This window comes from Rhamphochromis sp. 'chilingali' (genome assembly GCF_963969265.1).
Source record: "Rhamphochromis sp. 'chilingali' genome assembly, chromosome: 2".
NCBI classification, from domain to species: Eukaryota; Metazoa; Chordata; class Actinopteri; order Cichliformes; family Cichlidae; genus Rhamphochromis; species Rhamphochromis sp. 'chilingali'.
In genome coordinates, this window is record NC_137930.1 from 26,093,421 (window position 1) to 26,165,509 (window position 72,089).

Consider the following 72,089-nt stretch of genomic DNA (forward strand, 5'->3'; position numbering starts at 1 on the left):
CCGTCCATTCTATCTCCCTTGGGAATTTTCTGCCGTTTACATCTGCGCTGTTTACATTCCACCAGATGCTAATGCTAAGCTAGCGTTAGCACAATTGAGCAGCAGCATCAATAACAGCCTGGTAGCACACCCGGACAGTGTCTTTATTGCGGCTGGGGATTTTAACCACGCGGACCTGAAATCTGTACTTCACAATTTCCACCGTAATGTGAAGTGTGCTACCAGAGGAGATAGAACGTTGGACCAGGTGTACACCAACATGGCGAATGCGTACAGAGCCCAGGCTTATCCCCACCTGGGTCTGTCAGACCATCTCTCCCTTCTGCTACACCCAATATACACACAAAAGATCAAGAGCACTGGGATTACAACCAAAACCGTGAGAACATGGCCGCAGGATGCTATTCCGATGCTTCAGGACTGTTTCCACTGCACAGACTGGGATGTATTCAAGGTGCAGGACACTGACAATCGTGTCGCATTGGACAGTTACACCTCCACTGTCTTGGACTACATCTGTTTCTGTGTGGACAATGTAACAACTTGGAAACGATTCCGTGTGTTCCCTAATAATCCACCCTGGATGACACACGGAGTTCAACAACTTATTCGAACAAGGAACAACTCTTTCAAATCCGGGGACCAGGAGGCATACAGTGCTGCCAGGGCCAACCTGAGAAGAGGCATCAAGACTGCCAAGCAGCAGCACAGGAGGCGTATCGAGGCCAGGTTTGAGAACAACACAAACCCAAGGCAGGTCTGGGAGGGCATCAGGGCTATCACGGACTACAAAAGAAGAACACCATCACCCTCAGCCGACAGTTCTACTCTGGCTGAGGATCTAAATCTCTTTTATGCCCGTTTTGACAGGGAGAACACCGACCCTGTCCTGTCCCCTCTCCCCTCAACCGACCCTGCTCCGGTCCTGAGCACTCATGAGCTGAGGCGTGTGTTCCGGAGCATTAACACCAGGAAGGCGGCCGGGCCGGATGGAGTGCTGGGCCGGGTGCTAAAAGACTGTGCTGCGGACCTGGCGGACGTCTTCACCTCTATATATAACACCTCGTTGTCCTGTTCACTGGTACCATCCTGTTTCAAAGCAGCAACCATCGTTCCCATCCCAAAACAGTCAAATGTCACATGTCTGAACGATTTCAGACCTGTGGCACTCACCCCCATTCCCGCCAAATGCCAAGAGACTGGTCATTAAACACATCAGAGCTGCTTTTCCACCATCCCTGGACTCGCACCAGTTTGCATACAGGGAGAACCGGTCAACCGAGGATGCGATCGCCACAGTGCTGCACACATTACTGAAGCACTTGGAACACAGGAACACCTATGCACGGCTCCTCTTTGTAGACTACAGCTCGGCTTTTAATACCATCCGGCCATACAAACTACGTCCCAAACTCCACCAACTGGGACTTAACTCCTCTCTGTGCAACTGGATTGTGGACTTCCTCACTAACCGTAGACAGAGTGTCAGAGTGGGTAAGAACACCTCTTCCACCCTTGTGGTCAACACCGGTGCCCCTCAGGGGTGTGTTCTGAGCCCTCTGCTATACACTCTCTTCACCCATGACTGTATTTCCTCCTGCGCGTCCAATCTCATTGTTAAGTTTGCAGATGACACTACAGTGCTCGGACTTATATCCAACAATGATGAGACAAACTATAGGACAGAGGTGCAACAACTAGAGTCATGGTGCCACGACAATAACTTGGTCTTAAACACCAAAAAGACCAAGGAGATCATTGTAGATTTCCGGAAGAGGGGTCATAACAACCATCTGCCTCTCTTCATTGGCAGTGAGGCGGTGGAGAGGGTGAGCAGTTTTAAATTCTTGGGGGTAACTGTGACCGAGGACCTGTCCTGGGGCAACCATATCACCTCAGTTGTACGGAAGGCCCAACAGCGCCTCTACTACCTGAGGAGACTGCGGAGCGCACACATTCCCAGATCTCTGATGTTGAACTTCTACAACTGTGCCATCAGCAGCGTTCTGACGTATGGATTTCTAGTGTGGTTCCCCAGCTGCACCAAGGCCGATCAGCAAGCACTCCAGCGGGTGGTGAAGGAAGCTGGCAGAATTATTGGAACAAGTCTGCCAGAGATCAGTAATATCTTCCCCACTCGCTGTCTGAGGAGGGTGCACAGTATCCTGCGGGACCAACATCACCCTGCGCGCCACCTTTTCCATCTGCTGCCCTCAGGGAGAAGGTACAGGTCTATACAGGCCAGAACATCCAGACTGGCCAACAGCCTGTATCCACAGGCTGTGAGGCTCCTGAACTCTCTGCCCCCCTCTCACGGACAATAACCATATCCAACTTCTTAATAGCAATGAACTGGTCTGCATTGGTGCATCATATCTTTATTCTCTTCCCCCTCCTGCCCCCCCCCCCCCCTCTTTCTTAAATAGATAACTATCATATCTGATATCATATCTCACAGTACAATAATATTGAATGGGTTGCATTGTTGTATTTTGTCATGTTTCTCAGGTCTTTGTCTGAATTTCTACGAACATTATTGCTAAGGATTGTCTTATTGCATTGGAGTCACACTGGGTTAAATATGTACACTTGGGTTTTAAGGGGTATTTATTTATTATTTTCTTCTTTTTTTTGGGTTGTATGGAAGCCCCAAACGCAATTTCATTGTTCTTGACAATGACAATAAATAAATAAATACTAAATACTAAATATAAGATATACCTCTAAATTTCTGTCTGTGTACTGCAGATGGAGGTCTGCAGCATACAAGTGGTCATGCCCGAACCAGCAGGCATTTCCTACCTGTGGGACAGACTGGGTTAGGAGCAACTAATCCTAGCCAACCATCTATGGATTGCAAAGCATATGTTGTGTTCTGTGACTGATGAGTTTCCTTATTTTTCTTTTTCAGCACACAGACGGAAATTGAAGTGCAATTACATTGCTATGACGAGTGGGGCACTGATGTAATCCACTCTGGCAAACAACGCAGTAACATTCCACTTTCTACTTAGTAAAACATCTCTTTGGATGTTGAAATCAAGTCAAATGCTTAGTCCTGTGATTTCCAAACTCCACTTTTTCCTGCCCACTCCAATCAACATAGAGTAGCTCTGGGAGATGAACTCTATCATCATCAATACAAGGCAGCACTGACGTTGTTTTATCTATCTGTCTGTATAGACTGCCTGCCTATCCTTGATGGTTTACATAACATGTTTCTTCTGTTTTGCAAACTTAATTTATTATTTTCCTCTTTGCAGTGGTCCACTGAGGACTAAAGCATCTACATATGTGGATTCACCTGCAACCAGGATACGTGAGGAGCAACAGTGGAGGGAATCCATGACTCAAGTTAGCAGAGGAGGGGAAGCCCAGCCTCACTGTGTTCATTACACGCAACAGACCACTGTGATGATGAAGCGTGATGACTCCTTTTATGTGAGACCAAGTCTCATGTCTAATGGCCCTATCATTACTGAGTGTAAACAGGAGAAAACACTGCATACAGACATGGGATTAGTTCTGGAGCAAGTGTTTGTTGTGGTTTTGAAAGCCGCAGGTTCCCGTGCGTCTGGAAGTGTGTGCTATCTCTGGTAGCAGCGCTTCTTCTGATGCTGCAGATGCATTTGTTGTTGTGAGGCCCAGCATGGAATCAAAGTGGCTCACAGAACATGATCAAAGGTGCTCGTGTTAGCCTTGTAAAAGCTCGCAAGTCTGTTATTATTGTAAAGTGACAACTTACATCATCAATCAACCGTCACAAACAAATTAGGACTAGAAGGAGAATGCCGCATGATGTGTGCATATAAATGTCAAAACATCATTTCTCGACAAAAGAGAGAAAAGTGTAGAGCTTGTTGTAGACATTTTGCACACTGCCACAAGCGCAACAGCAGTTCGGTAACTAGTGTTACAAACTTCTGTAAGTTTATAACATGCTGTAAAACTTCAAAATGTGAGAACATAATACTGGAATTAATACACTCCTGCGAATCTTCAGTATCCACCACTCAACGTATGAAGCCCTGAATCGAGTTTCTCTACCTTTTGAAGCATGTTGAGCTTTTTCAGTCTGTATTTGATAGTGACAGTATAGAACATTCAGGAAAGCAGCAAAAAAAAAAAAGAAAAAAAAAGGGGGAGGCACTATCCAAATCCACAGGATTACTAGGACACCCTAATCTCTGTATTTTCACTTTGTGATTTGATTCATGGTATGGAAAGAAATGGCTCTGCAACTTCACTGTACAATGTGTGTTTATTAGATCAACTTCCTATTAGTAGCAGCTGTGGCTATTGGCAGTGCTTCAATTATAGCTACAATTACACTGTTCAATTGATTTCTGAACAGTGTAAATGGTGATATCTTTATGATTAAAAAAGCATTTAGTTTGCAGTAAGCACAAAGAAAGGGATAAAATATTAAAGACTCCTTGGAATCATTAAAATTGTTAATTTAGTAGTTCTGTGATGGTTATTTTAGTTATTTTTGTTTATATGTTGTTGTGATCTGGTTTCCAGTGGTTGCATGTGTGAGTACTATGTTAACAATTACCTATTAGATCAACAACGGACTGCTGTCATATTCATCTAAGCCCTAGTTGCCTTGGGGTAGCAGTGCTAGTGTTTTAGGGTGTTGTCTGGTCTTAACTGCTTATTTTCTGCACCTGATGAAGTGTGGATAAAAGCATACCAGAGGTTTGCGTGCAAGGGACACTCCTTTTGTTAGTCTTGGTTTTTTGGTGTTTTTCTTTTTTTAAAATTAAAACTTGTGTCCAAAAACTCTCGAGTGAGTCGTTGTTCAAACTTACAAGCCGGGTTGTAACACAAAGGCAGCTTTAAAGGCTAAACTTGTGAGCAGGCAGCAGTCCAGAAATGTAGTACATTGCCAAACTTTGAAACATACAGAATAACAATGAAACACCATAAACTAAAAAAACAAAGACAAATAACAAACAAACAAGATTAAAGGGAATTGGATTGGATCCAGAATAGCATTCTGGCATCTTTATTTAATGAGAATTAAATTTGATTGGCAGGTTAATGCATATTACTGCTGAATGAGTTAAATTTTTGTGCTCTATTGCCTGGTGTTGGAAGCAACACCAGGCAATAGTGTTGCCTGGTGTTGAAGATTAGTTTTCAGTGATAAGAAAATAATTACACTCCGCAGACTTGTTTGCGCCCTCTAAACATCTGCTATTTCTTCTCATCTCTGTAAAGTGTTCATGTTGCGATGTAAATAAAGTAATAAAGTAAATAAAGAAGGGTTAATATCAATGGAATAACACGTTTTAAAGTGGTAGGTAATTTCAAATACAACTTTTCAAACAGTGCAACAAACAAAAACTCTTTCATCTTCATCCTATAGTTTGTATCAGTGTGTCTAGTTAGCTAAACATACAGTCACCGATTTCAGAGAGATGAGGAAAAAAATTAATGTGCAACATAGTGATGGAGAACAATTAAACAAAGACAAGACAAGAGAGGAAGATAAACTTTTCATTAGGTGACATTTAATATACTTGAAAATGAAAGCTTATATGTAATAAATTCATTTAAGTTTTAATCAGACAGACTATTGGATCTTTGATTTCTGAAGTCGTGCTTTTTATGTAATTTCTTTAAGTAACTTTAAGTATTTTATCATTTAAATTATTGCATGAAAAAACTTGGAAGGATAAATTTGTTAGCATTATGTTGGTGCAAAGCAGACTGTGGTGTTCATTGACAATGTCAAGTTATATCAAGAATAGAAGACATGAATTTAAATTCAGTGCAGTGATGCTAATTAGATTATGTTTTAAACTAGACTTATAGTGTCTAGGGTTGGAAATCAGCCCTGTGAAACATCTGCCTATATTCAGCAGAAATTTGCTGGGAAAATTTGCAGAAAATAGTGAGTATCAGAGAAGCACGGGCCAGGTGATCACTTCTAAGTAAATGCTAAGAGTGTTTTCTCAATAATAGCGAACATCTTAGGTTAACTATCGTTTACCCTATCAAAAACAGTCCAGAGAGTCCAAAAGATCCCGGATAACCCCCCATTTATGTTATGCCAAGACTTCAGGCTTTTTAAAAAATTACTGAGCAATTTTAGTTACATAGACCTAGACATTACTTGACAACCCCTTGTCAACCTCTGATCACTAGTGAAAAATGTGTATTTTCCAATTTTTCTTAGTTTGCATCACATGTTTCATAATTTTACTATAGCTCAGTGAGTAGTTGGTGAGTGTCTGCAGACAAGGTGGCATCTTCTATGCAAAATACAGACGATGATGGCCATCTGCTAGTAGCCAAAGCAAGGGTTTTTTTGCTGCAACGTCCTCTTTATGACCGATTAACAAATGCCCACAAACTCCAACAACCACTTGCAAACTGGCTGGGAAATGTGACTGTTGGTTGCCAGGGGGTTGCTGATTGGACTCTGGACTTTTTCACTCGACCCTAAGCTAAAACAACAGCAAGGGGAGCGTAATGAGGTCAAGCAAGTAGTAGTTCTCATTAAAGGCAAACCTCAGGCTTGCTTAAATGCAAACCTTTTCAGGTTCAGTCAATCAGAAACTGAGCCCAGACAACACCCCAAAACTCTTGCACTGCTGTGATAAGATATGTTGGGGTTACAAAAGGGTGTGACAAATCAAGGCGCAGGTTAGCACTGTTGCCGCACAGCAAAAAAAAGTTCAATTCAACCATCAGGCCGGGGTCTTTCTGTGTGGAGTTTGCATATTCTCCCCATGTTTGCGTGGGTTCCCTCTGGGTACTCTGGCTTCCTCCCACTGTCCAAAGACATGCAGTTTGTGGGGATAGGTTAATTGATTATTCTAAATTGCCCATAGGTGTGAATGCGGAAGTGAGTGTGAGTACGAATGATTGTATGTCTCTGTGTGTTAGCCTGACTGGTGACCTGTCCAGGGTGTACCCCGCCTCTCGCCCTATGACAACTGGGATAGGCTCCAGCACCCCCCGTGACCCTGAAAAGGATAAGCAGAAGCGAATGGATGGATGGATGTTAGAAAAAAATGCTTACAGTAGCAACACTAACATAACAAAAAGGCAAGAAAATGGCTATATTATACTTGAAAACATATTCTAGAGAGCAGTTCATGATTTACTTGTAAATCTAGCTAACAATATGTGACTGTAATTTGACAGATGGCAATCACTATCTCTGGCACAAACAATTATAAATTAGACCTTAATATATTCTCAGGACCTATGAAAGAACTTTTAAGACCTACACATATGCAATATCTTAGCCGAATTAAGTGAAAAGAAAAAAACCCTTAAGATGTCTTAGAAAAACAGGAGCTATACTTTTAAATACCTCAAATCATAGAAAAAACTGTAAAACAATCCCACATGTTTGATCTTTAAAGTGCCCACTATAGAGACAAATACTTAACAGGTTAATTCAAGTGCTCAAAGTGCTTTTAAAACATTTTGAGCTTTATAGTTTTTTGTTCTCGTCTTACCTACAGAGGAATGTCCTCTGCTCTGTATGGACTTTTTTCTTTTTTGCTTTGGTTTTTCGCATGTCTAGACAGAATACAGTTTGCAGGGCTTTGAATTGACTCTCTTTTGTCTACCTGTGTACCCGGGGATGGCTGGATGGCTTCACCACATCACAGCGCTTTGTCTGCCTCAGTTTGTTCTCTCATCTGAGACCAGACATAATTTCATCCTTTCAACTGGTGTCACCCTCTTTCTCCCCTCACTAGCATGTTTTGTGGGGGAGGTGGGATGTCTCCACCTGCCATACGTTCATATATGTAGAAGATAAAGATAAAGTTGTATGCTAGTCGTGTGCTGACTGAGTGTGTGCAGGTGGGTGGAGGTGCTGATGGCTCACTTGAAACCGACACCTGAAACCCTACCTTAGTACATGGAACAAGACAGGTGTCCTCTTCCAAATGAACAACGTAATGGGCAAGTGTGTTGGTGTGTGTTTGTTACTGTGTGGTTGGAGGTTACAAAAATCCAGTGTAACATTAGGAAAGAGATGATGAACTTTTTCCCTTGATGACTCACCCTCATCTGACCTTTATACAAAAGTTTGTGTATATAATACCGTTTCCGTGTGTGTGTTTATGTGTCAGTAAGTGTGCAAGCTTGTAGGTGGGTGCATTTGCGGAAGCAACAAGGTCAAGAGAACACAGAGGGTGTTCCTTAAAATGAAGAAAAGGTGTTGTGCTGTTCTGTCAAAAGCAGGAGTGTTCATGTTTGAAAGGTCTGGGAGCATTTTAGCCAAATAAACCCTGAGTGCTTGCTCATACACACACACACACACACACACACACACACACACACACACACACACACACACACACACACACACACACACACACACACACACACACACACACACACCTGGCCTCCATTTTACCTCCTGCCTGATACAGTCCTGCATGTCATGGGAGTTACTCAGATGTCCCCTACAGAGGATTTCTCGTGTGAACTTTGGTGGTGGCCAAGAAGGAAAAAAGCTTGTGGAACTGGATGTGTTTGACTGTGTGTTTTAGTGGCAGACATTTTGAGTAAACATATTACTCAATATTCACTTGGAACTATTTGATCATCAGAAAGAAAGAAAAGGAAGAAAAAGTTACATAACGTATGTCTGATGCATGCTCAATCATCCAGATACGGAAATCCCAAAAAGTTGATTCTGTTCATCTGGATGGTTCGTCACTCATACATGTGACTTCTTCAGTCTCAGTTGATGCAGGTTTTCCCAACCTTATAAACAGTACCTTTGCACAATGAATGAAACTAGCACCACAGACGAACAATGGGCTGTGAGGTCAGTAGACCATCGATCAATGGTAAATGGCCTGTATTTGTATAACGCTTTACTTAGTCCATATGGACCCCAAAGCGCTTTACACTACATTCAGTCATCCACCCATTCACACACTGGTGATGGTAAGCTACATTGTAGCCACAGCCACCCTGGGGCGCGCTGACAGAGGCGAGGCTGCCGGACACTGGCGCCACCTGGCCCTCTGACCACCACCAGTAGGCAACGGGTGAAGTGTCTTGCCCAAGGACACACTCTGCACTTGAGAGATAGTCTTTTCCTTTTTACGTTAATATTTCTACCTTAAAATCGCCTTGGTGATCACTGTGAAGTCTCTTTGAGCTGGTTTTTATCTTTGCTTTGTTTTGCTACATAAATACTAGAAGAAATCCTGTATATGTGTCCTCATTACGATTCAGATTCGTGTTGATGTGTGGGACTGTAGCCTAAGGTTTGTCTAGGCAAACAGTGCCCAGGACCACGTTAGCATCCATTATTCTTAAATGGAACCACCAGAATCCTCCCTATAGACGGTTGCCCTTCCAAAACGTTTAAGTGGTAACCAAGGACCTTTCAACTGCTGCTGCTTAGAAATTGTTTCTAGGTGGAAACCTACATTCCACCTGTCACAATAATTGCCCTAATGTAGTGTAGTGTAATTTTCATGACTGTCGTGTCCATATGTGAACAGTATCAGTACTGTCATTTGTGGTCTGCAGGGACATGATGAATAAGCTTAAAAAATAAAATAATTATTCTAAGGAAAAATAATTGTCTTAAACCTTACAAATGTCTCGGTTTTACTTTCCTTTGCAGTACAAAAAAAATGTTTCCTTGGAAAGAATGACATTTTTTAAGGAGCCCAAGCTTTTAAGCAGTAATGAATAATGATACACTGGATTTTATCTTGTACTTGTTTCTCCTTCATCCGGCATTTGATTGGTTCTGGCACTCATCACGCCTTTTAATGATAACCACTGATTGGCCACAGGGCTCCTCTGTTTTGAACTTCCTGGCTGGTGAAATAAACAAAAAGCCATGAGAATCATCAGTCATCAAAGACAATTACCTCCCTCTCCCCCCCCACTACACGTTCCACTTCCCAGTGTCCCTAAACCTTCTCTCCATCTCACTCTTGTAAGCCTCTTTCCTGTCGTTTCTCTTTAACTACATACGTGTCTGGACTGTGACAGATGTGCTAGTTTATGCTAAATGTCAAACTTCATTACAGTTACATAAAAAGTGCTCTGTTAACTTGTTTCAAATAAACAACGTATCCCTAAAGTTTAAAAGGAATAGCTTACATTGAGGAACAGGATAACAACAACAAAACCAGTTACTTTCCTCAAAGTTACAACTAAAATGCTTAAAGGGGTGAGTAAAAAACCTTTTTTACCATCATAATTGAATTGAATTGAATTGAATTCATTTAATTTTAAAAACCTTGATGGAAGCATCTATAATTATTAATTTATCCCCCCACTCGCTTTCTCTGAAACCAGAACTAATCCACCTGTTGCATTATTCACCCAGAACCAACATTTCCTGTCCCCGCATTAATATTTTAGTGAAGACCCATCACCCGCCACTGGACTTAGCTCAAACATCATAACAGGAGAGATGAAGTTAAACGATGCATGTTTGACAAATCTTGCCAAAATGACCAAAAGAGAGGCAGGTAGATTTGTTTTAATCAGATCAGAGGCACTGCTTGAAAATCCTCTACCACAAAAAACCCAAATTGACTTGCTAAAGTTCAAACTGTGCATCATCAGAGTGGGGAAGAAAAGGGACTGAAGTAACTTTGAATGTGGCAGGGTTGTGGTAGACAGGTAGGTTTGAGGGTTGACAGGTTAATATCTCTAGGGTTTACAGAGAATGGTCTAAAATGTTGTATTGTATTTTGTAGATGCCAGTGGTCAGCAGTAAACAACCAGACTGCATTGAGTAGTAGTAACTCAGCAACTCTTTACAACCAAGGTATGCAGAAGAGCATCTCTGGATGCATTACACGTTGGACTTTGGAGCAGATGGTCTACAGCTGCAGACCTGTATTGCATGCCAGTCATGTCAGCTAAAAACAGAAAAAAGAGGCTAAAATTCACATGGGCTCACCAAAATCAGACAACAGAAAATTTTAAAAAGACCAGTTCTTGCCTTGTGTGATGAGTCTCAGTTTCTGCTGTGACATTCAGATGGTTGGGATGGAATTTGGCATGAACACCAAGAAAGTTTGGATCCACCCTGCATGTTGTGGGGTAATGTAATGGTGTGGGGATATATTCTTGGCATACTTTAAGCCTCTTAGTTCAACTGAGCATTGTTTAAATGCCACAGCTATGTCCGTCCTATTATAACCCCAGTGTACCCATCTTCTGATGGCTGCTTCCAACAGGGTAATGTTTGAACTTGACAATGAGTTCACTGTACTCAAATGACCCCGAGAGTCAAGAGATTTGAATCCAATAGAGCACATTTGGTTGTGGTGGAACAGCAGATTCAGATCATGGATGTGCAACTGAAAAATCTGCAGCAACTTTGAATGTGTTGCCATGTCACTATGGACCAAGACCAACTAACTAGTGAGGACTTTTAGTTTAAATCCCCTGCAGGCTGATTATCTTTGCATTTTCTCCCATATTACTTCTGTATTTACATTTCTACCAGCTGATTGATTGGGTTTCAAAAAGATTATTGTTGCATTAAAATACTGCGTTATAAAGCTCAGTGTTCTTGGTTACCTGTAAAATGAATCACGGTCTCTATGAGGCACCTAGAAAAGTTCTCTTCTATAAACTATTGAATTCATTTTCCAGGATTTCCAGGATTAGACGATGTGCCAACATCTGGTGCTCTATGGAGCCAGAACAGTGCCATAGGATGCTTTCAAAAACAAAAAAACAAAACAAAAATGGGATTGAAAGACAAAAACTTAAGTGTAAAAGGCAGGATGCAAATTATATGAAAATGGCATACAAGACGTACAACACTCTGCTCCTCTCACACATGCTAAAAGAGTGCCACAGAATTGAAACTGAATAGCAAAAATGTAAAAAGAAACTTTGAGTGTAAAAATCAAACAGACAAACCTGTAAATGTAAAAGAACAGTTCGTTTTAATTGCTTTTTAACAAAAATCAGCATTTTTTTTGAATGCCGATGTTTTCTTTGTCAGTTTTTATCTTTCAGTGCCATTCTTTAAAATATTTAAATTAAGCTCCCCTGTTCCAGCTTCACGGATTCTCCCTTGGAAATGAAATGAAATTAAAAAAAGGAAAATATCAGCCTCGCGTTCACTGCCTCAGCATCTGTGTTGTCTGTATACATCGATCAAAGTTTCCACAAAGGTGGGCATATGGCCCCATCAAGTATGTTTTTACAATTCTTCTCTTTTCCATCGGAAATGGCACACACTTCTTTCAAGCTGTGTTTTCGTGCGTGTGCAACAATTATAAATGAGGCGTCATATCACAAAATGCATTTCATCGACTGAGTTGGCTGCCAGTAAGTGAACAGCCGGTCAAGCCATGGAAATGAGCATCGCTACCAAAGCAAATGCATCATGAGATTTACAATTCCAGTGGCAGTTGTGTTTAACATTCCTGCTTTCAGACTGCTTTCAGTCTCCTGCGTGGGCCACACAATAATTACTTCCATGTAGGTAACATTATTAAAATATGGAAGCCATCCCACAAGACGAAGAAGCTGTCAGCAGTGCTTTGGGCAGCATTTCAAACTTTGGGTTTACATTTCAAAATGTAAACTTAATCCCAGACCCGGCACCAGCTGATATACAGAATAACAGTTTATAATTTAACCAATACGTGATAAATTAAGTGTGAAACTGGCTGCAGACGTATCTGATGAGATTTTGTGACGTCACATTCAAAACCTGAAAGTGCTCCAAAGCGGAGTCCGCTTTTTCCTAAACTGTTAATGCTTCTTCACTCGTAGAGGTTGTATCATAACAAACCAGGACCAGTTTCATCTGTCTAAAGTTCGACTGACTCATTTCCACTGACAGCAATTCTTCATGCTCATTAAACATTAACCTCATTAAACATTAATGACAATGCTAAATAATGAAGTTTATACTGACATTAGCGAGCCAGCACACAAATGAAGCAACAGATACTTCCGATTGAGGAGGAACACCCAACACCTGCTGCGCACACTTGCTCCGTGCTCTGTGAAGTTAATATTTGTCAGTGCTCTTCTTTTGACTGTGGGGCTCATTATGGCATCAGTGCTGCTGGTGTATGGATATTATCTGTAAGGCAGATGTCAGAGGGCTATGTCTGTTTCACAGATGGGATGTTTGGTGTCTGAAAACTAAAATATGGCATCACTTTCCTTCAAATATATAATTAGCTGACTTCATATTGAGTCATACTTTTCTGCCCCTAAGAAATCAAATATCACCTTTTTACTATTAGTGGACAGTTGTGGACGAAGAACAGAAGTCCTGTGTCAGATCACTTCTCAGTTGTTTATACGAATCATAAGTCTGCCACCTGAAGACGTTGTCACTTTTATAATGTGGGTGTTTTATGTCCACACCTGCATGGGTATTTTGCAAAACAGGGATTTTCCACTTTCTGTCCACATGGAAATGCTGAAAATTAGGTCAAGTGATGTGAAAACAGTTGCTGAGCCAGACAGAAATGTTAGCCAGTTGGAAGCCTAAAAACAAAAGTAAATGGTAAAATTGAATAGGTGGTTACAAAAACAATTTCTTTTGTCAAAAAAGGCGATAAAGGCTCTCATTTCAGATTAGTTTTTTAGAAGGAAAATACTGAGTAGTTGCCACACAATTTGACTGAAATGCTAACAAAATATCTAAGCTGGCTGAAAACATTTGTATATGTATGAAATGTTTTTGAGTTGTGTGTATATTTATATGTATTTTTATTTTTTAAAGCCAATAATAGCTGTTTTTACTGCATATTTTAATGACACCTAGCTCGCACAGGTATTTTTTGTGGCATGTATTTATTTCATTACATATTTTGGAACCATATTTATTAATGTCACTTTGAAAAAAATGTCATTCTGTAGTTTTAAGGATGCAGGGAATACCCGCTGTTTAAACATCAACATAAGCCTAAGCCACCTTTCAAAATTACACCACTAAAGACCTTCCCTGTCCCTGACCTTCGCTCTCCTCGCCTTCAGTTTGCCTCATCATAATCTCATCATCAAATTCCGTGTTATGATTTACTTTTGTTTGTGTTTGACGAGGTTTGTGGTTTTGACACGTGTCACAAACCGCATCTTGGCTCCGTTTGTGATCAGCCATTATTGTAAACTGTGTGACCGAGAACACGTGAGCCATGACGCATTTTTAAAGCCATATTTGGCATGTGGCTTTGACAGGCGGACGAAGAAGTAGTTCCTACCACCATTTAGACGACCCCAATATGAATGTTACTGTCCACCGTGTTACTGTTAGACAACCTACAAATTTACCACAATTTACTAAAATATTGATATTTTAATATGAGAATCGATTGCAGAATATAACTATCTGGTATTGGAAGAATCGATTTTTCAGTATTAGTATCGACCTGCACGCCACTAATTCTGATGCTCAGTTTGTATTTCAGCATGTCCTTTTCTACCACCTGTACATGCCTAAATGTACTGAGCTGCTGCCATGTGATTGGAGCAGGTGTCAGGGTCCCACCATTCGCTCTGCTGTTAGAGCCTCACAGCTTAGTGTTGTTACCCTTTTTGTCTGATCAGTGTCAGTTTTTTCAAAAATTCTTAACCCTCATGGTAGTGCATCCCTCCACCACGAGGTTTCTGGGGTATGTTTTCTCCTTTCTGTCTTTTTTATGACATTTTTGGCTGAAATCACAGAGTCGCTGAAGTTACCAGTAGAGGTGACAGCATCATCATATGTTTCTATTTTTGCAAGATAATAAATACTGCAAAGCCATTTGACCTGATTGTTAACTGCAAATTGTTCTCGTTCATAAAGAAGACAAAAGCCAGATGTTAATGGGTGTTCGAAAGCTTTTCAGTCCAGTGTGAAATAGGCTGTAGAATCTCTTTCAAGAATCCTTTAGAGAATCCAATAGTGTTATGCAATAGTGAGCTGAATCAGGCCTCCAAGGCAAAGGTTCTCCCTTCACAAGAAAATCCTCATGTGTGGCTCATATGATGTTGTATGTTTTAATTTCTAAACAATAAAACATTCCAGTCAATGACAGAAACCAGATCATCAGAACTTTAAAGTGTGTCGTTATCTGAAGGGAATTATTACTTGAAGACAGTGTTGTCTGTATGTGCTTTTTTTTGTTTTTTATTTTAGCTTTTTTAGTATCAAGAGACCATCGGAAATACTGTGGTGTGTGAACCATAAATCACCCTTATTGTTCCAGGTCACCGTCTCAGAACTTCTTTGTTTATGCGATCTGAACATCGTGTGTCTTTGCTCAAGAGTCTAGCATACCTTCTCAAACTGACTGACAAATAAGTGTTTACTCATGTTTTTCTCGTTGCTGCAGTTAACCTGCTGATCCATGTTTGTTTGCATTTCATTGCAACTAAATGGCAAAAATAATTCGCTCAGTGGGAGGGGCAGTAAAACTACCTTTAAAGTGGACTCCGATTTGCTTAAACCATTCAAACCATTGCTTGAAACAGATTGTAATCAAAGTGCTTGGGATTATTAAAGTTGTCACTGATGGTTTGCATTCGCTGAGAATTATCTGTTCCGCAGCTTGGTCGCAACCATAGTTTATCTGTAAGTTAGCTTATCGCAGGAGCTCCTTTTATCTGTAACAGCTTTAATGTTCTTGTAATTAAAGTTAAATGCCAGGGTCATTTCTGCAGAGTTAGTTTGAAGACCATAATGAGTTCAAAGACACCAGCTCAACCGCAATGAAACAATTAGAATCAGCGCGCCAAACTTCTGGTCCGTAATGGCTTTCTCCTCCTAGGCATGAGCAATCAGGACTTATCCAAGGCATGACCAACGGAGCCGGAGGGGACCAGCGTCAGCTCATGTGGGTGAGAGTCTGCAAAGCCATTCAAATTAGCTGTTCTAAAATCCACACAGCTCTTTGGGAATAAATACGATTACAGCCATTAGCTTTGGGTGCTGATCCCAGATCTGCTCTTCAGCTCTCTGGGACTTTGAAGCTTGGCCTCAGATTGCAACGCAAATTTTAGCCAAAACCACGAGACAATGAAACTAATTCCTTTCCTACAAGAGAAGAAAAAGATTTTTGAGAAACGTGGCCACATCTAAAACACTTCATCATTAGCACAGCACTGCTTTTACAACATGACTAAAATATACAAGACTTACTGCAACTGTGGTGACGACAGATAGTTATTTTTTCAGCGGGATCCTGCTATGTATTGCGCAGTATTTGGAAATATATATTTGCCGTTACTATAAAATTCATTGCGCTGAATGAAAACAATCTTGGGATCACATGTCGCTTGAAGTAGAGTAAACAACATTTGAATGACAGCAGCTCCAGAGAGGGAAACCCCTGCAGCTTTCCTAAATAGTTTAGAAAAAAAAATCCAATATGTGGTGCTTCACTCAATCCAGAAAATTGTTTTCTGGTGTGATGAAGCTTTTTTTTTTCCCCTCACGGACAACTGACTTCCAACATCTGAGTCTTGTTAGGACGGTTACACAAAACAACGAGACTGCAGGGCAATGCAATGAAGAGATCAGTCGGAAACTGATCGGTAACTCATTATTAGTTCATTAGTGCAATGTGCATACCGTTACCACAGACCAATGATTATACAGCTTAAAAAACATCAGTGCAGTGACAGAGGGTTCAGAAACATACTCTGTGTGTGTGTGTGTGTGTGTGTGTGTGTGTGTGTGTGTGTGTGTGTGTGTGTGTGTGTGTGTGTGGAATGTGCGCATTGTGTGTTGTCAATCTAGACCCCAACATCAAACCACAGAGCCACTGACCAGATGTTTTCTGTCCTTTTCTCCCTCTCTTGCTCTATCTCTTGGCATCTTTCTCTCTTTTCCCTCATTATTTTCCCTCAGAGTTTTCCCACACTTGCTGCAGAAGTCCAAATTAATTCATTTTTGCAGTAGTTTGGCTCACATCAAGCATGCTTAGCTTACAGTAAGGTCTTCTGCGTTCATAGCTGCACCTAAAGCCAATTACAAGTGCACAGTATCTTTACAAAAGGCATCCAGGTAAAAAGATTATTACTGACATAAAATACTTTAATGGTGTTGTTTTTACAACTAGATAAAAGTAGAGTTGTATTACTGATTTAACAGGATTCAGTTACACTTAATTACTTTGCTATTTTCGTGCAGTTAAGCATTATTAGTGCAAGTTACATTTTTTTTTAAATATGTGTTGTTTATAACTTATAACTGTATCACCATTAGAGACTTATAGACCCTAAATGAAAGAACAAGTTATATAACTTGGCACGCTACGTCACATCAACTAAGACCATATTTCTGGGACTCTTCCGCTTTCTCCATCAGCGGGATATCTTTTTGTTCTCCATCTTCCTAAGAGAGTCACCTCAATCTCTACTGAACAGAATAAAACGTTAAACGGAGGCAAGAACTGTTGTGATTTCAAAGGTGACATGCTTCAATTAAAGCATTAACATATTGGAATAGCACACTGTCAAGTGCTGTCCGCGGTGCTGAACGATGCCAACAGCATACATGTGGAAAAAGTCCAAGTAAGGAGTTTAACAGTTGGTTGATTTTGTTATTTTAGATAGAACTGACCCTGGAGGGTCCCTCGTAAGCCTCAGTCACACAGGCCTAGAGACCAGTTGATGACCATCTGACAACTAGTTGCAAGAGAATGATGTGTACTAGGGCTGCAGCTATTGATTACTTTGTATTCAGTCAGGGGGTCAGCGGGTAGTCTGCTAGGTTTTCAACCATGAGGGCATGTAATGCTTCTTACTGCACATTTCACCCAACCAGCATCTTCAGCAAAGTATGTCCAGACAGACGACCAACTGTGAACAATACCCCAATTTGATTTTCAGAATCAGAATACTTTATTAGTCCCTAAGGAAATTTCCCAACATTGTCTGGAGTTCACATGCAGCTGCACTGAGCTTCAAAACAATTAGTAACGTTTTTTGCCATTTAATATATGAAATCATTTATTAATTTGAGAAAACAATTAGCCCGCGAACTCATGGATTAAAATAATTAGTTGCGCTCTTACTTTGTAAAGTCCATAAAAGAAAAAAGTAGAAACAACATCGGCACGTGCAGGATTTTTTCTGTTGCCTATCACTTAAGAATACACACTAAACTTATGCAGTGATTGATCGTCATTTCATCATGACATTCTGCACAGTGGTTGGCCTTCATCAAATCAATCTTCACCATCTGTGAAGTCGGGACCTCAGCGGGAAAGACAAGGCTGTAAAGCTGACATGAACGACAGATTGCTGGCAGCGCCCAACATCTGTCCATTCTCAGCTGGAGTTACCACCGCAGAGGGAAACACTGGCTGACTGAAAGTGTACAGGTTGTCTTTACACGGTTATTTCTGTGCAACTGATCCATCCCCAAATGGAATTGTTTAAAAGTCAAATATGTCTGCAGCATACCATTGACAGGCGTGAGCTGTTACAGCAATAATACTAGATAAACTAAGAAGAAGAGAAGAAGAGGAGGAGATATGGTTGTTGTCTGACAATGTGAATAGGAAATTAAACAGTGCTGAAGCCAGACAGCAGACCTAGATTCTTGAAAGGTGAAATGCAGCAACACACGTCAGGTACAGCGATTACCCAAACACAGAGAGGTGTTCAGAAGGTTCAGGGGCTTAAGTGACTGAGGCTGAGAAATTGCTAAATGCTAGTCAAAACAGCTGAGGAACGATGACTCATTTCATAACTATTTTTTGCATTTTTAAATCAGAAAGAGAAAGTCTGTGACACTGTCAGGAAATCACGTGTCATAGAGGGAGGAGAGTTTTTAAGTGCCAGTAAAGAAGATGCAATAAGGGAAAATTAGCTGTTTATCACAAGTTTTTCAGCCGATTTAAAAGAAGACACGGATGTCATTATTTGGCTTCAAGTCAGTCAGAAATACATCAATGAATTGTTAAACAGATTTGACGGCTCTTTTCAGGCAAACCTGGAGTGAAGTTTGGCCAGCGTTTAGTATTTCAGACGGTTTGGTAAATTAAAAAAAAGTGCCTCTAATCAAGAGGAAAGTAAGATCAGAAAGATGGATGACACTCCCAAAAACCTGGGAGAGGGAGAGATGAACGGCTCTCTTTCCTTCTTTCTGACCTGCTCCGCTCAGCTAGTGGTCTGGGAAGGGGAGGAGAAAGAGAAATGGGGGAGAGGGAGGGAAGGCGAAAACAGGGTGGAACAGAACACCCCACCCCCTGCTCCCCTCTCCCGCACAAACACATAAATGCACACAGCCCTTCAAAGCCGAGTGGTTTTAATAGACGTCCAATTACACTAAGAGATGACATCTGGGGAACTACAGCAGATAAATAAGGTGAAAGAAAAGACAAGATTCAGTCACCTCAGACAAACTCCAAATAACCAGCGAACCACTGATAGACAGATAGGAGAGAGAGGGAGAGGCAACGGAAAGAGGGAGGGGGCCAAAGGAGAGGGAGCCACACACGGGAGGAAAGAAGAGAGGCAACGCACCGCTCCAGCATTCAGACTCTGAGAGGCAAGGACAGAGGACAGACAGGGAGCTCAGCCCACTGACAGACGCACTACAAGAGAGGGGAGAAAGACGAGAGCTCGCGGGGGTCAGATACACACTCAAGTAACTTCAAACCAGCTCAGACAAAACAAGAGAAACAAAGAAAGAAAAGAAGAAAGTCTGGATTCTGTGACGCCTTCTTTTTTTCCTTTTTTTGGTGGCCTGGACACTTCATAAGAAACAGCATTTTTATTTTATTTTTTTCTTGCTTGTTTTATTTATTTATTTTATTATTATTTTTTTTTTACTAAGCACTTTGCCATCTTTTTTTCCTAACCTGCTTCTCCTCCAACCAGGACTGAGGGGGGATAAATCGTCTGGGACGCGTGTGTTCGTGTGTGTGTTTGTGTGAATGAACTGATGATGTGTGTTTTTGTCTTTGGATGTGAACTTTAAAATGGGATTTTGAGTGATTTTGAGAAACCAGGAGCAGAGAGTGGCAGTGTCAGGAGGAGAGGTAGGAGGAGGAGGCGAGAGGTCCCCAAGGAGCGCGCCTAGTAGTTCTCATTGTGAGGTGATCTGAGTTATGGTTGTTGACGCATTCCTGTGACGATTGTGAGGAATAAACAGCACCGGGGGACTACAGCGGCGTCAGCCACAGCGCTGCGGGCTTCACCATTACCCCCCGCTACATCAACGTTTATATTCCTGATCAACCTACATCTGCCACAGCAAGTCGCACCATCTTCATCCCAGCTGTTCTACAGGTTTTAACACCTACAGTCCCAGTGAGGCTGGGGTTTCCCAAACAGAGGAGGTTTAGTTGGGGGGAGTTTCTCCCACTCTCATTCCCTTTCCCTGCACCAGCTCAGCATGCCCCAGCCCCTGAGCACATCCACAGCTCTCCCAGCTCCACTACCATGTGTAGATGGACAGTGACACAAGGTGCACCGGCCGCCTGGTTCTCCTCCTGCCCCTGCCGTAGACCTCCTTCACACCTCTCCCTCACCTTGCTGCTCTTGCTTCTCCTGCTCGGACCGTCCTCATCCTCCCCGCTGTCCGCTTCGTCCGAACACGGCCGCAATGCACCAGCAGGGACTTCTCCTCACTTCCTCATCTCATACCCACCACCCTCCTCATCACCCACACCGCTTCACGCATCCTCTGCAAGGTTGCCAAGGGCGACCAATGTGTCATCGTCGTCTGCGACGGTCGTTGGCCGGCACGTGCGAAGCAGCTACAAGCATCTACAAGGGGACGTGCGCTGGCGGAAACTGTTCTCCTCCCAGAAATTCTACCTTCGCATTGGCGAGGAGGGAAAGGTTAACGGCACCGGAAACAAGGACGATCCATACAGTAAGTCATCTGCCTTTAATGTGTCAGCTGATCCTTTCTGGTGCAAACAGCTTTTAACCACACACACAGCAGTTTATGAAAGTCAGAAATCAATTTCATATTCAAGATCCTGATATGAGATCTTTCTTTTTAGACTTTTTAAAGAGAGCCAAACGCAACCTTAGTATCTGTCAGTGGCACAACTGTGGCAAATGCAGCACTGCTTGTCCTCCACTTCATCTCACATGTTTATCTGTGGCCACTGATGTTTCCTTGTTTCCGTTCTGTGAGCACCCATGCACTTCCAGACAGGTAGCTGGGCAATAGAACAAGTAACAGAGCTGTGTGCCTGCAGCCTTTTCACCATGTGCAGAGGCAGGCATATTGCCTGACTACAAAGAGTTTGGGAAAGAAAAGCATGACAGTAGAAGAGCAGGAGAGAAGAAGAAAAAAAAAAGTAAACCAGGCAGATAAAAAAAGAGCGATGATCCACTGGAACCAATTAGAAATTGCCCAGAGAAAGTTCTTCCTGTTTGAGGAAATATCTAAAACACAGCTATTACCAAACCCCAGGGGAGAATGACAAGTACTCTTATTCCTTGCTGCTATTGTGCTCTTGCTATAATAGTGTTGGGCATATGCTAACTATGAGGTTGTACTGACTCAGATATAAAGTAATAACCAAACGCTTCCTGCTCCCCCTTTTTTTGTTTTCCTGGTTGTGCATTTTGCGGGCAGGGAAATATGATTTTAACCTTTATTTATCCTGAGAAGGGTCACTGAGCACACATGCTTATTTGTCAGCATCACTCAGCCTCACATTCACACAGTTTCTCTTTCACACTCACAGTTCCTCTGCTGCTGGGAACTCAGAAACTCCGCCAGTATATTAAAAGCACCTTAAGTTTCTGAAGGAAAATAGTACAAATGCAAGGATGAGTTCAAAATCCACAGTTACAGCAGGAAAAAAACCCTGCCCCCCAGATCTGTACTGCAGCAAATCTAAATAGTTTTAACGACTTGCAAGGCTCATCATAATCAGTTATGACTGATTCAGAACAGAAAATCAGCTGTTATCATTTTGTAGTGTGCGGCTTTATCTTCTAGTTGAACACATCTGGAAGTTCTCCAAGTCTGCCACAGTCTTTTGGCCTGTGAGCAGCACAGAATAACTGCATGGCCTAAGGACATACTGACAGTAGTTGTTGAGTGAGAACAGAACATTGCTCCCACATTTACCTGCCCACAGTCTGCCTGCCAGTTCACTGAATTAGATGGGTGATGTCCAAAACTCAAGCTAATATCTTTATTATTAGAAAACAGGCGTTCGCTGCATTACTGAATAGTTTTCTTCTAAATGTATGATGTCAAGTGTCTGTGTACTTGTTCTAAACTGGTCTTTATCACTCGCACACCTTCATACACATGTCATAGGGTTGCATGCATCTGTACTCGACGCTCTGGTGCTGTACAAGGCTCGCCTGCTGAGTACATGTGCACACACACACAGATGCAGACACACGCTTGAGCACAGAGAGGCCAGTCTTGCACATGGCCTCCATATGGCAAAGCCCACTTTTATTAGGGCCAGTGTGAATATGTGTGCGTGTGTGTGCCACTCAGACACCAAGGCTCTGCCAGACATGGCTGAAGGAATTTCAATTAGCGTCTCTTCCTCCCTCCCCTCGCCTGCAGTCCTCTTTGACACACACACACACACACACACACACACACACACACACACACACACACACACACACACACACACACACACACACATGTACACACTTTTTTTTAACTCACATGCACAGAAAGAGCTCAGCCATTAGGCTGCAACGTGTCACTAACTATAATGGCATCAGGTCATGGCATTAGAGGCACAATCCATCAATTTCAGCAGCTCTTGCCACTTGATTGTTTTAGGAAATAGGTAAGAACCTTCCAGGGAGAAAAGCGAATCTTAATATGGGAACTCGGTCGTGAAGGCTAAACCTTTCAGGCCATATTTTGTCTTGGCGGCATATTTAGAAAAAGCATTTCATCAATCTGTATCCACCTGATGGTAAGTGCAGATGTTCGACATGCTTCAGACTGAAAGTTTGGTGATTAAATAATGCGTGTGTCTGCCCAGCATCAAACTATACTCCACGTCCAGGTGCTTGTGCTCATATAGCATGACTGCGTACAGGCTCGCGAGCAGAGCAGCGTTTATGCTTATGCTAACACTCCCACTTACTGACATTTTTTATGCACTCTGAAATAAGCAAAGAACAAATTGTACCCTTCAAACTAAACCAAACAGAATATATTTCAATTCCGTTCCCCTAATGGTGATCATGGATGTGGTTTTTCACATACTAGACAGCGTATGACTGGTCCTACTCAAAACTGCTCTGGTGTGTTTGTGCACAAGTTTTGAACACACTTTTTGTTTATTTTTATACCTCAGATTATAACATTGCTCATTTACACTGGTATACTTTTGAAGCTAAACACAGACTTTTAGACAGATTACTTCTCTGATGCTGGTTTCTGGCTATTAGAAACATATGGCCTATGTGAAATAATGTCGCAAACTTTCTCTATATGCAGCATCTTATATAATACAACTGCACAGAAACAGTGCACTCAAGTTTCTCCAGAGTGTAAACTCAGGTGTGGAACTACCCGATGCGACAGTTCTTCAGGAAAGCATTAGATTGAAAAACTACCGCGGAGGTTAATTGCAGTGGTTATCGTAGTCTAATCGTCTGCTAATGTTCAGGAAGTCAGATTGCAAATGAGTGTCATTAGACAGTGTCAGAGGTGACGGAGAAGTTTTAGCTGCTGGTCCCGGGTCGCTGCTCTCCTCCGCAGCGGAACCTTTCTAATGATCTTGTCAGAGCCGAGGCCGGCACATCACTCAGGCTTTAGCGAATCGTGCGTTCTGATGTGTTTTGTTCTAAACGCCCATCTATCCATCTCACCTCATAAGGCCTTTTGAAATGAGAGGTTCTGGTCTCAGTTTGGAAATCTTTTGGGGCTGCCATGTGATTAGCATCCATCCTCACACTGACTGTAAGAAACAAGACTGTCCTTGTTTCCTTCCCTCCATTTTGTCCACAGACTGTCACATCTTGTTTACAAACAAACGAATAACACAGTGTAATAAATGGACGTGCGCTTGCAGTTGGACTGCAGACTTGCGCTTGTGAGTAGCTCAGTTACTACTAAACGGTGCCAAGGTGACAGCAGTTGGAGGTTTGATTCTCATTGTAAAAGCTGCCACACACACACTTCAAACATTTATCATGCATTAATCACTGAGCTGTCATGGGAGAATCAAGCAAACCACAATTTTAGACTCTTAATTCTCTGGACATCATTCTGATTTAGACCAGGATTTCCCTGTCCTGGATAATTACACGGGTCTGCCCCCTCTTGTTTGACCTCTACCTATTGACCTGAGTCAGGAAGCACTGCTAATGGAAAGGTCAGCACTACAAGTATTGTATCACTTTTGGTTGTACTCTGCAAATGCCAGATTTTTTGCAACTCAAAGAGCCAAATTTTATATTAACAAGTCTGCAAGAGACAGAATTGTATTTGGAATGATGCATTTGTATCCAAATATTATTTTTGTGTATGTTGTGGAGTCGGTGCCAAAGCTAAAATCTTCTTTCAGCCAAAATAACTTTGTTTAGCCGTTGGGATCCAGAGTCCTCTTCAACTTTTAGAATTATTTTAGGGCAATTTTAAGAAGAAATTACAGGAAAATGTTAAAATATATTTTACTACACTTTAGCAAAACTAGACTATTGAAACTCCATCAAAGCGCTGTAGGCTGCACTGTGTATTGTAAAGGAAAAAAAAATGCAATTAGAAATGCAACATTGCAGATTGTTGCTGTGGAATAAATGTGCACATATTTAAAACCACATGCACTTCTTCATCTCCGTACTTTGCATCCATAAAGCTTGAATGACTCAGCAAGGTGAGAGCCAAAAACAAAAGTAACAAGTCCTGACATCAGTCCCCGTCTTCTGCTCTTCTACTTTTGGTCGCCTCTATGTTGCTGCCTTCGATGGGATGCTCGATGAGCGTATTTAGGGTTCTCATGGGAAAAGGTAACAGTGTGGCCCATAAAAGAGAGTTATGAGGAGGTACTGGAAGTACCAGAGGTTAGTGTCAGCATTGGTTTTCATTTAAAGTTACTCTGCACGGACTCTTCTCCCTAGCGGCTGTAAATAAAACGGGCACGCAAACATCACTGAAGGAGCTCGTTCAGGAAAAACTAAACGGGTGCTCTTAAGAGCCAACATCAACAATTACATTCGGCTGTACTCTGAAAACATACAATAAACACACCTTCCTCTTTCTGACCTTTAATTCAGCTACAACTTTCATGTTGTTTACATGCAGGATGCCATTAAGGGTGCCCCTGATTGGCTATACACAAAAATAATGGAAAAACCATTCGTGGTAATCAGTGAAATTAGTTAGAGTCTTCCTGTGGGTGTGTAACTGCGATAAATTATTTTGGTTTCATACTGCACATCTTCCCTGTGATGTTGTTGCAGCGGGAGTCTGGATCAAATCATGTCACTTTTGAATTATGACTCATTTTACTCTAATCTGCGGAGCAAGCGAGGCCATAAAATAAACGTTTTGGGATCTCTTACAAGGGCGAGACATTTCCAAGGCCCCCTGATAATCTTCATTAAGCATATCCTTACTACCATTCATACTCTCAGATGCAATTAGAGCTGTTTGTATTCTAAAACCTTTCACCTTAAAGGCTTCAGACCTGTTTCATAGTAACTGAAAGAAGTATTTCAATCTGCGCGCTCAGTGCTTGCTTTGCGGCCTGGCATCATGTGCCAGCACCTGGAGACACATGACGCATTTTGGTTCTCTGTTGCTGTCATCAAAAAAATCAAGCTGAATGTAACCATCTGCATATTTTATCAATTTAGCTCATTTAGCCTTTTATCGTCACTTGATGATGGAAACTCGCTCTAATACTTCTTTAAGCTTGCCAGCTAGCTCGCTAATAATCCAAGCCACACCACAGCAACAGCAAAGGGTTCCTTTCAGAGCAGTTTTATGTGACACAGTCATATCAGAGTTTGTGTTTGCTCAGAGACAATGTGGGTAACAGTGATGTCTTTAATAGGATACATGTCCCAAATCAGCACATTTTTTATAGCTTATAGTAAAATATTTAGACTCCTTGGTGCAGAATACGCCCCCCGCCCCGGGAGCTCCAGGTCCCTCTTTTGAGACCCACTGATTTAGAGAATTTAGAGAATTTAAAACCTCTTAAAATTTAAGAGTTGAATGTTTGAGTCTTTCGTGCAAACTCTTCAGGGGTCTCTCATACACAGGGATAAGCCTACAAGTGTCCTTTAACGCATTCACTGATGTTTGGATGCCTCAGGAATAGAAACGCATGCATACTGACAGTAACACCTCCACTTTTATTATAATTTTCTCGTTAAGATGGCCCTTTTACTTCAGTGCTGTCTTTGTTTAACTTTTTTTTTTTTTTCTTTGCAAAAAGTCGCTGAGGACAATGACAGGATCTGTCTTCCATCACTATTTACACACTTCCTGTCATCACCACTTGATATCTTCCCATAAATTTGCTCCCCTGTCGATTAATGTGTCAGCTACAACAAGATGGAAGAGCCAGATTTCCGAAGGCAGACTGAGGCAGTCCCGCCACAAACCCAGTTGGGCACCACCTTAAACAAAAGTCTTTCAGCAACAAATTATGTTTTTGTAAGATCTTCCGCTCCTTTGGAGCACTCCAGCTCAGTGAAGAGAGGGCCAAACATCGAGAGTCCATTACTATCCGCAAAACCTTTTTCATTGTGTATATTTTGTGAACGATTGCTGAAGAATACTCTGACATATACTTGAGACTGGGAGAGAGAAAAGCAGGAGGAGATTCTCTGATAACCTTTCATACTTCTGTACTTCTATAAAAAGCTTCGGGGTGAATTTTTTATTTTCATGCATTTGACAAAAGGTTTACAAAAACGCTGAACTAATGATAGTCTGCGATGCAGGCGGACTTATTTAATGATTAGGTAGAAGTTTTGGAAGTATCCATGGGTCATTAAGTTTTACCAGCATGCAGAGTTTCATATTATTAACATGGAAGAACTGACAGCATCTGAGAAGTCATCTCAGTGATGCTGTAGCAGCAAACAGTTTATTGTTGTTTAAATAACAAATCACAACAATGGAAAAGTTGCTAATGCCATTTATGGAGAAAAGTAAGAGCAACAAACTCATGCTGAGAGCTTAACATCATAAAATTGTACAAATGCCCAAAAACTGCAGGAAAATTATTATTTCTTTTTATAAGATAACCCAGAATCAATTCAGTCACAAACAGTCATATTAGTAAAAACAGTGGTTGGAGACCGTGGCATGAACACAATTATTCGGGGTCTTCAAAGCACCTTTGGAACATAAGTCCATCTGAATCAGCCTGCCATCAGTTTGCAATTATATCAATTAAGTCAAGTTGACAATTCTACTATGCCATGTGTGGTACTGTTGAACTGTTATGAAATCAAAATCAAAAATTGCTGCCAATCTGTTACTGTTTGTTTCCAATCTGCTGTCGTCTCCATACACAGAAATTCAGATTAACTTCTTTCATTCAGAGTCCAGTTAGAACCTCATGTATCTGAAACATAAATTCTGAAATCCCGCCACAAATAGTGACGTATGCAGTTGCTGCAGGACAAGGATTTAACTGTAAAATGACACAGGTGCTCAGCAATCTTGTATTTATATAGGAATATAACCAGAATACAACCAGATGCCAACCAGTTGACTCGAGTCCCCTCCTGCACAAAGACACGTAACAGAGGAGTTGTGTTCATTGTTGCAGAATGACGCAAACTTGGCAATTACTTGCAACCCTGCCAGTCTTTGCAATCACTCTGAGTTGGATCGCCACTGTTTAGACAGAGGTTGCTTCCTATCAGGAAACCAATGCAATCGCCTTGCAAATGAAAATGATTACAGCAACAAACTGGAATTGGTGACTGAATGAAAACAAATTCAGTGGAATCACAAGACAATTAAATTTTTCAAAGCTTTAAGGAGCTTATTGTCCTATTTTGTATGATTGAGCCATTACATGCGACCTCTTGTAGCAGAACAGAGGTAAAACTGTTAGACATGTGAGTCATCAATTGACAAAAAAAAAATGAGTTAATTAGTGCCAGGTTTTGGGTTAGATGAGGATTTGGGGCTTTTGTTTGTCATGCAGTATCTCCTTGAACATCATCGGGTTTTAGATTTGAAGATGTGAAGCAAATTTTGTTTCCTTTCCTCTGAAAACTTCTTTGAGAAACTGTAAAATGCCACAACTGCCTTATAGTGTATTTTTTACAAGACTCTTTCTACCTGCAGCGCTGCTGTAAAATGTCCAGATGAAGCCGAATGCACAAAGTGTCATTTTGGTGCCTGTGAACAGGCTGAATTCATGGCCAGTAAAGCAGTGGGAGATGGAGAATAGCATCTGTGACAGATAACATCCAGGGCTGCTGCCATATAGACACCACGTGCTTTAGGAGAAGCCCCCAACCAAACACACATGCACGCACACCTCACCCCTAACCCTGCTGCACACACACTGCATAAAATTGAGCCTCTTAATGGAGTCATCAAAGGTAGTGCTGTGAGTTGAGACCAGAGAGGCATCTGGACAGTCTGGCTGTTTGAACTGAGCCGTCAGGAATGCCGGCTCATTACTCTGTGTGTGTTAAGTGTGTGCGTGTTGAATGCGTACAAAATTAATACATGTGCAAACAAACACAACACAGAGCAAAGCAGAGAGAGGATGTGACAAGCTGAATGATATTGTGGGTAATACTTGTGGTGTAATATAAGAAGATCTCTAAAAGCTAAGAGTCCCTCAGCAACAACTCTAGCCACAACAGTTGGGCAACACCGCACTGACAGCTGAACTGTAAATGAAAAATGTGTGAAATGCAGACGACCATCACAGCACTCTGCCTGAAAACACGACTCCTGCTGTGTCAGGCTTGTGAATGGTTTTTGACAGAAGCTGGCAGCACGCGCGCTCTATCATGTTACAAAGTAAACCACGTTTAAGGAATCACAATTTCTCAGGTGTTTCTCCACTCAATCAAATCCCGGTTAACACCACTGCAAATTCCTCCTGGCTGCTCTTAAGCGTGAGTGATTGCAAGTGATTGCAAATTTCATGTTATCTCTCACCTAGACTGTTGGCTTTCTAATTTTTTTTCTCCCACGCGATCACCCCAAGGCCAATGACATCAGATGAAGGTTTAACAGCGTGCAGTTTTGCTCATTTCTGTATTTTGATGTGAGTGCATCAGTCAGGAAAGGACATAAAACCATTGCCCGGGCAAGAGTAAGCTGATATGGTGAGTGCGGGCTAAAAAGAAAATGAAATGAACTGAGAAAAAACACATTAAATGTAATTCACAAAGGCCAAACACAATTTATTTAATATGATTTTTACACAGCAAATCAAATATGTGCAGAACACAATATGAAAAGAAATCAATTTACAAAAAAAACTTGTATTTGTAGAAAAATTCTGGCCATATTGGAAATCAGAAACAGCCCTCTGTTCCCTTTTTCATGTAATCCATCAGCTAGGCGTGCTTTGATGTGGCCACTTAGCACAAGAAGATACTGCTGTCAGCCACATCAGTCTAAACAAATACCTCAGTGCTCCCCAAAATACACAGCATGCAGCAGTTTCTGTTCAAGCCCAACATCTCCACAAGCTCTCACCAAGCAATCTGCACAACCGAGAGATGTTTGTTCTCTTTTGGACTTCATAAAGAAACGGAAATAGTCCGCTCAAACTCCGAGAAATAAATAACGCTAACAAAATTGTTTAATCCTGATAAAACTGTGGCCTCAAAGGCCGAGACAAATTAAAAAGACATTTTCTCTATTTATGTGACCAGATAGAGCAATTCGTATCTGATTTGGTGGTCCATTTCCCCCCTTGTTGAATTCTTCTATTCCTTTGCATGTGTTCCCACTGGATTTTCTTTGCTTTGGAGTCTTTGGTGGTTGCCTGGATATAAACTCTCATGTCACTGTGAATATGAAATGTCGTCAGTCACTATGCTGCTTGTTTCAAAGAGAAAAATGATCTTACTGTTTAGACCTCAACGCATGAAAGGTTCCTATTAAAAATTTTTTAAGAGAAATACATAATAGGGTCCTTTTTGTCTTCATGAGAATTTTGTTTCTTGGATGTCACATTTATCTCAAAAAGGGTGAGAGAAATCAGTCACTGCTGAAATAAAAATAGTGAAGTCAGAGGTTCATAGCAGAGCACTGGACGCAGAATAAAAGAACAAAAACCGTTTTCACTCTGCTCGCGGAGTGGAGTTCACGACACAAACTGCTCCGCAAGTGATGATATTTCACAACGAGGAGCAAGACCTCTCCGAGCTGTAGACACGCAGTAGACCCGCTCACAGCTGGTCACCGTGTCGAGGTCACAATGTGAACAACTGCAGTATAATCTTCAAAAAGCCCCTGGATAAACAGTGGAAACATTTTCACAACCTCCTCTAACCTTTGGGATCAGCTGGAGTCTAACTGACCACGTTTCCAGAAAGGGGCCTAACAGGGGTCGGTGTGAGGTCTGCGAATGTGCGCGCTCCTGTGTGAGAGTGTGTCTTTTTAATATTTGTGTGACTGTGCTGATTTGCATGAGCTAGAATGATCATAGAAGAGTGTACATCCCAGGCTGATGCTTAATCTTTACATTAGAGTACATTTATTTTCACATCTGTTGAACAAATTACAATGAAATTTGTAGCAGTCCTGGTGGTTCCTGCATAATTAACACACATGACTATGATATAATTCAGTACAATTATAAAATAAAACAGCTGAGTTTTATTGCACTTGGTTACACTGCTCACTGGAATGTTGACTTTGTAATGCAAGAGTGAGTCCTGTTGTGCTGCTTAGTCAGTAAGTAAGTATTAACATATAAGTACTAAGTATTTAGCAGAGTTCAGGTTTCATAGGTCTCTCTGCAAAGAAGTTGTTTTTAAATTGGTTGATTTCAAAAGTATTTTGCCTTAAAAAGTAAACACCGTCATACATCCAGTGACTTTATCCTGTGACGTCAGTACGTTATTACAGTTTTCGCTTAACTGGCAAACAGACAAGCTCGGTGTGACTGCTGACCTGTATGTGAAATAATGCAAAAGCTAAATTAAGCTTTGAATTAATTCTTTGCTCGTTCCTGTTCTAATTATGTCATAGCACCTTTATCATCAGTCGGTTGGTGGCTGATTTATAGCCGGTCCACTAGGGTTTTTCTTTTGCTTTGTAAATCCGGTTGAAATTGGTGCCAAATTTAAATAGAAATCTGGTTGAGAAATTCTCTTGCCTGTAAGTCAGAGAGACTGCGTAGATCATTGTAACAACAAGTATAACAATCGATTACACCAAAAATCTCAATCAGTTACGATCCAAACCGCTACTATGAATAGCAATCATTAAGTCTTAAAATGCACGAAACCTGCTCTCGTGAGCTCAGATTTGGCTTTAAAAAAAATAAAAATCTGATAATTAAATATCGTTAAGGTCATTATGGAGTCGTTAATGAACAGTTTCTTCCTTGTTAGACGGCTGGGCTGTGTTTATTTGAACTTCCAGCTCTGTCAGTTACAGCTTGACAAGCAGAGACCATTTTGGCTCGCTCTTATGAAAGTTGAAATGTTGCCCTGTTACACACACGTGTTTGCCTTTGGTAGTTCTTTAAATAATGTTGATAGCAGCAAATGACCATGCCTTTTAAATTAAGTAAACTTTGTGCTTTTTTTCCCTTCTTTTTTTGCTTTCAGTGCCAGATCATAAAACTCCCCCTTTGCACTTAAAACATAATTCATAAAGATGTTGGGCTGAAATCCAAGGGACACAGGGAGGGAAACAGCAGAGAGGGGGGGAAAAGCAGAAAAAATAAAAATTACACATTAACAAGACACCAAAAAAGACAAGGTGTTGAGTGAGAGAGTAAAATAATAAAATGCAGCTTTAAGGGCAGCAGGTTAACGTTAGCCTGACACAAGCTCAGGTCCTGTTTTTCTCCATCTCCCTGCATTACTGCCAACTGTTGTTGCTGCAATTTAAGCCTTTTGTTGCAGCCAGGCTTTTTCACTCACAGGCAGGCGGGCTGCTTCTGGTAACTGGTGCAGGGGCCATAAAAGAGCCCTGTGCTTTTGGTTTAGACAAACCACATCAAATGGAAGGAGGAAGGTTTGAACAGGTGGACCAGCCTGTAGCGCAGCACAGACAGATTCCTTTTTTTTTAATGGATCACAGCTCAGAAATGTCAGCTGGAACATTTTGAACCTGATAGATCAGCGCTGTGTTGCAGCACATGCCTGTGTGAGTAATGGACTTCACACAGCAAGCCTGCATGACGCACCGTGGAGCTGCGAAACTCTTCTCAAAGTTCTTGAAATCGACCACATGAGGGATAAATGCATCAGCCACAACATTTAACACGAGGCCACAAGTCATTAAAAAAATCACAAACATTCTCCAAATCCTTGTCCAGTGACAACAAAGACAAACTAGGCGACGCAGCGTAGTCAGTGAAAGACATATTCTTTATATAGATTTTGTATCATTCTGAGCTGGAGGCTCACATATCCCCTTAATCTCCTCAGGCCTGACCTTCATAAAACTCAAAAGCCTGCAGGAAGTTGCAAATCTCCGTCTGAGTACAAGAGAAGAGGGTTAAGGGCAGTGAAGGGTCGTCTGGTAAAAAGGCAGCTACTGTTCGAGGCAGTTGAAATACACTGAATATTTTTTAAGTGTCTCACAACCAGATTTTGGGGACACGTGAAAATTTGCATTTAAATTTTTTGTTCATTTACCACTAAAGATCAGGTGAATATCCAAGTCTCTTTTCTGTCTAAAGCATTCCTGCAACCAGCCTCCACTTCCTACTACCCCCCTCAGCTAATCACCTCATCTCCTGATTACTTTATGGCCCGCTGTAACTGGCTTTAGGATGAGAGAAGGAAGGGCTGGTAACCACAGCTTAAATCAGTAATTGGTTCAGGCTTGAAAACTGATACAAACGCGTTGACCTCTTGCCAGTCTGGCAGGCAGAAAGCCTTGCTCCGTCCAGCCTGCCTGTGCTCCTCTGGTCAGAAAAACAAACATAGAGCGCAGAAATGTTTTTTCCTGGCTAACACCTTGGTCCCAGAGCATACAGCCCACAAGCTAACCAGGGGTAAGAGGCCGGGCTGACTGTCACACAGTGAAGGAAAAAGAAAGGGAGGGGGACAAGACTGGGGTTCACTTGTGGGAAAATATGAAATAAAAAAAAACAGTGCAGGAGACCCTGAAATTAACAAAAATATAGATATGTTATAGCAGCATTAAGAGGCGTGCAGATAAAAATGCATCTCCCCACACTTTAAAGTGATAGTAATCGTGTCAAACACCTATTTTTCTGCTTTTTGATGCAGTCTCTCCATTACAACATTAACACTTGCATGAAGAGTGACGGGAAACTTTGAGCTATATTCCAAAGTAATTACTTTATCATTAAAGTCATTTAAGTTGTCAGACATACATATGCATGTAAATGTAACGTAATGAAAAACTTTTACTTTTAGAGACAGACAGAATAAAAAGTAAATAAATCATCAAAGGAAACTGGAACCTGTTCAGGGTCCTGTTCCAGACTATAAATAGAAAAATATGTGGTTGTAAGAATGTAACTCTATCTGAGTAAATGACCCACACAAAAGTTGACTCCCTATTTGTCTCCCTGTCCCTGCTCCACCAGGTGTTTTGGAGATCAAATCAGTGGATGTGGGTGTGGTGGCCATCAAGGGCCTCAAAAGTAACCACTACCTGGCAATCAAGAAGAATGGCGTTCTGTATGGAGCGGTAAGTTTTAACGCTGTTTAACTCTCTGACTTGTCATTTTTATTTAATATGCATTATTCTCTAAGTCTAAGAGGATAGCTTTATTCTCAGTCCAAAAACATCCCTATTTATCTTATACTAGGCCTTGGTGATTGATTGTTCCTAACAAACAGAGGGTTTAAACAGCAGGTGGGTGGAGATGGGTGAGAAGACCCTTTTAATATACCCTCTGAAACTGAGTATTGTACAAAGAGTCCTATGCAGCTCTGTAGTCCAGTGGGTGCCTCTCTTTTCAGAGAAGCTCCGCATTCTTCTTTGAATAATGAAGCTAATATCTTGGTTTGGATTAAATTCTTAACCACAGTTTCTCAAGAACTCAATCACTTTAACCTATTTAAGCTTGAGAGCTTAAATAATAAACTTGTTGAACAGATTACTTGCACAAACATCAAATTTATTAATTGAAATTTTTGGTCACCCTTAGTCTATGACAGAAAATAAGGTCCACTTTAAGAGATTTGCAGCTTGTTAGTTCAAAATCTTCTCCACTCTTTGCAAACGCACTTCTGCACTTTTGCGATTGCTAAATTTGACTGATGATGATAGTGAAAAAAAAATTGGTAAAAGGACGTTTTCCCTCTAAAGTGGTGGTTCTGTGGCTTTGAAGTTTCTTGAATTCTTTATAAAACAATGGACAAGGCTGTACGACTCACTGTTCCAGAAATAGGAACCACAGTTACTCTCCTCTGCCTACCTCTCCTCTCCACTCCATTCAGAAACAGGAAACACAATCCTTCAGTTTCTCTGTTCTGCTTCAGTCTCTCTGGGTAGAGCAGCCCTCGTTTTATCTGTCCTCTCTCACTCACCCTTCTTTCCTTCATTCGATTCTGCCTCCCCCACCCCCCTCTTTTCCCTACTTTGAAAGACCTGATTTTCAGCATGTCTCTGAGGAGCCACACAACAGATGAAATGACACACGGTAGAAAAGACAGAAAATAAAAAGAGGCATTTTGTTGCATGGCCTCCAACTGAATTCCCATGACGTCTTCTCCACAGCACAACACAAGCCCTAGTAGCGGAGCGGCGAAGGGCCGGCATTCGATTACACTTGATGGTTTTACACAGTGACTTCTTTATCTGGTGCTAATCAATTGAATTCATTGTTTCATTGTATTGGCAGATTAAAGCACATAGGTGACACCGCAGGTTATGATCACCTTTAACTTTTACTACTTTTACGTTCATTTCTGTACTTACTATAACGATTCTTTTGCCTATTAACACCATTATTTTGAGACTCAATCGATCCTTAACTATAGCTGCTACTTGCCTAACTCTAACCTTAGCCTTTGAACATGTCTTCATCTTAAAGCTTACCGATTTACTACTTACGTTTTTTAACCATTTGACCATGAACAGGCTTATATTCCTACATCATGCACTCACGCGATATTTAATTGTACCTTGTACCAGCGTAATTTCAAAAGCTGCATAGCGTTCGTAAAATATTTTCATTTTGCTCTGGGAACACTCAGCTTTACTTCTGGAACCAATTTGAACAGCTGTGGTGGAGAGAGAGAGAGCGCGTGAAGGAGAGATATTGGCTATTAGAGTGTGTTTGTGTGTGTGTGTGTAGCAAGTACATTTTTGCTTGCGAATATCAATTGCATCCATTTAACTGGCTGTTTAAGTGCTGTTAGCTTTAAGCACAAGGGCAGCTTCCAGTAAACTGACAAATGCAGCTCTCTCAGATCATTTTCTCTTCATTTACCAGTGGGTGGCCATTGCGGTAATGTAAGCCACAAACTTTGTGTCACAATGCTCTTTGCTCGGCACTAAGCCCGAGCCATCGAGAAGTCACAATAACTTCTCTGCCCTCATCCCACCACCACACAGCCATCCAAACTACTGACACACAAACAACACTGACAACTATTCAAGTTTTACGTCTGACTTTTTAAAATTACGCTGGGGATTGTTCTTAAGCAATGGCTGACCATTTGTTATTGGATGTTGTCACAAGAACTATCTCCAGGTAACAAAAAAACAGTTACTATTTTTGAGTAAAAACTAACCATGACTGAGAGCTTACACATGTGGTACAGTGGGAAGTTTCAAGTCACTGGCTACCTGCTAGAGGTGGTTTTCATCAATGGAGAAAATCTTAAAAAGGCAACCTGTACTAATTTACTTTAAATATAAATTATTATCTTTTTCTTCAGCTCTTTTAAACTCTTTGCTTCTCCTCCACAGAGAGAGTACGGCCCAGACTGCCGTCTAATTGAACGCATCGAGGAAAACAAGTATAACACCTACGCTTCAGCTCAGTGGCTCAACAAGGACAAGCGCATGTTTGTTGCACTGAACCCCAAGGGAAAGCCAATGAAAGGAAGGAAGACACGAAGGAAAAACCCAGCCACTCACTTCCTGCCTATTTTGTCAGAACAGCGATGACTGGACAAATCAGCAAAGGGAGAGCTCTGCAGATTAAAGGCTATTGGACGTTTTTTGGAGTTGAAGTGATGGCTTCATTGGACAGATTCAAGTCTGAACAGTATGATGCACTGAGGAGGAAAAGAAAGGAAACAAACAGACATTTTATCACAGTTGGATAAAGACATTTCTATTTTTAAAGAAAGAAATAAGATATATCGCTATACAATGTACATATTATTTTCTGTTTTAAGTTATAAAGTACACTGGCACGGTAAAATTATGAAAAGAAATGACTTCTGTGCCAAAATGTGAAACGGTAACTCACATTTTTAGATTTGTGTACGTGTGAAGTCAGTGACTGGGGAAGAAATGGCAAAAGAGAAAACATGGAGGAAAACAGGGGAAGGCCGAGGAAGTATTAGCAGAAAGCTGACTGATAGAAGAAGAAGAAAAGATGAGATGGGTGGAGGAAAATGAAAAAAGGTTGTGTTGTGTTTAGTCAAGTACCAACACAGCAGCAAGTCTAAAACTATCATGTTTCTTCTTTGAATTTATTTATTTTGTGTAATATTTAACAAAAAAACCTACAAAAATACAAAAAAGAAAGTCTTTTTTTTTTTTTTACCATGTATGCTTCTCTTTGAATACTATACATTTAAACCTGAATAAATACAAAGAATATATTTGTCTTTAACCTGTCTGACTGACTTTGGTTATTTTTATTTTCAGCGTGTGATTATTGTTTGTTCTTTTCAAAATACACAACAAAACATAAAAATAAATGCAAACGTAAAGGATATGATTGAATTTTGACTGATGCAGCCCATTGCTGTAACATATATATTAGCTCATTATTACTAACCATGAAAGCTACAATATCATTTGGTCTGTTCATGTTGTTAGCAAGCCTATATAATTAATCACTTTGAGTGTTTAAGTTTAAGTGGCACTGTTTGAATAGTAAATAATACGTTTTTAGGTCTGCAAAGCTCAGGTTCAGCTCTAATATAACACAATAAATAACACATAAATGTCTTTAGTTGGATTTTTGCCAGGCAACATGACGGAGTCATAAATCATAATCAAGTTTTGTTTCTATAAATTGTTATTGCTGTAAAAACACATGGTACAATGCTTTTATAAGATATTCTAGGCACATAAACATTACAATTAGGTCATTTTAGTGAGTTAATAAGTGGCTGATAGGCAACAGGATGACGTCACAATACAGTTTGTGATACAGATAAGAACGTAAAATTGAAGTTGTGGGAATATAAATTCAATTGTATAGTTATCAAAATGATACAATGTTCTAGGTGTATAAAGGGTACAAGTAGGTGATTTTAGCCCATTGGTGGGAGGTTTCTTAGACATGATAATGGCTGATACAATTAAGACACTTCTGGGGCCTAATATGTTTTCTGAACCCATGATTGTGTTTGCAGACAGAGACTTTTATGTACTTTTGCAAGACTGAAACAAATTTTATAGATGAAAGTCAGTGAGTTCAAATAAATTATGCATTTTATAAACCAGTGCACGCCCATGCTAGAGTATTATTTGGCCTGCCCATGCTATTGGATAACTGATATACTTCATAACACTGAGAAAATTCCAAAAACTAGATTGGGTAGCTGTTGTTTGCATATTTCTATACAGCAAAATCAAATTACTTCTATATATAATTAAGGGATTATTAAACCATTCACTGTCCACTCTCATTAATAAAAAATAATTGGTATGCTTGATATTGTTCTATTAATTTTATACCCATATAACACAAGAAGATGTAATAACTTTTTAATTATATTATGTTTCCATACGTGCCTTATGGGCTACCTGCATATTTTAAAAACATGTACCTAAAAAAATGTTTATATAATGATATGCTAGGGAAAAAGGGTGATTTTGTAGGCTGAATTAATTAACTACAAATCCCACTTTCATTTCCACAGCTATTTATCAGACAGTAAGCTTCTCATATACTAGCTACTATATAATTGGATTTTAATCAGTCAGTCACATGGTGGTGTCATATCACAGATATCTTAATATTCAACAGTTTTTATATAAATTAGATATTATTGTGTAATTTAAATAGATGCTATAATGTTTTCTGAGGTGCATAAATCCTAAAATCTTGGGATTTTCAGCTGTTGCAAGGTGATTACCAGGCAACATAATGGCTTTCAGGTGTTCAGTACCTACGTTATTTTGCGAAAGTCTTTATTCACACATGTGAACATTGCATCATTTCAACTATTCTTTCCAATCAACGTTCTCACTCCCAAAGCGTAACATTTTACGCTAGGCGACAAATCGTCAACATATTACGTTTTCGGCTACCCACCACGTTCCTAAATGACGACCTCGGAAAAAAGAGGAAATATGAGAACCGTCTGGACTGAATCTACACATGTTCGCTCTTTTTCTTCAAATTGCTTAGAAACACGCTATTTAACATCATTATAGTCCTGGTTAAGATCAGGAATAAGGTTAGGTTTAGGGCTGGAATACAGGGCTGGAATGTCTATTACCGCAGGAGCGTCATTGCACTGGATTCCAGCCATAACCCGCCGCGTACCATAAGAACGCCGAAGGTCTCCTTTCGCGTTCCTCAGGAACGCCGCGGGACGTGACAAAACGTCGACATGTTACGCCTCGGGAGTGAGAACGGGCTGTTCCAAAAGGTTCAGGAGTGCATTTATGGGATCTTTTGATTCTTCCAAAAGCTATTTTGGACGAGAACGCCTGGCTCGTAGTCTCTGCTCTAATTCATCCCAAAGTAGTTCTATCAGGTTGAGCTCAGGACTCTGTGCAGGCCAGTCAAGTCCTTCCACACCAAACTTGCCCATGCATGTTTTTATGTCCAAAATATCTTGATATGTAAAAGCATTAAGAATTCATTTTACTGGATCTAAGGAGGCGAGTCCAACTCCTGAAAACCAACCCCCCACCATAATCCCCCCTCCACCAAACTTGACACTTGGCACAATGCAGTCAGACAAGTACTGTTTTGCTGGCAATGGCCAAACGCAGACTCCTCCATCAGATTGCCTGACAGAGAAAAGTGATTTGTCACACCAGAGAACACATCTCCACCACGCTAGACTCCAGTGGAGGTGTGCTTTACACCACTACATCCAATGCTTTCCATTACGATTAGTGATGTTAGGCTTGGATGCAGCACCTCTGCCATGATAACCCATTCCATGAAGCTCTCTATGCACTGTTCTTAAGATAATCTGAAGGCCACATGAAGTTTGGAGGTCTTTAGAGATTGACTCTGCAGAAATGTGTGACCTCTGCATGCTATGTGCTGACCCTGCTTTGTGACTGAGTTGCTGTTGTTCCCAACTGCTTACTCTTTGTTATAACACCACTTACAGTTGACTGTGGAATATTTAGTAGTGAGGAAACTTTATGACAGGACTTGTTGCACAGGTGTCACACTGGAATTCACCGAGCTCCTTAGAGCGGCCCAGTCTTTCACAAATGTCTGTAGAAGCAGTCAGCATGCCCAGGTGCTTTATTTTATACACCTGTTCTGTGGAAGTGATTGGTACACCTGAATTCAATCATTTGGATGGGTGATTGAGTACTTTTGGCAATAAAGTGTTTATGCCAGGGTTGGTTTCTGAGCTTCCTGTGTGAGTGTAGGAGGAGTTTCTGGGCAGAGAGTTTTGGTGTATCATAGTAAGATAAACATGGTGCTCTGTGGACTTTACATGGCTGGAGCTTTCAGTGATTAAACAGTTTGATGTCGAAAGCTTCACAGCTGACGAATCCATCATGAGATGCTTTTTGAAGTCAATATTTCAGAGATCAAGAAGCGCAGCATTTCATGACTAAGTGAGACAATACTTGACTGGAGTCTGCCAAAATAATGAGGGTTTGTAACAAACAAGAGTAAGCCACTGGAGGGCTTTTAAATCCAAGGCGTGAATCGGGAATCTGTAAGAGATTAGGATTTTGAAGTGAAGCCCAGGAGACAACCTGCCTGATTGGCTCAGGGGTTTTCGTTTCTCGCTGCAAAATCTTCTGCCTTACAAGTTCATATGGCAAACATGGCTTCCTGGAGGATAAACACTGTCTTTTATGTAATAACAACAAAGACAAAACAGGCTTTAGAAATGGACGACACACTTGGGCGGCTGAGCAGGGGCGTGTGTGTGCATCAGTGTGGTCTAGCAGCTGGGAAAAGCCTCCTCTTGACCTTACGTGTCTGAAACCTGTTACTGTATCCCTCGAGACAGAAAGACACATGTAGCGGGGCATATGGTATAACGTAAATATCACTCCATTGTTTATCACCTGATTCTAATTAACTATGATCTCATGTTTTCTTTATTCTTCTTTTGCTTTCCCTCACTTTTTCTTTAACTTGTTCTCTCGTGTTGTTGCTGTCTGGGTCCTGCGATTTTCCCTCAAATTCATCTTTTTATTTTTTGGAAAGTTTTTTAAACGTAAGTCATGCCTCGGTAAGGCTGAGGTGCAGGATCAAACATAGAACAAACACACACACATGCACACATGCAGTCTCCTTGTCCCCGGGCCTGCAGCAGTTCTAATTTGTACATTGCATCCATCACTTTCAGCCCTCTGCCATCTGTTTTTGTGTGTGTGTGTAAGTTAATTTGTGAGTATGAAGGAATCCACCGGAGTCCGTCCATCCCACTGTGTTTATCACTAAAAAGGTCCCCGATCCTCTTATTGTGCTCAGGAATCCCTCGCCGTCTCACACTCATGTCAAAAAATGAGTAAGTATGATACATCAGTGGGAGATTCAGATTTCCTTTCATCCTCCCAGGGCATCTAGTCTTTTGTTTATATGATTACTTGGGTGTTCTCTAAACGACATATCAAGTACAATTACTTTGAAATGTGTTCAAGACACCGATACCCCTCCTCTTTTCCCCCTTTCGCCCTCCCTCATAAAGTTCAAGGGCTGGCATTCCCAGGCCAAGATGTCTTTATTATTTGGTGGGACAGCTTCAGAGATGTAAAACATCTCATTTAAGTCCATATTTGAACAAGGAAACCTGGACTGGAACTTGGATATCTGACACAAATTTGTACACTTCTTCATTCAGAGAACCTGGAATCGAGTCCGCATATATAACATGCGTAGACCTCTTGGAAGAGAGCTTGATGTATTTTTATTGCAACTCTAACATGACTTAATGCGCTCTTGCCTTTGCCCGTAATGCATAACGAGGCTAGACTTTAAAAGCGAGGCATTTATTCAAGACAGATGTTTCACACTGATTATAAACCTCAGTGATATCTCAGTTACTGTGTTCAGCGGCACCAAGCCACGTATCGTTTCTCCTATTTCTGCAGTGCGCCTGACATGTTTCTAAAAGCTGTTTGCAGTGTCATTTTTTCAGTGTTGTACTTGGGTATGTTTGGTTAGAGCTTGGTTTGTTGAGGCATGTGGCGAGGCTCAGTATGCGGTTTCTGTTTTGACTACATCGGGATCTATCGGACCTGTGTCGAACCTCAAATGAAACGTACACCATCGGCTTCACACGTTCACAGCTCCTCTGTTTGCTCAGAGAGTCTTGTGGCTGTGCTACCTGACCGCAGCAGCAGCTGTGAATATTTTACATCCTGGTGAGACCGAGAGAGAAAGAGGGAGGAAGAGAGGGGTTGCAAGCTCGGAATCGGAGAAAGACGTGGGTTTGGAGCAGAGGTGAATAACTGAAAGAACCTCAGTCCTGGGGGCATTTACAGCAGCCCAGTTGTGGGGAGGAGGGGAGATGTTTGCTGAGAGGGCAGCAGTTTGAACGGGATGCCAAAGGGTGAGAGGAGAGGGGGTGAGTGGGTGAGAGGAAGGAGCTGCAAGAAAATTTGGAACTGTAGGGCAGTAGTGGGGGGTGACTTGAAGGGGTATTTGCAGGCACGAAGAGGACCAAGAGGGGGGCAAAGGGGCAATCATTGGAAGCAGTCCAAGGGAGTTCCTAGAACCCAGAAGATAAACCAGTCATTCTCCACCTCTTATGTTCAGCTCGTTTGACTTTATTTCTTTCTTTCGACCTTTGAGTCCTCTGAAGCTCAGCTACTCAGTCCTTAGCATCCAGGCTGATTCAAAGCAATATTTTGCAAATTAATTAATTAAATTACTCGTAAATGTGTGAAATGGATGACTTATTGTGTAATTACAAAAAACAATCAAAACCAAAACACTACAGACTGCGTAGCCTCTTTTTAATTCGACTGAGAATTTACCCAGCATTAAAGTCTCACTCGCACCAATACAGTTTGAGACAAACAGTTATTCAAGAGAAAAGAAACTGAGAAACGTAGTGTAAACGGTGCACCAGCTGCTTGGCAGCAAATAGCAGACACTGTTTTGTGCTACAGTCACCCTTGGGAAAACAGCAGTTGGAGACCATGACATGACCAAAATTATTACAGTTGTGTGCAGTAAACTTGGGTTGACTCTGAAATGGGGGCCAGGTCTGCGACCACTTGCAGTCTTCGAAACAACTTTGGTGCATGAAGATGATAATAGGAGGGAGTCAGAGCTCCAGCCTGCTTCTGCGATAATCCTTTGGCTTTGGTCTACATGCTTTAGCTTTTTACTGTCACAGCAGCCATTTCTCTGTTTTAGAGACTTTGAGAGAGCTTTCCATGCCTTCATTTCATCTCACCTCGACTACTGTAATAGTCTTTACTCTGGTAGTACTCTGTCATCAGTTAGCCATCTACAGTTGGTCCAAAATGCTGCAGCACGGTTACTAATTGGCACACACAAGCGAGACCACATATCCCCATTACTGGCATCATTACATTGGCTGCCAGTTAGTTTTAGAATTAATTTTAAGATTTTATTATTTGTTTTTAAGGCATTGCATGGGTTAGCACCCTCATACCTTTCTGATCTTTTAAATTGGTACACTCCTGCAAGATCACTGAGGTCTGCGGATCAGTGGCTCCTGCCTGTCCCGAGGTCCAGATTAAAGCACAGAGGAGATCGGGCCTTTGCTGTTACTGCTCCTAAACTGTGGAACAAACTGCCCCTTCACATCAGGACCTCCCCAACATTGGACACTTTTAAAAACCCATCTTTATTCCTTGGCTTTTAATCAGAATGAGTTTGTATTACTTTTATTTATCTTATTTCTTACTCAAATCTTCGAATTTTATGATTCTTTTTGTTAACTCTTATCATGTCTCCCTATGTTTTTATTTCTTGTAATTATCTTAATTGTACAGCACCTTGGTCATTGGTTGTTGTTTTAAATGACTGTTTGACTTTGACAGCAGCGTCACAAACAACCGGTTTATGGTCTCTTGTGTTTGCTGTGGTGTAATTTCATCATATTTGTAAATCTGATTCATCTGCATCATCACATCATTCATTTACCCCTGTTTTGCTTCTTCACACCAGCTCACAGGTTCAGAGGTGACCTGTACCTGGATCGCAGCCTCTGCTCCAGCGTCTTAACATCTCCAGAGGGCTTCAAGTTTCCTGCAACAGGTGGCTCAAACATTTGCCTTGGCCTGCACTGAGGTGAGGCCTCTGTATATCAAATCGGAAAGCGTGAGGAGAGGCAGACGAAGGGAAAGACAGACATTTAAAAAACAAAATTAAAAAATAAACCTAAAGCCTGTCGGCAGAAGCAAGAAACATTTAGGAAAAATCATCTTAACACAAGAGTCCTAATATGTGAGTCACGCGAAGCAGAGTGCGTTTCATCTTAATGCATTTGCTACACGAAGATAAAATCATGTATTTTGTATTAATAGTCAAGTCTTTGATAAACCAATGAAACATTTTCCAGAGCTAGAGCCAGAACAGGCCCCTAATTATTCTCCTGTCCTCTTCTTTCATCCTCTAGATCAGTCTCACTTAATCCATTTTATTTCTGCTTTCTCTGCTCTGCTTTACCTCTCCTCCCTTTTCCTCACCTTCCCTCCCCCATCCCCTGCTCTCCAGAGGAATATGCCTGCAGCCAAATGAAAATATATTTGTTGTTTTTGTTGGCCTTGTCTCCTCAAACTCCACTGGCGCGATTCAGCCTGAGACCCAGGGTCGCTGGAAGCGGCTATGACAGCAGAAAGGCTCTATTAGTCCTTGATCACTGGCTGCTTGACAGCCGAGTCAACATGCAGGGCATTAGGCCCCAACATGGGATCAAATAAAGACTAATTTATTGGTTGGTTGTATATGGTAAAACCACATTAACCATTGCCTTTGCTGGCTTTGATTTTTGATATTTTAATATGTTGAAATTATTAAGTGACACGATTAAATGAAAAAGGGGTGAAATTACAAATATAGATTTTAGTTTTGTGCCTTTTTATTACTGCTCTTCAGAGAAAGCAGTGAAAGAACTCATCGACCTATTAGGGAACTCTTACACGACACCTGAAACATAAGTGTTTTATGTGAATATCATATTGGTTTCATTTAAAAGCAACAATACTGCCAAACTTTTTTTCCCTACTCCGAAGCATTTGCTAATTTAAAAAGGATTTAGTTGAATGTCATGTTTAGATTGCAGGGAAAAGATTGCGGTACATAGAATCTGAAGCTGTTATGATAGAGAATGCTTTTAACATCTGCTATCGATTCAAGTGGACTCACATGTAGAAAAGTGTCATCAAAAGGATTAAAATCACAATATCACTCTCACTTTGTTTTTTAACCACACAGATCTCCAAAGTAGAGTTCGAACAGAGACGTTTGTATTTGGCTGATGTATTTAATCCATTCTGACACCACAATACCAGACACTCACAAAGAGATAATGGCAAACATATACAAGGTCACTGTATTTGTAACGCTGTCTCTGTTCCTCATCATGTACTACATGAATCAAGGACCACAGTATTAAACATAATACTGGCCAGTAATTCGTTGGACAAAGACAACATTTTTGTAGTTTTGCCTCTGTGCACCACTACAATGGATTTTAAAATCAGACAATCAAGATGTGCGTGAAATGAATATTTCTTGGAGGCTCCTGAACATTTTCAAATGTTCAAAAGTAAGTAAACATAATTGTTTTTTTTATACTTGGATGAAAATCCTTTGCAGTGACTGATATGCCTGAACTCTAGTAAACATGGACATCACCAGATGTTTCCTTATTTCAGATGCTGTACCAGGCCTTTGTTGAGCCCACTTGTCTTCATTTTTGTATTTTTTTAAAAGAACATATGCTCTATTTAGTTGAGACAGGTGACTGACTTGATCATTGAAGACATTTCTTTGCCTTGAGAAAGTCTTGCGATGCTCTTGCAGTATGCTTTATCCATTTTCACAACGAAGCACTGTCTGATCAGTTTCGCAGCATTTGATTGTATCTGAGCAGAGAGTACGGCCCTGAACACTTCACAGTTCATCCTGCTACTTCTATCAGCTGTGACATCATCAATAGACACTAGGGACCTGATTCCACTGGCAGGTAATGCTGTAGCCAGAGGTGTGGACTCGAGTCACATGACTTGGACTCGAGTCAGACTCGAGTCATTAATTTTATGACTTTAGACTTGACTTGAAAAAATGTTCTCAGACTTGTGACTTGACTTGGACTTTTACACCAATGACTTGGGACTTGAATTGGACTTGAACCGGTTTACTTGAAAAGACTTGATATTTTACCCCAAATATAAAATTTAACATGCATATTATATAGAGATTGAAAATGTGACGTCATTCACGGGTAGAACCGCAAAGGATTCTGGGAACTCGTGGCAAGCGGTACTAGCGCACGCAGGCTTTCAATTGAAATCAGTCACACAGCGATAAAAAGAAACACAAAAATGTCAAGAAGCTGTTGTATTATTAACTGCAATAGCCGGTCACATGACAGCCACGGGAAGCCGACGGGTAAAGAGATCGGTTGTTATCGGATTACCTCGTTGAAGAGAAATTGTTCGAGCCATGTTTCCGAAGTAACAAAGAGGCGACTGGATTGCAGCCATTCAAAGACCAATTATAACGTCCCAGAACACTCCAGCTCACAGGTTAGTCTGCTCCAAGCATTTACACAAAGGTCAGTCTGCTGTTGTAGTTAATACGTCATTTTCTTAACATAATTGGTGATATAGGTTACAAGCAAGTCTGGCGCTGAACAGAAATTGTCGCGCTATGCTCCTTTATTTATTGTGCATAAATAGTGAATTGTCCTGACACAATATTGCGTTTCGCTTCTGTTATTATGGTACATTGACAAAAACATATACTTTTATTCACAGGGTAAAACAGTTGTTTTGTATCACTAATTGTCCAGTACGATTACAGCATACAATATTATTGTCACTGCTACATTTCTGTAATGCTACCAGAAATTATTTCCACTGCTAATTAATTACCATTGAGCTCAAAGGTCCTAATAATAAACGGTTAACGAATGTGTATTCATGACGACGATTTGTGAGACTGGTAAACTTATGATACGTACGATGGTCTTTCGTTCTACACGGTGCATTTCAAGGTCCTGCACCCATCCGTCGGTAAACTGTACCTGGGCTTGTTGCAGTGACCTGAAGTTACTAAACTTCATGAGTGTATGCACTCACTCCAAGAACCGTATGATTATAAATATGCATATAAATATGCTACGATGAGATAGCTGACTTCATCTAACTAGCAAATGTTTTCCAGGCTACGTTGGTGATGCAGTTTTTTTTTTAAATTATATTTTAAAAAAATATATCATTTATTTATGTATGATATTTTTGTCATGCGATTTTAAAGCCGGTCCTACAAGCGCATCCAAGAATAACATGCAGCTTATCTCAGAACTGTCGGTGAAAATTATTCTTGGAGCTAGGTTTAATTGAGCTGCATTTTAAAGAGGTGCAATTTCACAATTTGTGTATATTTTCTAAGTTCACTATTTTGTCATGTGTTGAGAAAAACACAGATTTAAAAATTACATGGTCTAATATTTACATTTAGCATATAACTGCAACATGCTTTTTTCGTTGTTTTTTTTTAAAGACTCGAAAGGACTTGAAATTCAAAATTTCAGACTTGTGACTTTACTTGGACTTTTACACCAGTGACTTGAGACTCGACTCTGACTTGCCTGACATTACTTGAGACTTGACTTGAGACTTGAGGATAAAGACTTGAGACTTACTTGAGACTTGCAAAACAATGACTTGGTCCCACCTCTGGCTGTAGCATCACCTGTCACCATGGTTGATAGATGATATAGTGCTGCTGAGTTCGCCAGAGCAGTCAGTCTTTTGAAGAATGTAGCAGATTACAATAAAGTTTTCACCCAAAGACGGCCTCCCTCACTTGCGCTGATGTCTCGTTGGGCCTTTTACTTAAAATCACATTGAAAGGCAAATTCTGATATTTTGTTTACTACATTTGTCATTAAATAACAACTAAACAGATCTCACTTGGTAATGAAACTGATTGTCATTTAAGTGAACAAATAATTTTACACTAAGTCCACCATAACCCTAACCCTAACCTCTTCCATTTTGCCATTATATGTTTTAATATAACATAAAGCCCCCAGTTGTAAACAATGACTGTAGAAAACAAATGCACTAATCAGACTAATCAAAAGAGAAGGAGAAATTAAGGCTATCCCATTTCTGAGGTCTGGCATTTCCAGGTATTACAGGTATTTAACCACAACCTTGTTGAAAAAAATCACCATATGTAAAATGATCACTCAGAAATAGCCAGAAGCGACAGCACGTCTCTTACGTCTACCCACCACAACATGCACCACTCTTAGAGCGCGCTTTCACTTGCAGAACAGAAGAGAGGGACAGACATGCATGTAGCAAAAACAGAAAGCTGGCACAGGACGGTGAAATGAGCAAAGACCTACTGTAAAATGCAAAAAGGTCCATCAGTTAGTTTCCATAAATCTATTTCTTTTAATCTGAATAATTTGAACTTGTACAATACTCCAATATTTCCAACATTATTTTGTACTTTGATGGACTATAAATATACCTGGGGCATTTTTTTTCTTTTCCCATGTGAGTTTAAGATTTCTCTGTTCAATATCTACCCTTTACTCAGCATCCTGAGCAAATACTTCTGTCTTAATGTTATTGGTTTTCCTCCATTGGCCACAAACATCACTAGTCAAAAAGCTTGAATTGTGAATATAAGGTCACCTAATGGCACCTGTGTAATATAATCCCACAATATATATTATTCCTCACAAACTGTGCTAAAATGACATCATGTACTTGAAAATCTCTGTGACTGTGAAAGTGGGAGTTAAGTGCTTTCTTTTTTTAGTTTGTTCTCAATTACTCCCCCCTTAGCTAAGCTCACTTTGGCTGTTGCTACAATTGAGCTCATTCTTGGAGGCTCCTGAACTATTTCACGGCACACAAGCCAAGAAAATCAACACATTTGGGGAAAAAAAAAAACGAGATAGTCCGGTACACTCTTGAAACTTGTCATGCGTGATAATTTATACATATTGTTAGGTCCAAGTGTCCCCTTGAACCAGGATGAAGTTTGATAGTTTGCCTCAGTTGGATTTAGAGTGAGAATAAAAGTAGTTTGATGTGACAGTGTTGGATGCTTTATTAGTAAGAACTGTTAATATGAATGTTTGGATGCCCCGTTTCAGGTGTTTGGATGGCATAGTGAAGCCAGATTGTTGAGCCTACAGAAAAATGAACAGATAAAAAAGTTCTCTAATCCAGCGGTCTCCAACCTTTTTTGCGCCACGGACCGGTTTATGCCCGACAATATTTTCACGGACCGGCCTTTAAGGTGTCGCAGATAAATACAACAAAATAAAACTAGTACCGGTACCGAAAAAAAAGAAGATTTATTCATAACACACGTGAAAAGACCCAGGAAAACCGAGTTAACGATAAAAACGACAACAAAATAATGCTGAAAACCGATAAAAACCCTGAACACCATACATTTCACACCCGAGCCTCAACTCTCGCGGCCCGGTACCAAACGACTCACGGACCGGTACCGGTCCGTTTTGTGGGAGAAACGTTTCGTCACTCATCCAAGTGGCTTCCTCAGTCTCAGCTGACTGCAGGTTTCCCCAATCTTATAAACAGTACATTTGCATAATGACTGAAACCAGCCCACTGAAGGAACAATGGGCTGTGAGGTCAGTTCCTTGATGATTAATATCCAAATTGTCATGACCATTGATCAACAACCACTGATCAATGGCCATGAGTACCATTCAGAGAGAGTTGGGGAACGGCTGCAATCACAGCATTGTAAGATGGTGATGTACCCTTAGGCCCCCTCCTCGATTCAGAGATGGTTTTTCCCTTTTCACGTAAATGGCTTCCTTGACTTCCCGCTCAAACCAGCGATGTGTACATCCTCATCACTGAAAGAGTGTCCACTGGCCTGTAGGTGTGAGTAGACTGCAGAGTCCAGGCCTGACGAGGTAGCTCTTCTGTGTTGTGCCATCTGCTTCGTCAGAGTATAAATCATGATGTATAAATCGAGGCAATCTGCCTGGCACTTAACTGCGTACACTATATTACTCTGTTTGTGTCGGGAAACCTGGGGTAGACCATTTTTTGGCACAGCGTGTGTTGGGGTTTAAAAACCACAGAGTCAGTGTTTAGAAAAAATGCGTCTCAACTGTTCCGATGCTGCTGATACATTGGGATCACTAAGGGTTTTCGTTGATTTTGCTGGACTTTGATCAGTGGTTGTTGATCCGTGGTCATGACAACATATTAATGATCAAGGAACTGACCTTACAGCCCATTGTTCATTCAGTGGTGCTAGTTTCTGTCATTGTGCAAATGTACTGTTTATAAGTTTGGGGAAACCTGCAGTCAGCTGAGACTGAAGAAGTTACTTGGATGAGTGACAAAAAATTTCTCCACTGAAAATGCTCCGTTCAGATTAAGAGAATCAACCTTTTGGGGTTCTCTAATCTAAGTGTCCTCATCTCATGTCAACACAGTGTTGCTGTCCTTAGTGAGAAGAGGCAGAGTAGAGCAAGGATTGCATAAGTATATTAGAGAAAGGCAGAAGCAAAGATAACTTTACTTACAGACATGTCCCCAACAGTTGTTAATTCATGTCAAATTAAAGATAGTTGCCAACTGACCCCCCAGATTTAAAGCCCTGGTCACTCAGGCCAGATTGCACCTTTTTAAACATACTGGTTGCAGCTCTAAGACACAAAATTTACTTTATGTAACGGTTAGTGAGTGTTTGCAGACAAGTGGCTGTTTTCCATACAAACTATTCAAACTATTCAATTCAATTCAATTCAATTTATTTATATAGCACTCTTCACAGGATAAAAACCACAAAGTGCTTCACAGTAATATAAAAACAGAAATACATAAAATACATTAAAAATCAAACATACAGCACAAATCTAATTAAAAGCCAATCTGAATAACGGAACTACAGTTGACTGCAGCAATAAGTCAGATGGCAGAAAAGATAGTTTATACTAAATCACTAGGATGAGAGGAAAGCTTTTATTTGTCAATTTTAAAGTTGAAATTCAAAAGAAACAGTCCAATTTTCCTCTTTTAGAAAAGAAAGAAGTAACAGAAATAATAAAAAAAAAAAAACTAGCAGGAACAAAAAAAGTCAACCATCGGGAAAAAACAGAGTGGTTGTAATGAAAGCAAGGCATTACTCTTTTGCATCTCAAACATGAATAATCAACAGAACTATATGAACTGTGTATACAGTAAAATTACTTGTGAGGGCAGTTTGTTGTCATTTTAAACTAGACTGAAGAACAACTTTACCCAACATTTATCTTGATTTTGTGACAAATTATAATTTATTAGACTCAGATCTTAATTAATATTAAAATTATTATTACATTTTCTCTCTGTGTAGCCATCCTCTTCTGCTTATTCAGGCTGCGTCGACAGAGGCCTAAGCAGAGAAGTCGAGACCTCCCTCTCCCCAGCCACCTTCATTGTGGAGGAGTAAAGGCTTCACTCAGAGTCCATCCCAAACTGGACTCCTCACCCTATTTCTGAGCCTCAGGGAGGGACGTAGATCGAGCTAGCTCCGCTCGTCATCACAACAGACCAGAACAGAATTGGCATCACTGCAGACACAGCTCCAATCTGACGCTGAACTTTTTAAAAATTCTTCAAAGTTAGGCTTAGGAACAGAGTCTTGACACGACTTCCTTGGAATCAGATTAGTTATGCAGTGACCATAATTATATGATCTGTAACAGCACAAACCACCACCAAGAGACCAAATGGCCAGGGTTAAGCCTTGAGTTAACTTGTAAACCCACTAATCTCACATGGGTAAGTGGAACATGGCCCTGAGAAAATAATTTCATCCATTTATCTCCCTCCAGCTTGAGAATAAAACAATGCCAACCAAAAATATTCCTGCTGGGCCTCACAGAAGGCTCATCATGGAGAAGATGAGCCCTGTGATGGTTTGATTGTGGTGTGTTTGAGTGCACACATGTGCGCATATGAATGATGTGGCCTTGCCAGTGCAGAGCACACAGGAACCTTGATGAGGTTTTCAGCGATGCGCTTAGCCTTTCAACACTGTAGAAGATGTCTCATTGATGTCAGAGTTTGCACATGCTCCGTGCCAGTGTATCACTAGCATTGCAGAGATCCCACCGACTGTCCGCATTATAAATCGCAAAGGATAATCAAAAGAAGCCCGATGAATCATGGAGGAACCACAGCCATCTCTGAGTAGGTGATACACACATCGTATTGGAACTCTACACTTTGGCTTCGCTGCAGCTTTTCCTTTGTACGCATCAAAAGCTGATTTGCACCCATTTGTTACAAAACTCTGTAATCCATTTATACTGGAGAAACACATGGAGAAAACAATATAGTGCAGCTGATGATTAGTTTTCCTGACAAATGATAGCAGTGCAGTAGAGGTACTGCGATGATGTCTCAATGGTACCGTGAGTGTACACAGTAAAAAAAAATCCTGTGGCAAATGTGAAACACATGTTGGCTCCATATGAAAGCAATAAACAGCTTCTGGCCCCATGTCCCCAATCCCAGCCATCATACAGGGCGTGCAACGATGAGTGTCCAACAAACATTTATAATATTTAATTATTTAGTATGGTGCTTTCCAGCCCTTGAGGTTATACGAGACACAATCATTCACTGCTAATCACACATTTTGAAATCCTAACCAAAGTCATGTGTAACAGTTTAGTGTAATATCAGTAATGAGTTCAGTGTTTTGTTTTTTTGGTTTTGATATGACTATTGTGAAGTTTTTATACCATTTTTTAAACATTCTTGCCTCGTCACAACACTTTTCTTATATTAACTGCAGTCGGACCTTAACCTTTTTAAAGGCCGGCAATTCGGGTGACTTCACCATAGCTGGTGTGTTCACTGACAGCTATATTGTGTTCTAGGCTGGCTAATGCCCTCTGGGTGTCCCGGTTCATCTCGCACCCTCATTCACAAATCATTATTCCCACAGCTTTAACAAATAAAACCCTTCCACGCTACATTCTTGCCCATATTTGTCTAGGAACTGTGGACAATAGGAACTTCAAAACTAAAGCCTAAAACAAAAAGAAAAACCCTTCCGGAAAGGCTTGGCTTTATTAGTCTGTCAAAAATGATGACCAGCTAATAGGAACCGCAGGCTTTTGCAGCCTGAGTCTGGTGCAGTCGGGCTCACAGACTTTTTTCCTGAGGCCAAAACGGTGGTTATGACAGAACAAGACTAGGAGGGGCAACCACAATGTCACTCACAGCACTGTGCCCAGACTCCGTGTGGGTACAAGAGGGAACGCATACAAAAAAGACATTCCCATGTGTTGTAAAATTGTGTCCTGCATGTGCATTTACAGCATGTGTGCATTTTTCTCTATCTATCTATCACCTCAAGTTGCAATGGGACGACTAACCACCCACCTTTTGTTGCCACTTCATGGTGCAATAACAGTGGTGATTTAGACTGCCATTCTTGCCTATCCCCTCTGGTCACTTTCAGATCCAGATGCTAGATAGCTTGTGACTCTGGTGGCGTCCGCTGGGGACCGCCAGCAGCTTAAAGTGTTTTGAGTATGCAGCTGCTGAATTTGGCGGGAAGTGTCATTTTGCTGGAATTAGTTAACCTCTGTTGCACATGTGTCAGAGTCGATTTTATCAGAAACCTGTGCGTGTTTGTCTGTGTGTCCCGTAAAGGATGCAGGACTATTTCATAAAGGGCTCCTAAATACTGCGGTGCTGCCGGCTGTTTGCTTAGAGAGAAAACAACCCGAATGGGACAGAGGAAAGAGACTCTTCAATTTCCTTATCTCTGATTCTCTCTGGTAACTGTCCAATATCCTTAGTATCTCAGTGTGTGTGTCTGTGTGTGCTTCTTCTACTTCTGCAGAGTCCGGTCTGCGCAACTTGCATTCACAAGCAGACTCTTTTGCTTTCGATTATAACAACCTCCATATGGCAGGCGGTACAGTGTTGGGCTCTTTTCTAGCATGAAACGCATCAGAGAGCCGCTGATGATGATGACATCCTGACCTTACATCACACACAGTTGTTATATCACAAACAGTTATATCCCCTCAAACGCAGGAAAATGTACGAGAAACTACAAGCAGATACCGACACACATAATTAACAATCAAAACACAAAAACACACGCAACGGACATTCGCGCACAGTCACAGAGACATTTAACAAGCAGCACTTTCAGGTTCCACTTCCATTTGTCTTCAAGACGTCAGATGTATCCCTGCTAATCCAGCCACCCTAACTGTTTATAATGAAATGACTTTCATCTGCAAGGCTCTACAGTAAACTGAGATAAACAGAAGAGTTTTTAACGTCACAGCTGGTATGCCATAGAAAAACAATTTATCTCTTAAAAAAAACCCACAACAAAAACGTGAACATACTTAAAACTCATTGTTATGCATTATTGCAGAATCTTTATTTAGGTTTTTTTGTTGTAGTTGTTGTTGGTAATTTTAACTACATTTAACCAGAAAGTCTCAGTAAGGTTGGAAACTTTACTGGAAAGGAAAACCTGTTCAAGTGAACCAGGAGATTTGTTCATTTTGTTTCTGCAACTATTCAAAGTGGCAGGAGTACCAGAAATGTGGCTTTTACGCTAAGATTTTATTTGATCCTCTGGCAGAAAAGGGAGAATAAATAAAAACTAAATGAACAAGCAACAAAATTGAACTTTAAACATCAGCATGAATAACATATAATTAATAATTAAGATGGCTGCGCTCGTATTATTAGATAAACAAAACAACACAAAACGTCATTCATCATAACAACCTCCATATGGCATGCGCTACAGTGTTGGGCTTTTTGTTGCATGATGCATGCATCGGATTGGTCACACACACTTACTGTAATGCAGAATATCCCATCAAATATTTGTATATGTACAAGAAACTAAAAGAAAATGACACACATAATTAACATTCAAAACACACATGCAATGGTTATTCGCACATAGTCAAAAAAACACATTTAACAAGCGGTGCTTGCAGGTTCCACTTCCATGTGCCTTTGAGGAAGCAGGTCTGTCCCAACTCAACAGTTATGAGTCACTCTTGTTATCTGTTTTTGATTGTATTCTGTCATTTCCCATGGCCAAAGTGCTAACAGATTAAATAAACTATTCCACTGCAACTTTTGTACAGCTTAACTGAAATCGGGACATAAAACAGAGCTAATGATACTTTTGAAATCAAGATTTGATGAAAACGTGATTTTATTTCGTACTGTACAGACTGTAGGAACTAAGGTAAAAATTCCTCTGGAGGCAGCATACACCTACAAGTGTTACCTATCCTAAAATGCTAAAGAAGGAGGAGGACACCTAAAAGCACGGGAAAACCTACACATGGGCCGACTCCATAATAAGAAAGGCATTTTTGAAACAGCTGGCACTTTCATTATGACATTTTAGCCTTTGCGCACAGGCTAAAATGTTTTACATTACTTTAACTTAAGCTGAATTGCATGCATTGCAATGCATAACCGCAGGAGTGCAGACATGTGAGGAAAGAAGGGTGCCTGTGTTGGGACTGTCCGGTTATAATGAAAGTAATCTGCCATTTTATGCATGGCACAAAGTACTAAGCCACATTTGAATTATTATTTGGTAATTAAAGGATTTCAAATGTCACAGTTAGTACAGAGATGTATGTAATGATGACGTTACAGAGAAAAACGGACAAGGTAGAAGCTACTGAAGTTTTGAAAGTACAGCTGGAAAGTTAAATAAATAAACGAATAAAAATGTGCTGGCAAGGTTTATGCAGAGGAAATTGTTGTTCAGCTTGTTCGAAGCTTCAGTTTCATATGCTGTACCAGATGCCTGTCTGTCCGTGAATACGGAGAGATATCCCCATTACTGGGTTTCATTTTAGCTCATATATGGCACCATGACTAAGATTGTACATAAAACATGACACATACAGTGGGGCAAAAAAGTATTTAGTCAGCCACCGATTGTGCAAGTTCCCCCACCTAAAATGATGACAGAGGTCAGTAATTTGCACCAGAGGTACACTTCAACTGTGAGAGACAGAATGTGAAAAAAAAAAATCCATGAATCCACATGGTAGGATTTGTAAAGAATTTATTCGTAAATCAGGGTGGAAAATAAGTATTTGGTCAATAACAAAAATACAACTCAATACTTTGTAACATAACCTTTGTTGGCAATAACAGAGGTCAAACGTTTACTATAGGTCTTTACCAGGTTTGCACACACAGTAGCTGGTATTTTGGCCCATTCCTCCATGCAGATCTTCTCGAGAGCAGTGATGTTTTGGGGCTGTCGCCGAGCAACACGGACTTTCAACTCCCGCCACAGATTTTCTATGGGGCTGAGGTCTGGAGACTGGCTAGGCCACTCCAGGACTTTCAAATGCTTCTTACGGAGCCACTCCTTTGTTGCCCGGGCGGTGTGTTTTGGATCATTGTCATGTTGGAAGACCCAGCCTCGTTTCATCTTCAAAGTTCTCACTGATGGAAGGAGGTTTTGGCTCAAAATCTCACGATACATGGCCCCATTCATTCTGTCCTTAAAACGGATCAGTCGTCCTGTCCCCTTGGCAGAAAAACAGCCCCATAGCATGATGTTTCCACCCCCATGCTTCACAGTAGGTATGGTGTTCTTGGGATGCAACTCAGTATTCTTCTTCCTCCAAACACGACGAGTTGAGTTTATACCAAAAAGTTCTACTTTGGTTTCATCTGACCACATGACATTCTCCCAATCCTCTGCTGTATCATCCATGTGCTCTCTGGCAAACTTCAGACGGGCCTGGACATGCACTGGCTTCAGCAGCGGAACACGTCTGGCACTGCGGGATTTGATTCCCTGCCGTTGTAGTGTGTTACTGATGGTGACCTTTGTTACTTTGGTCCCAGCTCTCTGCAGGTCATTCACCAGGTCCCCCCGTGTGGTTCTGGGATCTTTGCTCACCGTTCTCATGATCATTTTGACCCCACGGGATGAGATCTTGCGTGGAGCCCCAGATCGAGGGAGATTATCAGTGGTCTTGTATGTCTTCCATTTTCTGATGATTGCTCCCACAGTTGATTTTTTCATACCAAGCTGCTTGCCTATTGTAGATTCACTCTTCCCAGTCTGGTGCAGGTCTACAATACTTTTCCTGGTGTCCTTCGAAAGCTCTTTGGTCTTGGCCATGGCGGAGTTTGGAGTCTGACTGTTTGAGGCTGTGGACAGGTGTCTTTTATACAGATGATGAGTTCAAACAGGTGCCATTCATACAGGTAACGAGTGGGGGACAGAAAAGCTTCTTACAGAAGACGTTACAGGTCTGTGAGAGCCAGAGATCTTCCTTGTTTGAGGTGACCAAATACTTATTTTCCACCCTAATTTACGAATAAATTCTTTACAAATCCTACCATGTGGATTCATGGATTTTTTTTTTCACATTCTGTCTCTCACAGTTGAAGTGTACCTCTGGTGCAAATTACTGACCTCTGTCATCATTTTAAGTGGGGGAACTTGCACAATCGGTGGCTGACTAAATACTTTTTTGCCCCACTGTAATAGGCATCCAATCTCAAAGAAATGTGATGGAAGTTTTAAAAACGTACCTTTCCATTTCCCCGTTTCTACGTAGGCCGATGTTCTAGTCATCTTTTGTATACTCTATACTTTTCTAATCAGCTTCCTGTGCTGCTCATCCTGCTCTGCTGGCAGTTACCCTTGCCCTGACATCTTACTGGCTCTCTCCTCCTTTCTGTCTCCTGTTGTTTTACTAGCATGCTCTTCCAGCCAGATGTACTCTATATTCAGAGTTTATCTTACCTTGGCTTTAAAAATCTGGCCCTCTATATGAGTCAGGAACTGAGGAAAGACTTCAAAAGTAGAAGATGAGGCACCTCGGGGAGAGAAGAAAAAGGCAAAAGCTGACTAAGGATGATATGTTCATTTTTTAAGTGTGGCTTCAGGCTACAGAATCTTTCCATACTTTTATTGCCTTGCTACAATGCATTGTTTTAAGTATCTAATTAAAGAACTACTCCTGATGTCTTTATTGATGCTTTTCAATATTTATTAGCAACTGCTTAACCATTTAATTTACTGTTCACTTACCAAATTGTAACACCTGCTTAGTATAGTAAGGTTAAGCTTATAGACTAGATTCGAGAGGAGTAAAATAAATTTGAGAGAATTGAGTGTTGAACAGCTGGCAGGTTTATTACAATGTTACAATGGTGCAATAAACTAATGTAAACAACAAGAAAATTATACCGAAGATCGACAGAGAAGAGCGCTCTTTTGAAAATAACAACAAAATAAAATAAAATAAAATGAGTAGTCTCTTTAGACCTGACTCCTGATGAGCAGGATATTGGGAGTTCAATAGTTTCTCGGAGAAACGATCCGTATGGAGTAAGCAGTTTTTGCTCTTGCTTATCTGAAATCCTGCGATTTGAAGTCATTCAGACTGTAGCTCTACTCCTGCATCCAGAACAGCTGGCACACTGCTTTTCACAGGGTCTGGCTCGCCATCCCTATCCAGAACCACTTCAGAATCAGGTCCAGGATCACAAAAACCAGTCTGCACATACAGTACAAAGCAATGAGCGGAATAGTTCTTAACAGTTTTTCTAAATAAAATGAGATCTCATAAAGTTTTCAAAATCAAGTACACTGTTGTTTTAACATTGTTCTGTCTCCATGAATTCAATCTGTACTGCTTTACAGCATTTCAATCAATTGTATTTATATACCCCTTTTTAAGGCATATGTAATCACATCATGAAATGTTTGTAACGTAACTAGTTTTAAATAACTTATTTACATGAATCAACCCATACCTGAAATGACAAAGTGCAGAAAAAGCACTGAACAACATTTATGGCTAAAAGAAAAGTGCATCCTGCATTAGTTTTGCGCATTTGTGAAGATGCCCAATCAAATAGACAATAAAATAAAATACGACACTCCATTTCACACACAATTCAAGTTTTAGGTTTTGGTTTTATCTTTTTTTAGACAATACAGAATTTTCACTGTTGCAGTAGTTACCACATGTAAAATTAGCGTAGGTTTTCCTTAGGGCTGAACGATTTATCGCATTTGCGATAATATCGCGACATGATCAAGTGCAATTTTCTAACCGCAAAGGCTGCGATTATACTCTGGACATGTCCAAATTCATGGGCTGCATCCTCCTGAGGCCGCATTTGTAGACCGATTACGTCACAGCGACGCGCCGAAGGCTGTCCAAATTACTACCATATCCCAGAATTCATAGCGCGGCCCAGCCAAACTCCAGTTTCCAACAATGGCGGCCGCTACTAAGTTTTAAAATTACTCATACTAATCTTTCTGGGTCACAAAATAAACTTTTAACATATTTTCAGGCGAGAAAGTAGTTGTGTAAACATCAAATATCTGCTCGGTTTATCAAGATATCCCATATTTGCAAAAGTGCTTCGACGTTTTCAGAGGCGTCTGCTACCCACCAGCTCGACAGCTAGCCGGGAGCTCGAGGGTTACTGATGCGGCCGAGAACGGCACAACTCCCGGCACATCATTTTCAGATCACCGCGGAGTTTCGCTGCTCGGGTTAAACGTAATATATAAGTCACTTAGACAACCTAAAAATGTTATTGTTGGGCTTTTTTCAGTGTTTTGTTTGTTCGTGAGTAAATCGGTTTGGCTGAGATTAAAGTTATTAGATTAGATAAAATAAAACTTTAATCCCCCGGGTGGGTTCCTCCTTGGTTTTCACACAGCTGACTAAACGTCAAACAGAAAACTTATTAAACAGAAGTATGAGACAGTCGAGAATTTACACCAGTGTCTGGTTATATTTTAGATAGCAAGAAGCAGACGGCCGAGTTTATTAAACTCCACCGAGACAGCGGTGACGCTAATCAGAACTAGCCTTCTGATTAGCTAATCAGAAGGCTAGACCGTCCAATTTCACGCCTTTAAACTTTAAAGGCGTGTTTGTGTGTGTGTTTATACAATTGCTATTATGTTTGCACTTTATGTGTAATGTTACTGACTGCAGAGATCAGTAAGATGTGTGTATTTTTTATTTATTAGTTTTATTTATTTAATATTATTTTTTAATTGAATGACTGTCTAGTAGTTCACAGATGTCGAAAAACTGAGTGTGGTAAAGCCACTGATTTTTTTTATGTATATTTCTGCAATCTGCACATTGTACTGACTTTCATTTTAATGTTTACACCAGGGTTCCTTGTCAGCACTTTATGCTCAGATGTTTGTAAGCTAAAAATAAACTATTGTGTATGTTCAAATATACTGTTGTGATTGAAGAAGTTAAATAAAAATGTCAGTCATCAATTCATGCATCACCTCATGTCATCATAACAGAGGTCTGTCTTCCAGGAAAGAACAGTTTAAAATTAATGTAATATAGTATTGGCCATACTATATGATGTATTGCTTGTCTTTGTTTAATAATACAGAAGACAAAGACCTTAAAAAATAATCGCATATCGCATCGCAATCGCAATATTGGGGCAAAAAATCGCAATTAGATTATTTTCCATAATCGTTCAGCCCTAGTTTTCCTGCTAACTTATCATTTTTAGTAACTCACTGGAGTTCCCAAGAACAAACACACGCTCTGCCGGGTTTTGGTCGAGAGTAAAACACATAAAGGCCTCTGAAAAGTACATAACTTTAAGTTAGAGACTGTTAAAATACTTTATAACACTTATTTTATACCGAAAGACTCACTGTGTAGCTTGTTAATTGCTCTCGGGTGTCTTGCTCCGTTTTGCCTAGCTTAATGCAGCAGCGTGCTTTTGTTGCATTCACTGAACTACGGAAAATCAATGTGTGTTCAAGGGGTGTCAGAAGTAATACACAAGGTAAAAAAACAAAAAATACTAGTAACTAGAGCTGGGCGATAGAACGATAGCGATATGTATCGCAATATAACTTTTACTCGATAGAGAAATTAAGCTATCGCGATAGACCTCGCCGCTCTTGTCCTCTTAAAAAAAAACAAAAAAAAAAAAACAAGGTCAGCCAATCCAAATTAAGTAGCGCAGAGCCGAACCAATCACAGCCGCAGCGTCACGTCGCGTGACTTGTTACGTACAGCACAAGTGCCAAGCCGCACATGTGTTTTGTTTGGGAAGCAGCCAGCGGGTAATGGAGGAAATGAGTGTGCCGACTAGAAAAATCAACCGAGCATGACCGAAGAGAAAACAGATGATGGTTCCAATGCCGGAGAGATTGTCGAACGGAAGAGCCATAGAAGTTCCGTAGTGTGAAGGTATTTCGGCTATTTCAAGTCTGACAAAAAACAGAGTAGCGTGCACTGTAAATTGTGCTGAAAGCAAGTCTGGAAATACAATAAACTGGTGCATGCGTCACGTTATTGTTTCGGTGAAATGAATTTCTACAATACTGTTACTGTTAATTCTACTCTCTGCAGTGTTTAAATGCTTACATATACACACAGTTACTGTCCCTCCACACATACGACTCGGTTCTGCTTCTATGCCGCAGCTTTGTTTACTTTTTCCCACCGAGGCTTCTAGACTTCTGATTGGCCAACATTTCCGCACGGTTAGGAATCTAGCGCCACCTGCTGCTTTGGCATGTTCATAGCAGCGTTTTCCTTCATTTCCCCCTTTATGTGTGGACGGGATTATTTTTTAAAACGGAAACGGAAAATCTCCGTTTTCGAAAATACCCGTGTACGTGTGGACGTAGCCTCAGTCTCTGACTGGAAGCGCTAATTCGTCATTCGGCTTTTGTCAGACTAAAGTAACTGTTAAAACTGTTTGAAAAGCTAAGCTATACAACAAGGAGAGATTGAGAATTTCCTTTTAGTTCTCAGTTTATTTGATATTGACAAAAGTTAGTCAATTTTGTCTGATCTTCTGTAAAACAAACTAAGATTTATTTTTAGAATTAATGTTTTGTTTCTAAGTGAAATTGACAATTTAGTAGTCTGTTTCGTTTGTTCTATTTTGAAACTTAAACGCTTTAGTGGCTGCCTTTTGTGTAGTTTGCAATATTTGCCTTTATTTATCTGAAAAAGTCTCATGTTCCTTAAGTACATCTACCCTGTTGAACTTATTATGGGAAATAAATATTTAAATAAAAACAAGCTGCTGATTATTTCACATTTTACTTGTGAGCAATGGCACATTTAAATCTTACAAATATAGTTATTTGGCTTATATCGTGATAGATATCGTTATCGCCTGAAATGAAAAAAACATATCGTGATATGAAAAAATCTCATATCGCCCAGCTCTACTAGTAACCATGTCTATAGGGGTTACACAATATTTTACCTTAAAGCAATACATGTAAGAATGTATAGTAGCTCATCTTGATCACGCAAAGTACAAACTAAGCATCCGATTGGGGAAGAAAGGTGATTTCAGTGATTCTGAATGTGGCATGGCTAGACGGGATTGTCTCTTTTTCAGGAACTGTTCATCTACTGGGATTTTCCTACACATCCATCTCTAGGATTTATAGAGAATGATCTGAACTGTAGAAAAGCAGCAGCTCTCAGCTTAAAAATGACATTGTTGATCCTTGAGATCAGAGGAGAATGGCCAGACTGCTCATAGCTGACATGAAGGAAACAGCAACTCACGAAAACACGTGAAACGCACGTTAATAAACAGCAGTTGCAACAAGGGCCCCCTTACACTGCATTTAGACTTTAGTACCAACTGAGCACCACTGAAACAGAACAGCTTACCTGAGTGTGTCCATCGCTTTATGAGAACATTAATATATGCGTCTTCTGATACCTGCTTTCAGCAGGTACAGAATATACAAATCTGCAACTGCAGGGACTGGGTCTTAACAAGTTCAGGGTGGGGTTTACAACAACAGATGTCTGGCCACAAGCATTTCATTATCTGTTCACTTTACATTTGGTGGAATAAAACCATGAAAAGCCAGCTTCAAACTCCTTTCTTAACCACATGCGGTGTATTACATCACAGTCTAGCCTGGTTATGCAGTAGGTTCAGGCTAATTCCCAGGATTTCCAAGAATGACACAATGCAGTGTAAATAAACAACACATCTGAAAATTATTTTCATGAATGAAAACAACAAATCATTCTTTTGGGCTCATTGGGAAGATACTAACAGCAGTGGCTGAAAAAGAAGAACTCATTCTCTTCTACACACTCAATAAAGTTCTAATGTTACATATTTCAAAACGTTGGACTCTAAGGGACGGATGTACTCAGTTCAAATCTGTACGTATTATGCTGTTAATTAGCAGCAGTAACTGGTGAGGCAGAAAAAGCGCAGGCAATCAAGCAACATTAATTGAACTCAAGCTCACAGTTACATTGGATGTGACACTTGATGGGAGGATTTCATTGCAATAATATTGTAACAGTAACATGTTGTCATATTTTTCACCAGTGGTGTTCTGGGCACAGAGGAAGCAAGGCAAGAATTTTAAAGAAATTTAAAAGCAGATATCAGTTAATATCAAAGTGAAGCAATGAAGCAATATTCCCCTGTAGATATTGTCATGGGGATTATCATGTAAACCAAACCCAATTTGGAAAAATTGTAAAACATTATTAAAAACAGAATGCAATAATTTGAAGATCTCATGAACCTGTATTTTGCTTACAATTGAACATGGAAAATAAATCAAATATTTGAGCTGAGATAATGTACCATTTTATGAAAAATAGTGGCTCATTTTAATTTTGCTGGTCACGACACACAAAACGTTTGTACAGTTTGTCCGAAAACAGAACCATATAGCCAAAGATGGGAATTGTGATAGTGCTAAAGGAATGCGATATAGACAATGAATTATCACTAAGGTTGGGAAATATTGACAAAAAATCTTGCCGTAAAACCACAGGACTCCCTGCCTGTTTCTCTGTTTCCACCACAGGAATAAGGTATCTTACTTAACACACAAATCTGCAGATGTTTTACTGCAGTGCTCCACAAACAGTTGTATAAGGACAGCTAGAGAAAAATTTCAGGCTTGTGTTATTTACAGTGCGGGAGGTACCCTCCGGGGGGTTTCCACCTTTGAATTGGTTGTGGTCACAAACCTTGAGGTGTGTTTGACCTATAATTTAACAAAGCTGGGCGAATCAAATGTCCAACCACCGCTGCACCACTGAAGCTCCCCACAGGGTTTTGATGTGGTCTTCCTCCTAATTCCTGTTTGAACACAAGCTTAAAGTTGTTCAAGCGAAATGGAAGCAGAGCTGAAAATGGGGGTGACAGATGCATCCTACAGTGACTGTTGCAGCTTTGTTAATGTTCCCCAACACGAATGCTCGACACACAGCTGTGCAGAATGGTATAGCATGGATTAAGTGGGGAATTTGAATGCATATTTTATGCTAAGGTTGAGGCATGACTGAATATTTTATAATCAGTTTAACACTTAATGATGTTTGGCTGATTCTGTTTTATAACTAAATGTCAGTTTTCATCACACGTGCCATTTCTAAAAAATTCTCATGTGTATTCAAAGGCTGCTGGAGGATAAGATACATCTGAATACACATCCATCTGTAGCAAGTATCACTTTGAGTACACAAATACTGCAGCTGCATGTACAGTAGAAAATTGTGTTTTACAACACATCCATCCTTGTGAATAATGAGGGTTAGTCCTCTGATTAAGTATCATTTTCAATCTTTGAAATCCAGCTCCTCTCTAGTGCAACACGCAAAACAGACACACATACAGACACACATACATTTAGGCTGACTAATAGGTAAGCGTGCATGTCTGTTGACAGAATATGACAGTGATAATATGCAAATCTATTTTCTAAATTTTTGTCTTTGTGATTAAAATTCATCTCACGTATCCGTTTCTGTCCAAGTACCTGTGTGAGTTTAAAAGAAACCTTAGATCGACCATCAACTGTGGGACTGGGATTGAATAGATGGCAAATGAAGGGAAAGCAAGACTATTGAAATTGGATGAGGGTAAAAATGTTGTGTAATTCTGGCAAATCTAATAATGTGTTTAAGGAAGATAAATATTCTAGTGTGTAACCTGTGAGTAAACTGAAGCAAAACGGTGGTCTGTAATGAGAATATTATACAGCTGGATATTCCTACTTTGAGTTAGCAAAAGACAAAAAGAAAAGAAATTGAGTATTGTATTCAAGTCTGATCTCAACCGTCCACCCATTCAAGATGATGATGATGATGATATAATGCATTTAATAGTTCTGCCCCTTGATTATGAGTGGACATGAAACCATCTATTAGCACAAGCATTGCTTAAATCAATAGATTGAAAAAATAAGATAACAGTCACTGGCAGACTGTACTGCATAAACTAATGAGAATTAAAAACTACTGAGGAGTCAAGAGGTTCAAAGTGAGTCATATCCTGGAGAAATGAATGCAGTCACCCTAAAATCTGACCAATACTTTTAGGAGCAGTGATTCTTGTGAAAATGAGAAAAGTGCCCCTAAAATGACAAAAATGACCTTGACATCAAGCACAATTTGGACGATGACCCCTTAGGACAAACTTAGCTCAAGTTTCACTAAAATCAAAACAAAATGACACAGTTTGACAACCTTTACTAACATAAGACCAATTTTAAGGCAAAATTAATATGTACGGAGCCTTACAGTGCCGACTTATCAAACATGTTTGTTATATGCCTATTTTATTGAGCTTAATTTGTTTACCTGCTGTAACAAATCAGATAAGTGTATCTTCTCTAGTGTTACGTTAATGACAGTAACATAGCCTATTTAACCTATCAAACTTACAGCAGTAGGTATAAATAACTGAAATAGCACATGTTACTGTTCTGCAGTTGGCTGGTTTAGTTATTATTTGGTACTTTCCTATTTTTGTTGCAATTATAAAGTTATTGAAAAAGAAAACTTTAAAAAAACCCAAACTTTTTTCTCAGACAGTGTCTCTCTAAAACCAAGAAGCCACTTGAGTACAAAAAGTAGATTTTAAAGGCCATTTTCAGCTTAATTTTCACAAACGTCCAGCTGTAGATCAGTCATACTGGTAAGTCAGCAGTTTATTGTAAAAGCAGACAAATTTGCATGCACTGTAAAATTCTCCATTTTCCTCTGTGACTTTTACTCTTTATATTTAAGGTCTATGGTCAAGGAGACACGACATAGAGCAAGGAAAGACACTACTGTATACACACAGGATAATGATGGAAAGGAAACAGGTGGGAGCACAGCTGGGGCCAATTACAGATGACGAGACAGAGGAAGTAGAACTAGAGAGAAGATACAAGGAACAGACAGACGTCAAAATAAAACAGGAATAGACAGAACTTAGGGAAAGAAACACAGAATTGGCACAAAGACAGAAAGGTAAAGAAACTAGAAGACATGACAAACTTTTAGGGGAGACAGAGAAAAAACTACAGGGAACAGGAAAGGAACTAATAAACCTGAATTTATAACTAAACTAGAGACATAAAAAAATCCAATAGGAACCTAATACAGGGGTCTGAAATACTCAAAAGCACAATAATCCAAAACATTAATAGAACAAAACCACTTCTGAAAATCTATAATGAAATAAAAACTCAAAAACCTGGGTTATGGCGCAGGACATTATACAAAAGCGCAATGCGACCACGTATTACACCTACAAGAGCTGCTTGGTCATGGAAAGCCATGCCCTGAAGCTCCCGGTGCACAGTTTCTGTGCTGACGTTAATGCCACAGGAAGTGTTTAGCTCTGCAGTCATTGAGTCAGCACTGGCAACTTTTACACACTATTCGCCTTAGCACTCAGCAACCCCAGGGTAACTTTACATGATCTCCTACTTTGTGGCTGAGTTGCTGTGGCTGCTAAATGCTTCCACTTAGCAATAAAACCACTTACAGGTGATCGCTGAATAATAAGGAAGGAAAAGATTTCACATACTGAGTCAGTGGCATCTTACTACAATACCACACTTGAATTCAGTCAGTGCTTTAGAAGGACCCATTCGTTCACAAATGTTTGTAAAGGCAGACTGAAAAGCTACGTGCTTGATTTTATACACCCGGCAAAGCATCTAAAGTCAAAGATTAAAAGATGTGGCCTAATACTTTTGTTCATAGAGTGGTGGAACCGGACAATTGACCCTAAATTTTAAGTTGACTTCTTTTCTATTCCATTAGTTCTTTTCCACTCGACTCAATTCAACACGATTTTTAGTACATTAGTGATGTCATTGTTATGCAACACAAAAACAACAGTGGAGGACGTTTAGGTGACAGTATAGCTGCTGCTCAATCTATGGCTTTATCTCAGACTCATGAACCATGCTGATGTGTTTTGTGTTGCCATTTCCGTCATTATCAGGTTTCAAAAATGGCGGTTTTGATTTCTGTAAAGGAGTTGCTCTCATCACTCATCGAGTGACATCAGCGACTGGCCAGTTTGTGGGATGAAGTCTGATGAACCGGGTAATAAAAAGTACCTGGTACCAGGTATTCTCACATAATGGAAGACCCTAAAATCGGAGTCAAGTCCAGTCAAGCCAGTACCGGTGGGGAAAAGGCATTAGTCTTTTTTTGGCTCAGGTGAGTTTGAATCTGTCCTGGATTTGGGTTTTCCTCTGTTTTGTGTTTGTTGGATTTCTGCTGCAGAGAAGGTCCTGCTGTATGAAATTACAAAGAGAAAAATATGAAATAACATGCAGACATTTTCAGCACATACAATTCCACAATGCAGTGCATTAAATTTTACATATAGCAGATGTATTTGTGTGGTCTCTTCATGTGGTTTTCCACATTATCCTGTTACCCTTAGGACAAACAGCCCACGACAGGCTAGTTTCGTGCACTACTTAAACATAAACCGCAGGCCATCAAAAAACCCTACATTCATGTTTCCTCAAGTTCCCAGAATTCCCAGCCGCCACTTTGACACGACGCTTGTGAGACAGAAGCAATGCGTGGAAAACTACAAACACCAGCGTGTCAACCAAGTGTGAAGCATCTTTCAGAACTCAGCCCGGAGCCTTGGACCAACCTGTTCATCAGAAACAGAGGGGGAATTACCCTGGCCTGGTGAACACACACACTCGTACAGACACAGGTTTAATGGATCCCAGCTGTGAATGGTTGCGTGATACAGCAAGACAAAAATTAATGTGAAGAGGAGGCAGGACATGTTGACCCACTAAACAGAGAGAAAGAGAGCACGAAAGAGAGAAATACAAAGATGGAGGGAAGGTGAGAGACATGAAAAAGAAGAGAAAGAAAGTCCTAAGAGAGACAGATAAAATCGCAACAGAAAGAAATAACAGCTCTTTGGATCTGGTGTAGGCTTATTCTAAATTTGTTTGGTGGTTTCTAGCAGGTCACTGTGTGCTATCTTATCATAAATATCTGGCATTTATTTTATAGCATTTAAAACAGACCGCATGTGGACAAATCACTCAACACGACGTCGGCTTAATCAGTCCTGACGTGCTCCATACTGAAGAGAAAAGTCACTCTAAACAGAATTACTGTGTGTTATTCTGAAAGGCCTGATAGTCAACAAGAATACATTTCTGCAAAGCCTGAAGCCAGATGAATTAAGAAAGAACTGAAGGCCAAATATTTCTGTGTTTGAACTTTACTTTGCATCCTTTATTTCACTGCAGTGTTGACATGAACCTGAATGTACCCACATACTCTAAAGTTTCCTCTGGTACTGTGGGTGCCTGTGAAGTCAGTTTTTCATTATCTGTCAATGGAGCGAATGTTGACTTAGCAAAGTTAGCAAGTCTTGACTCCCTATTTCACACAAGAGGTTTGTGAGAAATTGATTTCAGTGTTTAACCTTTGTCTCCGACTCTAAGTGAAGAAAAGCTCCAACATGCTGCACGCACTTTAGAAGGAGGAGAAATCCCAGAACCGCTCTCTTTTAACATTTAATGTTGCATTACTTGTCTGTGTTGTATTTGTTTGTGTACAGAGAAACAATTTGAGTTTATGAGACACTTAAGAAGTAATGAACAAGTATAATGTGAACAAGTAATCCCGCATGGTCACAAACAAGTCTGCAAAGAAGAAACTGCAGACGAGGCCACAATAACAGCAAATACTGAGTCACCGCTTGTGTCCCAAAGCCTGCTCTCTTTCCTCATCTCTATCTAAGCATTCCATACTAGTTCAGTAAGAATGTCGTCTGGGCTTACCTCCAAACTAGCCTTTTTCTTCATTTCTTTGCAGGATAACACAAATGTGTCAGAGTAAACACAGATACAGTCGCCCCCAACAAATGACAGCAGAGGTTGTTTGCTTAAGCTGTTGTTATGACCTGTAGCAACAATTTAAAGTAAAAGAAGCATTTGAATAAGCAAATACAGATTCATGATAGTGCATTTGTGTCCATTTTTACAGGTATGATGAGTAAAGGAATTTTGGGTGTGCAACAACTGGAACTGGCTGATTGTCAGTTCTCTTAGCCCTGACCAGTGACCATCCACTCAGCCAAGACTTGTGTCGAGTGCTTTTTGCAACATTTTTTGAGCTTCTGTACTGCAATATCAGTAAAATGGCGCAATGTGCCAAGTTATAAAAGAGAGATGCGCGACCGGTGGATCTGCCACAAAGATTGTGTCACGTGGGACGTGATGTTACGTCAAAATCGGTGTGTGACGCAAGCAACACGTCGATCATAAAAACATAAAAAAAATACCGGCATAAGAGCCGGTCTTTTTCAGGCATACACAACATGAGCACAATGGCAAAGGCAACTCACAGCAGCACATTTAAAAGGTTGTTAGTGTGGAAGTAGCCAAAGTAAACTGCTTTATCGGAGCGAAAACATTCACACTAACAAACCTAATCAGACACTTAAACCAACATACAGCTGAACATGGACATTTTAAAGAAGCTAACAAAGGGAAAGGAGCTAAAGCTGAAGCTATCCCAAGTTCAGAGCCAACCACAAGCCGGCAGCCTCAGTATGAGCAAAGGATCGAAGCGCTTATGAGGGAAATTATGGAGATGACTCAAAAACAGAAAAGCATCCATGTCCTGTATCTGGTGAAGTTATGGACAAACTGGAAAATGATGTAAATAACTGACTACCATAAACTTTGATGTTCCTTAAAGGTGAGAATTGTTGTATTCATCTTCTCCAAAATTTGTCATATCACATAGTGCAATCAAACAAAATATGAAGGGATTCAGCTGGAGGATTTGTTGTACCCACATTTTCCTTGTGTATTGATGTGAAACTGCCAAAAAAAAAAAAAAAAACAATAAAGGGGAACCTGAAAAACAAAGGTGGGGTGTTGCTAGGATAGCAATAGCTTTTAGATATTTTTGTCAGTGCAGAAATGTCACAAAGCAGCAGCAACAAGCTACTGTTTTCATCAAAACCCCTTAAAAGTCAATACATGCCTTACTGTCTTATATAAAAACAATAAATGAGGCCTTAACTTGTTCAAAAGACAGCATGACTGCCCGCCACAAGTCTCCAACTCTTTGATGAGTGTCTGATTGTGTTTTTTTCTTAAAATGTATATTGTTGTAAGTAAGTAAGTAAAACACCTAAAGCTCTAAAAATAAAAAAAAATGTTTAGTGCTGCATTGCATCTGTCAGCAGGTCAAAGTATAGCTAGCTGAGATAAACACTTGCCTAGTTTCACTGGAGACTCTGTAAAAGAAACAAACAAATAACACAATAATCACCTGCCCACAAACATTTTAAGAGATGAATTGAATCACACCAACAGCCACAGCAGCTGGCCAGAAACACAGTAAAACACACACGTATAATAATACACGCAGCAGGGGGGTAAATATATAGATAGTGAGCAATGCTGTACAGTTTCTTACACTGCATGCACACACCCGCACAAACTCACACTGGGATTTGGCCACCCGCTCATCTACCTAATAAAGCCTTTTGGGTCACAGCCCAGAGAGAGGCTCGGTTTGAAGGGCTGTGCAGAGTAAACAGAGCTTTAAAAACAATAACACGTCACTCGTGAAAGATTCTGAGACTGCGGCGGCTCTCTGGACTAATAAAGTTAGTATTAGCAGGTGACTTTATTATTTGGACCTCAGGGGAAATGTGTGGAGGTGTTTGCTTTTGGAGTACAACAAGGACCTGCTACATCATTTAAGATAACACGCATGCACTCGCAGGCACGAAAGCACTCACATTGCGACACTCGTGCTTTATCGTTTTTTACTAAATAAATACTAAATAAATAAATCTGATTAGATTTTATGTCCTGACACTTTTAAGCTGAGAATCTGGGAAAAGATTTTTGTAATCAAAGTTGTTTTGCAATCAACAGATACCACATATCTAAAATTTATGTGAAATATAATAAAATAATGAGCACTTCCCCTGCAGTATATAAGGAGGCCATCAAATTTAAAGAAATTATAATTTAAAGATACTTTGGAACAAGCACAAGGTATATAATCTAATGGAAAACCATGAATTTCCAGTATTCTGCCCAACGGGTGACATTTAGGTTGTGATCCATCATAGAGCAAAAAATTGGCAAAAGAGCAAAACCAGAATAGATTTTTTTGAATGTCCCTCATCTAAAGCCCTAAATGCACTGACAGCAGATTGATTAGTGTGCAAAAGCCTACAACTGCCTTGCATATGAAACTACTCCCTGATAAAGCTAAACTAATTCCTTCATAGTCTAAATGACATACAGTCACATAAAAAGCATGCATTGCAAAAACAAACATAATAAATATACAACAGGCCAGTCGTCTATTTAGATGAGCTTGTTCTAAGTGTGGATGTGTCTACTGACCGTTAGAAAACTACTGCATGAGCAAACATACTGAAACATGTCAGTTTTGATATGTTCAACAGTTTACGCTGCAGCCACATTCACTACTTCCTTGACAGGCTGTCAGCTAGCCTGGAGCCGACTCTCAGCAAAGGTTTTCAAATGTCAGCTTAAAAATTAATTAGCCTAGCAGCCACCGTTTGGTCTGAGTGAGTCCACAGCTATGAAAACATGGAGGTGTTTTTTACAGCTCTGTTTCTCCCACTACTATGGTGGGGGGGGAGCAGGTGGAGGACAAGGAGCACCTACAATGTGAGGTTATTGCATTAGCGAGCTATGTCGAGATGAAATCAGTTTTCTTTGCCATAAAAGTGGCTCTTTTTACCTGGCTGAATCACCGTGGTAACTGTTTCTGAACATCCATCCATCCATTTGCTTCCACTTATCCTTTTCAGGGTCGCGGGGGGCGCTGGAGCCTATCCCAGCTGTCATAGGGCGAAAGGCGGGGTACACCCTGGACAGGTCGCCAGTCTGTCGCAGGGTTGAACTGTACTCTGTTAAAACCAACTGATTTTTTTTTTTATTTACATTGTATTGTCACTGCATGCATTCAGTTGATAGCGCAGGAAATGTTTTCACGCTTGATTCTAGTCTACTTCTAAGTCTCTTTTACACTGTTAGAACTGCAGCTACTGGATCACAGATGAGATAATTGATCATTAGGTTATTTATCACCAACACCATCCAATCAATCAATCAAAATTTATTTAA

At 40.4% G+C, this 72,089-nt stretch overlaps 1 protein-coding gene across 1 annotated transcript; it reads left to right on the forward strand.

Annotated features, from left to right (window-relative positions):
* Positions 1-19,275: 19,275 nt before the first annotated feature.
* fgf10a (fibroblast growth factor 10a) lies at positions 19,276-36,835 on the forward strand. The gene is made up of 3 exons (XM_080874529.1): positions 19,276-20,815; positions 33,636-33,739; positions 35,972-36,835. The coding sequence occupies exons 1-3, from the start codon at positions 20,380-20,382 to the stop codon at positions 36,170-36,172; spliced, it is 741 nt and encodes a 246-aa protein (XP_080730655.1). The 5' UTR covers positions 19,276-20,379; the 3' UTR covers positions 36,173-36,835.
* Positions 36,836-72,089: the final 35,254 nt, after the last annotated feature.

Bases quoted from the DNA above. Each gene is read 5' to 3' on its own strand.
- fgf10a (XM_080874529.1), top strand. From the start codon at position 20,380: ATGTGTAGATGGACAGTGACACAAGGTGCACCGGCCGCCTGGTTCTCC. The intron at 20,816-33,635 runs GTAAGTCATCTG...CTGCTCCACCAG, and splicing joins AAACAAGGACGATCCATACA to GTGTTTTGGAGATCAAATCA. The intron at 33,740-35,971 runs GTAAGTTTTAAC...TCTCCTCCACAG, and splicing joins ATGGCGTTCTGTATGGAGCG to AGAGAGTACGGCCCAGACTG.